The 60,948-nt window shown below is 47.2% G+C and overlaps 6 protein-coding genes across 12 annotated transcripts; 2 read left to right on the top strand and 4 right to left on the bottom strand.

Moving 5' to 3' along the window:
* Positions 1-749: 749 nt before the first annotated feature.
* Positions 750-7,462, bottom strand: AP1M1 (adaptor related protein complex 1 subunit mu 1). 2 transcript variants are annotated; one of them, XM_086477391.1, is made up of 12 exons: positions 7,407-7,462; positions 6,619-6,775; positions 6,168-6,235; positions 5,458-5,588; positions 5,162-5,309; positions 4,649-4,775; positions 4,149-4,291; positions 3,322-3,393; positions 2,874-3,032; positions 2,075-2,200; positions 1,803-1,878; positions 750-1,197 (listed from the first exon to the last, which is right to left on the bottom strand). In XM_086477391.1, exons 1-12 carry the CDS (start codon positions 7,446-7,448, stop codon positions 1,175-1,177), a joined length of 1,272 nt encoding a protein of 423 aa, XP_086333517.1. In that variant the 5' UTR covers positions 7,449-7,462; the 3' UTR covers positions 750-1,174. The 2 variants fall into 2 exon arrangements, with proteins under 2 accessions (XP_086333517.1, XP_086333518.1); XM_086477392.1 differs by lacking the exon at positions 7,407-7,462 and adding an exon at positions 6,912-6,938.
* Positions 7,463-8,338: 876 nt separating this feature from the next.
* Positions 8,339-9,165, bottom strand: FAM32A (family with sequence similarity 32 member A). Its single transcript, XM_086477393.1, has 4 exons — positions 9,089-9,165; positions 8,859-8,997; positions 8,710-8,763; positions 8,339-8,525 (listed from the first exon to the last, which is right to left on the bottom strand). The coding sequence occupies exons 1-4, from the start codon at positions 9,163-9,165 to the stop codon at positions 8,457-8,459; spliced, it is 339 nt and encodes a 112-aa protein (XP_086333519.1). The 3' UTR covers positions 8,339-8,456.
* A 1,054-nt stretch (positions 9,166-10,219) lies between these two features.
* On the top strand, positions 10,220-14,520 carry CIB3 (calcium and integrin binding family member 3). 2 transcript variants are annotated; one of them, XM_009955002.2, is made up of 6 exons: positions 10,220-10,270; positions 10,581-10,615; positions 12,298-12,409; positions 12,772-12,919; positions 13,820-14,015; positions 14,499-14,520. In XM_009955002.2, exons 1-6 carry the CDS (start codon positions 10,220-10,222, stop codon positions 14,518-14,520), a joined length of 564 nt encoding a protein of 187 aa, XP_009953304.1. The 2 variants fall into 2 exon arrangements, with proteins under 2 accessions (XP_009953304.1, XP_009953305.1); XM_009955003.2 differs by lacking the exons at positions 10,581-10,615; positions 12,298-12,409.
* A 3,552-nt stretch (positions 14,521-18,072) lies between these two features.
* Positions 18,073-23,277, bottom strand: RAB8A (RAB8A, member RAS oncogene family). The gene is made up of 8 exons (XM_086477401.1): positions 23,148-23,277; positions 22,684-22,744; positions 22,396-22,456; positions 21,926-22,003; positions 21,407-21,496; positions 20,675-20,740; positions 20,085-20,135; positions 18,073-19,186 (listed from the first exon to the last, which is right to left on the bottom strand). The coding sequence occupies exons 1-8, from the start codon at positions 23,269-23,271 to the stop codon at positions 19,094-19,096; spliced, it is 624 nt and encodes a 207-aa protein (XP_086333527.1). The 5' UTR covers positions 23,272-23,277; the 3' UTR covers positions 18,073-19,093.
* A 618-nt stretch (positions 23,278-23,895) lies between these two features.
* On the bottom strand, positions 23,896-33,319 carry TPM4 (tropomyosin 4). 5 transcript variants are annotated; one of them, XM_086477355.1, is made up of 9 exons: positions 33,206-33,319; positions 30,574-30,699; positions 27,361-27,494; positions 26,933-27,050; positions 26,550-26,620; positions 26,223-26,298; positions 25,539-25,601; positions 25,389-25,458; positions 23,896-24,148 (listed from the first exon to the last, which is right to left on the bottom strand). In XM_086477355.1, exons 1-9 carry the CDS (start codon positions 33,317-33,319, stop codon positions 24,066-24,068), a joined length of 855 nt encoding a protein of 284 aa, XP_086333481.1. In that variant the 3' UTR covers positions 23,896-24,065. The 5 variants fall into 5 exon arrangements, with proteins under 5 accessions (XP_086333481.1, XP_086333483.1, XP_086333485.1 ...); XM_086477356.1 differs by lacking the exon at positions 23,896-24,148 and adding an exon at positions 24,769-24,851; XM_086477357.1 differs by lacking the exons at positions 30,574-30,699; positions 33,206-33,319 and adding an exon at positions 29,545-29,676.
* A 10,112-nt stretch (positions 33,320-43,431) lies between these two features.
* TINCR (TINCR ubiquitin domain containing) lies at positions 43,432-43,873 on the top strand. Its single transcript, XM_086477694.1, has one exon. The coding sequence runs from the start codon at positions 43,610-43,612 to the stop codon at positions 43,871-43,873; it is 264 nt and encodes an 87-aa protein (XP_086333820.1). The 5' UTR covers positions 43,432-43,609.
* The last annotated feature ends 17,075 nt before the right edge of the window (positions 43,874-60,948 follow it).

Raw genomic sequence — 60,948 nt, 5'->3', positions numbered from 1 at the left:
TGTTCACATGTGGAAAAAGAAAGCATCCCTCCTAGGGCAAATAAAGTTGAACAATCCTAGCAAACTATAGCAAAAAAAAAAAGGGAAACATTTGCCCTAAATTAACACAAAGGCAAGCTGGAAGAAAGGTGGCAACTGCACTTTTATCGGCCTCTTCACAAACGGTTTTCAGGAAGAGGCTGGAGTATATTGCTATTATCTGGAAATATAATAATGACAAAAACCCCCAATCTTCCTACCAAATTTCATCACCTCCAAAATTGTTTTGGTCTTTTTTTTTTTTTTTTCAATAATTAATCTAAGGTCTTATGCCTACATATTAGTTTTGAGCTTGTTTTACAAATAGAAATTAAAAAAAAAAAGGCAAATACTAGTCAATTGGCAAAGGGTTTCCATGCCCTAGGGGTATCACAGGCTTGAAACGCTTCAGTCCGTATTTCGACTAACATGAACTAGCAATCATCCTGCTTCCACAGAGATGTTCCCAGAGACATTTACTTCGGTGATCTCCTGGTCTCGGTTAACTTAGTCTTTAACAAACCCATTATTTTTGTTTCCAAACCCTTCACTTGAAGTTGGTCCGTCAGATTAACTGGTTTGAAACCATGCAAAAAGAGCAAATAGTATTTTTGGACTTCAGATAGTTTTAACTCATATTCCGTAATTTTTTATAAGTTAACAGAGCTTTGAATGAGTTAAGGCACCCATATGCCCAGAAAAAAAAATAAATACCTTGGGCTAAATACAACTAAGTGTTCAGCAGTCATTTAATTGCACAATCGTCTCCCTAATTTCTAGCATAATGCTGCCAAATGTCTTTAGAGACCCTAAAATATGAACACTACGAACGGACAAGGCATTGACAAGACATTCTCAAGGTTCATTGTGTATTCCTGGCTCCTCAAGGTAACTGCTACTCCTAACGTAATCAGCATTTAGCAGCAAGATCAGCATGTTCTAAGAATGAAATAAATATTCACACAATCAATACTAATGGTTCAAATGCTCAAACACATTATTGAAAACAGTAAAATTTCCAATCTTTCTCCTGCCAATCCAAGATTGCAGAAACAAGACCCTTGGCAACAACATTCACAGCTCTCAGTACCACAGAAGCTTCTGCAAACAAATTCTAGGCCTGAAGTGTTGTCATCTGTGGTGCTTGCGAGGTGCTTTACTGTGTTCGAAGCTGGTAGTCTGTAAAGGGGGAAGAAAACAAGAAAACAACCCAAAAACCAGTTTTAGTAAATTGACTCACTGAAAGTAGTAGAACAGATCAGCAAATTGGGATGAAGTAAAACCAAATCTTTGCTTAGCAAGGCCACAATAACGAGCTCTAAAGCGGTTCAGGTAAATGCAGGCAGCCATGCTTCCGTGTCCGAAAAAGTTAAACAAGAAAAACCACAAACCCAACCCCTGCCCCCAACCCCCCCACCACTTTTACTCGCTAACAATCCAGTACCTTTTAGCAGTCAGTGTCTCTCACAGCTTAACAGCGGCAGGATGGTATGTGTGAGCAGTCCCTTTTTAAATTTACCGTCCAAAGAACTCACCACATCCCAGTTCAACTACAAAACACTTGAACAGCATTGCTGAGCGATCCCACTGGGTCTTTCATTTAAGACACCAAAAAAGGTGACTGGAAAGAGCAGCATACCTCAACCTAACACGTGCCTAAACTGTACAGTTTAACACTCAACAACACAAGCAAACTGGTTTTGTGTGTTCCAGTTTGCAGGTGTGTGCTGGAGCCAGAAAAGACACAAGTTGGAGACACCTGCAGTCTATTGCCTTCCATTTACCTCCATTCTGGGTAATGTAACGAACCCACGGGAGGGCCTGATAGCCGCTCTTCTCGATTATCTTTAAGTAGCGAACCTGGAAAGAGAGAGATGTTGAGAAATAAAGTCCCCCATGTCAGCCAAGCAGTGTTTAGCAAAAAACAAAGGCATTTTTTTGGTCAAAAATGTGCTTTATGGATAACATTGAACAGGAATCACCAAGAAGATGAACAACACTTCTGCGTTGAGCCCAGCACATTAGCTGACCAGCACCTCTGTTCCCAGTGACTAACCTGGATTCCTGAAGTGGTGAAATATGGAATCTCAAACTTGACACTAATGGGAGGTTTTCCTTCCTTATCTTCAGCTTCAACACTTGGAAGTCCAAAGTGAGCTCTCATCAGGTATTCTTTTCCACCCTACCCAAAAGGGACAGAGTTTTTTTTGTTGTAACAAAAAATAAGAAAACTTGCAACCATAAACCATACAAGTGTTTTTCTTCTTGTCAAACTGCTGACTCCACTAATCATTTCGGCTCTTCTCTAGGACTTCCAACACTTGTTTTTATTTTTAAAAACAAATTTATTATTATTATTATATTTTTTAAGATGCAGATCAAATTAAGACCAGCTTCATACTCAGACAAGAGGAAAACAAACCCGGAAAGAGGGAAGTTTTTTGGTGGCGCTGACCGTTCGGATGAAATGGTGACAGACAGCTGTACCACCAGCAGCATTCGAAGGAGCTCATGCTCGTGGAACCACCCAAGCAGCACAGTCTGACAAAGTAAACCAGCTGCTGCTAGATCTAGGCCCAAGGGATTACACCATCCACAGACATCGCTCAAAAATCTGCTCTCTAACCCAGTTCTGAAAAATTATCCCAGCTAAAAATGAAAGAAATAGAAGCTACAGCATCTCAACCATCTATTAGCAAGTTCCAAGCCTTCATCCAAGGGAAAAAGAGGAAGACGCCAGTCCCACTTGTCTGATACTATTACAATTTGCTTTAGGCAGAGTCTGAACATTCATAAAATATTAACGTTAAGTAATTTTTGCACTATTAGGTGGTAAGACTAAAAATAACACTTACTGGAAAAGATTTAATGGACCAGACAATTTCACTGTTCTCTGGAACCCATTTGACACTTCCCACAGTGGTTTTAAACTTTGGCGAGTCCGCATCGTTTGGGACCGGAATGTGAATCTCCACATTGTTGGCAGTTGATCTACGCTTAAATTGACTTTTTGCCTATAGAAGAAGAAAAAAAATAAATCAGAAAAAGCAGACTTCTACACGTTTGTGTCACACTAGTGAGCTCAGAGAGCTGTGAGACACAGCTCCCCTCCCCCCCAGCCTGCACACCGAGTACCAGAGCTGTAACAGACGGATCGTAACTTACAGGTAAAGTTTTCAAAAAGATGCAAATCCCCCAGAAATACTAAATACTTGTGCAAAAACGCACATCCTGCAGGTCAAGCTTTGAAAACAAACGAGAGAGAGGACTAAAATTAGCCGTAGTTATTTCAGAACTTCTGACCTTGATCATGTACTCGATGCGGCTGTGGGAATGTTTTTCAATCACAGACTCAATCCAGATCAGTGGTTTTACCTGATGGGGAAAAACACTTCACAGCTGTAGGTTGTACTTTGACAATGTCATTACAATGTTGCTTCCCCGTAAAGCTACGCTCAGCAGTGAACCCCGCAGAAAACAGAAAGTCAGTGGTGGTCCAAACGACAAACAGGTTGGGTTGTTATTTAAAAAAAATATATACACAAATGAGCAAGCATTGATACACCAGTGACCAAGTATTACAAGAACTACAGGCTCAGATTAATCCCTAGTAACAAACACTTGCATTCCAAAATATTTGATAATTTACTTTTCATTTGTTGTCTCCTACTGCATGTTACAGACCTTCATAGCTGCATATTATAGACCTTCTCTGTCCTGAACTGTTCCTTTTCTGCGAGGAAAGCTGTCCTTAGCCCTGTGGCTAGCACACTTTAGTAACATTAAATGACACAAAGGGGGCTGATGTCAAGCACAACAAATCGTGACACTGGCATTTCATCATGTTAGCTTAAAAAAAAAACCCCGCTCATCACAGGAACAGTTCTTTCAGGACCAGTTTCAACAGCAGTTGAGAAGACAGAGACTTATTGCCAAGTTATTTCTAAACCCGTTCTTACTCCCTCCAAAAAGAGGGAGCACAAAGCTTTGCTACTAACGGCTGACTTGAAAACTACTATGCTGCCCATACCATAACGAAAAAAAAAAGTAACTCAGGGAAAGCCATGAGCGATTCTGCCTGCAACCTGAAACGTGATCGTATAAAAAAAGATGCCAACGCCCAGACTTACGTGGGTGTTGAGACGATACGACATGAGTTCAAACTCTCCATCGGGCGGAATGAAAGAAATCGTCCTGTCGTTTTCAAAGCGAGAGAGACGGACGCACTGGTGGAACTTCACATCTTCCAGTTCTACCGATTTACTTTTGCCACCTGAGCAGAAAAGACACATTTCAAGGTGCTGCACAACATATGCCTCAAGTCCTTTCCCAGCCAGTTATGCAGCAAAGCAGCTGTCTGCTGACGCTCCTCCCTTTTGGCCAATACTTTCTTTAGATGCCTGTAGGATTTTTGGGATTACAGAAGTCCCAATGAAAAAAAGAGATGAAGAAGCCCAGATGGTGCCATGTTTGCTTGGTTGCACCAGACCTAATGTGGTTTTCTACGCTGAAAAAGGGAGTATTTCTATCACCTTAGAACAAATCCTTCCTGCTGAACCTCAAGCATCCCAAAACCTAAGCCTTCAGCTATCACCTTTCACGATTATCGAGGTATCACCGAAATACTCACGGCCTGTGTTATCAAAGAGAACTTTGTCGTTTAAACCAAGGCGCAGCTCTGGCATTCCCGACAGAAAGACTCGCATTTTAATGGATCCCACTATCTCACTCCGTAATACGTTTCCGTTGGCACTGACCTGAACAAAAACGAGAAGAAAGGTAAGGTTGCTCTGATGTCATCTGCTGGGACATCAAACAACGCTCCCACCCCAGCCCCATGCCCCGGCTTTTCTTAGATGTCTTTCTCCTGAGCAATTAACGCAGTGGAGCAGAATCAGATCAGGGAGGTGGTGGCACAGACGGAGGGAAGGACACGTCAGAGACCAGCAGCAGCTCTGAGTAAAGCATTACTGCTCCACTGCATGTCCTCAGGGGTACCCAGTCTGACTGAGGGACGCTGTTTGGAGCACCACGGTACACCAGCCACAGCCAGCCTGACCCTTCACTGCACCCGTGCAGGTTCTCAGACAAGAAGCCCTTTTCAACACTATCACAACCCTCGTTCAAAGCAAAAGGTACCCACCAAAAGGTTAACAGACTCTATAACATCCAGGAACACTTCATTTTTCCTGTATTTTATCCCTTCTGATCTCCACGAAACAGCATTTGTAACAGTGGCAGGCGGACGGGGAGCTCCCGTTTCAAGTTTGTGACCTTCCTGAGTGATGTACCTTTACAGCCACGTAATTGGCATGAAAAAAATGAAAATTAATTTTTTTTTGGTAACTAGAGCAAGCCAAAACATTTGTTTGCGTGCGGAAGGACGCTCAAAACTCCCCAAGGAGTTTGTCGCTGTAAGCGATGCAGAATGATACTTACTCTTGTAAAATCTTACTATCAGTGGTTTGTGGATAACCAAAATCCATAAGCTCATCTAACAACTCATAAATAATAACAAAATTATCCCTAATGCTCTCTTCTTCCAACTCCTTGAAATATTCAGAAAAAACCTGAAACAAAATGACAGGAGGGAAGGGAAGAAAGAGGACATTAACTGAGGAAGTACAGCACGTGCAGAATGTATTCTTACATCTAAAATAACAAATTTTTCAAAAGTCCCAAACCAAACCCAACCCCATAACTCACAAACAGCACTCTGTTCAGAAGATCAGCCTCAGGAAACCCACCTCGATGGAAAGAGAGCTAGAGAATCCTAGAAGCAACTCTAACTACTATGAAAAATATTTATTCTGGAGAAAATATTTGTCATGCCAGGTACAGATGACCCAAACATAGAATCTATGTGATATGCCACTACGCATGCATCGAGTTCACAATCCTCCTCTGTGCCCTCGGGTCTTGCGCAGCTACTTACAGCACCGTGTCACATCCTTTGCCTACTCAGCTACAAAATACCTATTCCATTATTAGTGCTTAGGAAGACAGTTCTACAAAATAATCAAATATAAAGTAAAAACGCTATTACCACGGAGTTCTTTAGAAATGCGAAAGCTCTATGCGCTTCTACTTAGAGCAGACGTAGGTGTGACTGAAAAGACCCAAAGCTCACTCTGAAACTTCGTACTCACCTGAACTACTTTATATAAAAACGAAAACACCAGCGATACACAAGCATTTTTCTTCGAAGTTGCCACAACTGATAAGGGATGTTCAGGAAGATGCATTCAGAGTCACCGTGCAAAAAAAAAGTTTCACTAAGGGCATTTTTAAAAGCCTTTAGGCAATCGGAGTTGGCCAAAAAATCCCTGAGAGTTAATTAATTAACAGTACCGCTGGTCTAATGAGATATGAAGATGAACATTCAGGAAATTGTTTATCAGCGTAAAATTAATATAAACACTTTTCTGCACCCTGTGCCGCTGGTGCACCTAAGGCATAAAATGAGTTGTTTTATCAGACCCTCCTGATGTCTGTCATTTCACCCATTCTCTAGCTTTGCATTTCGACACAAACAGCGAAAACAAGAGAGCGGCACTGGGCACATCAGCGCACGGAAGCTCCCTACAGCGTAAAGGATACGATACAGGTTGTTATGCTTAATCCACATAAAACGGACTCCTCCATGTGCTAGAATAGGAGAAAGCGTCCCCTCTTCTTCCTTTTCCATAAGGATTGGCATAAAATGCTCCACCTCTGACATGTCCACATCGCCGCGGTAGTTCCGGCAGATGAGAACCTGGAAAGAGAGGAACAAAACGCTTCTGGTTTTTCTCTTTCACGTTACCATGCAAGAGCAACACACAAGACATTTGGAAGGCCTCTTTAAGCAACTTTAAAGAGTCACCAACCTTCACTCTCACCTCTACACGTACCATAAACACAACTCACGATGCCGAAACACTTCGCTGACGAGAATGCAAACCCTAATCTTTCACTGCAATCTCACGTATTAGTATTTTCCTCGGTTATTCTTCACCTATTGCTGCACACGCCCTAATAACGCTTTCAGGATGGGAAAACATGCGACTCCTCCGGGACAAACCACCTCCGAACACGGCGGTGGTTAATTACCCCAGGAGGGATGCCCGAGGGCCCCGCTGCCACCAGCGGCCGCCTCCTTCAGCGTCTGCAACTGCGAGGAGGAGACACAGGCCGCGACTCCCCCATCACACCGGGACCCGCAGCGCCGCGACAAAGTGGGGCTGGCAGCAAGGAGGTGCCGGGAGGGGGAAAGCGGCTCCCGCAGACCCCCAGGAGCCCGCGGGGCCCCCACCGTCCCGGGGCCCCTCAGACCGCAACGCGCCCGACCGGGGGGAGGCCCCTCCGCTCCAGCCCCGCAGAGGCCCCCGCCGCGGCCCGGGCCTCACCTTCCCCTTCAGGTCCAGCACGTAGACGGCGCTGGCCGACATCGCCCCGCCGCCGCCTCCCGCCCGGGCCGCCGTGCTGCCCGGCCGCAGTCACACCGACTTCCGCTTCCCCAACGGCACTTCCGGTAGGAAGTGACGAAACGAGACGGGAGCCTCCTGCTGCGGGGAGGGCTACGCGCAGGGCTGGGCCGCGGTAGCGGAAGAATACCTCGACCCGCGAGTATATTAAATAGTCCCGGGGTCTTTCCCCCCCCCCCCCCCCCCCGCGACAAGGCCCCCTAGCGCCGAGAACAGCACCGGGGCGAGCGGCCGCAGCCCACGGGGGAAGCTCGGCCGGGCTGAGGTGGGAGCCCCGGGCAGTCGCTGAGACCCAGGGCCCAGCGGTGACAGCAGAGGGGCGATGTTCGGCTTTAAGAACAATATTCCCGTTTAAGAGGTTGAGGGTTGTAAGTATCGAGACACACGTCGTCTCTCAAAGGGACAGAGACCTGTAAAGGCAGGGAAGGCGCTTCACAAACGCCACACACAAACTGCCTTGTCGGTGTGCTGCCCCTCGTTTTAAGGGTGAGGTTGCACCAAAAAAAAGGATGAAAGCAGCATTTTAATAAGAAGTTACATCGAAGTTACAAGTTACAGCAGACCTGCCACCTCTGAAAGAACCCTAGAGAGAAAGAAGTTACACAATTCCTATAACTTACAAGAGAAGCTTACGCTGTGTGAGACTGCTGGGCTCTTCACTTCCAAAAAGAACTGTTCATGTCAAACAAAGGAATGTTTTCCAGCTGGCTCACAGAGATTTTGGCCTTAATCTCACTTTAAGCATGAAAAACCCCTCTGCGCCTACATAAATCAGAGCTCATCAGCCAAGAAGAGCCTTTGTTGAGTATCTGGTTTTAAAAAACAAAACAATGAAATAAGACAGTACAAAGTCATAAACGTTCAGAAGATATATTACACATTCAGCATGGAGAATACAGAGATTTACATGGCAACCCTGCTTAATCCAAACAAAACAGAAATCCTGATCCAAAGCCTTGTAAAACAGCCCCTTCACTTAGTCCAGCTGACTTTAGGAATGTCGTAATGCTCAGTCAGCGTATCCAAGTGCCTGTTGAAGTCCTAGGGGAGAGAAAGAGAAAGAAAACGTTTGCTGTTTGGTACCGACACCACCGCCCTTCAACCACAAGACCCTCTGCCTCCCTGCTTCTGCCTTTCACAGAGGTGAAACAGTTCCTCCAGCCCAACAAGCCTGTGTGCTCTGAAACACACACCAGCCTGAGTAAATCGGGACAGTTCAGCTCACCTCCACTCTCTGCTTATGGGTTTTAGATGCTTTCTTCAGGATCCTCTCCATTTGCTAGAGGGAGGCGCAAGGGAGGCCGGTTACTTTCAGCATCCATAGCCCCTCAGGGACCGCATCTGCGGGGTCGATTGGGGTTTTTAAAGCCCTACCCGCTTCTCCTGCATTTTCTCATAGGCCACCTGCGCCGGGGTCCGCTTGTCCAGCCCGCGCTTCTTCTCCTCCTCCTGCTTCTTGCTGCTCACGATCTGCTCCAGGATCTGGGCCTTCTCCTTCGCCTTCTTCTTCTTCCTGCGGGCGGAAGGCGGTCAGCGCCCGGTCCCGGCCGCCCACCCCGGTGTGTGCCCCCCACCGCCCCCGTTCCCCGCCGCCGCCGCCCCACCGCTTGCCGGCCCCCGGGGCCGCCCCGCCGCCCTTCAGCCGCAGCGGCCCGCGCTGCACCGCCTCGTAGTCCGCCATGGCTCTACCGCCGCCCGCCCGCGCCCCCTGGCGGCGCGCGGCGCCGTTGCCGCGGCAACGGGGCGTCCTCCGCCTCCCTGAGGGGAAAAGCGGCGCGGGCCGAAGCTGCCCCCAAAGTCCAGAGATTCGGGCTGCGACAGGGAAAAAACCAGTCCCGGACCCCTCCCCGCACCTTGTTTAACGCCGAACAGAGCAATTCGAGTGGTTTTTGATAAGGTGAAGGAGTGAGGCGGGCGTTCCGTCACGGAGGGAATGGGTTTTCCACCGGGCAGAGGGGCCCACCCAGGCGGACAGTAGGAATGACCAAAAAAAATGGAGGTTTTACAACCTGCCCGTGATCAATAAATAAGGCAGCCTGCCGCATGCTGCAGTCGTGCAGTCAGTTCCTCCTTTTACCCATGTTTTTCATGTTTCATACAGCCTCTAACACATATAAACTGTATGTTCACATGTATTTTTCAGTGTAAAGGCCATATATGTATCAGTATCATGGCACACAAATAATCGTTAACTAGTGGTAATGCAGATAATGCAGAATAAAGGCAGCGAGCGAACTTTATGGACCCTACCTCCAGTGCAAACCGCTGCCATTAGCATTAGTGAGAAGGAAAGGACCAGGGGTCGCTACCACCGTTACTCATTTCTAGCGTTTGGTGCCAATTCTTAGAAAAGAAAGACATTACTGACACTTTTCAGTTCATTTACCATATCTGAAGGAGTGAAAAAATACGATCCGTGATGTCTACCTGCTGCTTCAGAGGCACAAAAAGAAGCTATTAGTCGTTTGGCTAACTGCTGTAAGATGAGTCTGTTGTGCGCACAGGAGACAGGTGAGCGATGCTGGGTAAGAGCCTTGAGTAGCCAGACTAGAGATTTGATGAAATGCTCCTATCATGATACTTTGCAGCTGGTGGAATAGGGAAGCTGGTCACTCGATCCTCTGCTATACCTGAACCTCATTGTTGCAGCTTGTAATAACTGAACATCCAGACCTCCGGTAAAGGTGCCTTTGAGGAAGGAATGATGTGACAAGAACCAACATTCAGAGCCAGAAATGGGCAACAAGCAAACCATTTTCACTCCAGAGCAACTGGATGCATATCAGGTATAAAACAAAGTAAATGGCTGTTTGGACAGAACATTGAATAATGGCAAGGGCTTTTCTAAAACAATCTCTTTTAAAAAATTATTAAGTAGGAGTACTAAATTATAGCAAAGATTTTAGTAGCATAGTTCGATTCTCATATTGAGAAGAAGGGTTATAAAATACTCCTAATTATATGCCAAAGAGAAAGCTTTAATGCTTGGCCACATATATTATGATATAACTTCATTCAAGTTGCTGTATGGGAAAAATTTGGGCCAATGCATGCTAAAAACTGTCATTACATATTATACCTTTTCTTTTTTCATAGGACTGCACGTTCTTTACAAGGAAAGAAATTCTGAGGTGAGTCTTGTGCATTTTGTGGGTAAAGGACAGAGATTGCTACAAAGACAGGTTACATACAGGGTGAGGTATTTTAAAAATAATTTTAAGATGGATTTACACAAATTTAAAGTGATGCCTTTGGGCACTCCGGCCATTTTTGTTGCTTTTTTAATGTACAAAACCTACGTTGTCCATCCTAAACTGAGCCACAATTCTAAATTTCATATTAAGGTACCAGTCTATCAGAAATAAATGTAACAAGTTATATTTTAGGGCATACTTTGCCAGTGACATCCATGTTCCCCTCACCTTGTTTTATGACAAATGCTTCAAAGTGTGCTGTTATTCTTTGGGATATTTGCCTGGTTTATTAAAACCTTGGTGATTGTGTCAAATTTTATTCACTTTTTTTTAATGTCTTCATGTAATTACTTATGCTGATACTCTAAAGAGCATTCTTCTCAAAGCTTTCACACGCCTCATCCAACGCTCTGTTTAATCTCTGGCCAAAGGATTTGATAAAGACAAGTTCAGTATTCTGTTTGTGAGGCGCTGAAGGTCTTCACTGCAAACCTCAACTTGTTCTCCTCTTGTAAAAAACACTCACCCCGACAGTAACGGACATAATATTGAAGCTGCATTTGCCTTTCCTTGGGCACACTGTCAGAAAGGGAAGTGTTCAGTTTCTGCATCTCTCAAGATGTTACCACAGTTTTTGCTAATTTCTCTGAAGGTCAGAGCACAAGTGACAATTTTATACAGAGCACGTCCCTCTGTAGAACTTTGGTATCTGTGTATGAGTTCTGCACACGATAAAATGGGAATGGTTCTGTCACAATTGAAATTTAAATCTGTCTCCACATAGTAAATAGGCCCGGAACCATAACTGTGTCATGAATAAGACATTTATTATTGATAAGGATCCCTTTTAAAATTCTGTCCTATTGTTTTGTTGATAACAGCTGTGAATGGGATCCTTACTCTGGCACGAGAAGCAAATAGCATGCTGAAAAGGTGGTGAACGCATTCAAATTCTTATGCACATTTTCTGTCTCTTGAACCTCTTTTCTTCAGAAACCCAGGAAGATACTTGGAGAGGATGAAAACCTGGCAGAGTTGCTCCCAGACCGCTCTTCCTGCCCGTGGCTTTAGGCATTCATGGTTTTATTCTGACATTTAAACTGAATCTTTCATTAAGCCCATTATTTTTCGTCACATTCGTTGCGGACTTGGAAAATGGATCCCTTTTGCCTTGCCACAAGTTTTTGTTGTTTGGAAACCGATGAGGTGGACCTTCAAGTTGAAGGTCTAGTGCCTTGTTATCATAAATGCCTACCTCTTAACGACACTGCGAGCCCAAACCATTGCTGGCAACGCAGAAGTAACTCTGAAACTTCGTACCAACCAGTTTTGAGACACACGGTACCTGGGGGTTGGGCTGTCTGACCCCTGTAAGCATTTCCACCTCACTGTTCCGTTAGCAGAAGGCTTTGTATTTTTCACTCATTACCCTATGTTGTTCTTTTTAATACTGTCTCTTCCACCACCAACTGCAGAGTATCCTGAATGTTACTTAGGGAGTGATGCCATCCACCTGGTAAAGAATGAAGTAGGTGAAGAATGATAGGGAGAAGGCAAACACGTTGTTCTCAGAGGTCTGAAAAACTTGTTCCCTAAACAAACCTTTCTTTCTATTGCAGACTGTTTTACAGATACCGAGATCTGGCCCCACAGCTAGTTCCACTCGACTACACAGACAAACCAGACGTGACACTTCCCTATGAGCTCATTGGCAGCATGCCAGAGCTGAAGGTACAGAGCAAGGAACACAACGAGAATCGAGTGACACGTTTCAGCTTTATCTACCCTTTTTTTTTTTAATAATTCATCCAGTACTAATTGCTGAGAGGCTGAAATACAAATCAATTTTGGCTACTGAAGTCAAAAAATCTTTCTGGAAGCTTCTAGTGATTCCCTGAAAACCCCCTTGAAGTTGCACAGAGGTTGAAGGAGGCTGCAGCTGTGCCTACCTCTGATACAACAGAACATAGCAGAAAGGGGAGTATTTGCCAAAAAGGGGTTACAACAAAACGAATCTTGCTCTGTGTCTTCTCTGCACTGAAATAAGCTCTGGTAAAGATCCCCTTCCCTTGCTCCTCTGCTCTGTTTCCCAGGACAATCCATTCCGCCAGCGGATAGCAGAGGTTTTCTCAGAGGATGGAGATGGCAACATGACTTTGGATGATTTTTTGGACATGTTTTCAGTGCTGAGTGAAATGGCTCCCAGAGACCTGAAAGCTTATTATGCTTTTAAAATCTACGGTGAGTGAGACATGCATAAAAGGTAAACTTTGGGGAAATCCTGCAGCTTTGTGTCGGGATGCAAAATATCATTTTGTCACCATAATGATTTCTAGTTAGGTATGTTTTCAATACAGCCTTTCTTTTAATTTCATTTGAATGCCTGTTCTCTCTCCTAGAAACTTCTGGTCTTCTTTATCCTTTTGTCTCTTCTCTTATTTATTTGGGATTAGGATTTACTACAAAATTTACAACCTGAAATTATCTGCAGTTTTCAAGAGCTGATAAACTTTTAAGAAATACTTCTGTCTGAGGGGCTGCTTGGAAAAGTGCAGCACAAGGGATTTGGCTGCCCATAAATCTGTGGGGTGGTTTCAGCAGGGGGAGGCAGGGGAGCACACGTCTAGCGTTTTTCTCCAAGGACAAATTTAAAGATTTTTTTTTTTTTCAGTACCATTTTCAGTTACTTTATAATCAGCTAAAGCCAAACAATATCTCAAAAACCCAAACCCACTCTATTTTCCCCCCAATTTCAACTGTACATGATTCAGCAAAGATGTTAAAAAAGTGACACCCCCCCCCCCAACTGCCCGTTCTCTTCAACTTCAGACCGTTTCTTGCATTCAGGCCAGTGGGGCTGATTTGCTGGAACGACCCAATTGTGGCTAGGCTATGGTCAGCCATTCACCTATCTACAGTTATTACCCTTATACTTGACATGGAGAAATTATTCCAGGATTTTTATTTTGTTACTGAATTTTTACACTCGCAAATGCAGACAACTTCATTTCCCATTTAAAAGTTCCACTTACATAAATACATTACGGCCTGGGAACTGAACCCTTCCTATCAGGTCTTGGCAGCCGACCATGTGAAACGCTGACTTTTGTCACTTTGAATTCATTTTGTTTCCTTTGACAGATTTTAACAATGATGATTACATATGCAAATCAGATCTAGAGAAAACCGTTAACAAATTAACCCGAAATGAACTTACCCCAGAAGAAGTCAGCCTTGTATGCGAAAAGGTGATTTACGAGGCCGATGCAGACAACGACGGCAAGCTGTCTTTGGAGGACTTTCAGCATATGATAGTACGAGCTCCAGACTTCCTCAGGTAACATTTGCTTTTAATTTCTAACACAAAATTGCTCTTAGTTTTTTTGTCAGGAGTCTCTGAAGTGCATTTTACATCTCCTCAGCCATTACAGATCACCACTTCCCTGACAGTTTCTAGCAGAGCTGCCCACCACAAAGATGGGGAAAACAGACGCTTGAAAAGGCGTGGAGGTTTCTTGATGTTTTTGAACCTCCCATGTACTTTTTACATGACAAAAAGTCCTCGTAACTGCAAAAGTTACTATTAGCACTTTGGCTCCATGGAGCTAAGAGCTCACTCGATGCGTGACAGAGTCTTAATGTGGTTCTCGATGCACTAAGCAGCCCTCAAAGCTTGTGTTTATTTAATGCCCCTATTTTTTACAAGCACTTTGCAAAATAGTTTCCCTTTATTTACTGTACAGTCCTTGGATTAACTGTAGCGAAGCCTTTGAACAGAGAAGAGTGATATGCAAGTGATCGTTACTTCCTCTTTTTATAGCACATTTCACATTCGAATCTGAATCTAGTGAAACATGCAGCTGGAAGCACTTCTTGAACCTTCAACAACTCTTACTTCACCTGAGATTACTGTCCATGAGAGCGCAAAATGAGAGAAGCAAAGAGGACAATTTCTGGTACCTGAACCAGTCAGAGAACTCTGTCTCTTGTTTACCTCTTTAAAAGGAACACTTCATTAAGCTCTTCATGAGCATTCCCCTGTAATTTAACAAAATGTCTATTTCCCCCCCAGCTAGACAAAGTCTGGCCTGGACAGTGAGATGGGAACTACTTTCTTAAAGTTCAGATACCACCAGGCAGTAAAGGAACTTGTATCTAACTATAGCTTCTAAAAAAATTCCCCAGAAAATGCCTTAACCAGTAAAACCCCCTTGAAAATAGTTTCAAAAAGCTCGTTGCAGGTCCCGAGTTGAATACAGAAAAGAGCTCTCAATTTCCGAACTTATAATGAAAAGTCAACATACTTTAAAGGACAAAAGAGCCCACGCCAGGTTCCTGTCCCTCTTTTCTGTTTTCAGAAATACCCTATTTTCCACACAAGAATCTATACGGACAAATGACGAACAGGACTGACAAACTAAGTTTGTAAAATTCTCTTTTCGTAAGAAGTTTATTTATGCAGTGCTCAGGGTCCTGTACAACAGAGTAAAAACATACATACTGTAATAAACAACAGTTTTGGTTTTAGTACAAACATGAAAATCAATGAGAAGTGTTTAAGAAAGCAGTTGTAATGTGGGAAGGGTGGCAGCCAAAATGTGGTCATTCTAAAAAACACAATTTACAGTTATTTTTAAAAATCCTGGGATGCATTAAGTTCCCTTCAAAACAAAGTCGTAAGTCCCAACTCACACTCAACGTAGAGCACACAGTTCCTGTGGAAAGGCTTACAGAGACCAGCCCGCTCTACTTGGGTTACCTACAGAAACAAAACCTCCAAGGGTCAGTGAAAGAGATGGGTCAAGGAGTAAGGCAGCCTGAAATAACCAGACCGCACGTTCGCGTTAACGTTCGACTGAACAGGGCTTTATTTAATCGAGAAATGAAGACCGAAGTCGGTCATCCTTCCTTCCCAACCCCTACGAGCTTCTAGTACGAATGGAGACCATCCTTTACGCAGCTGTTTGTCCATTTCCTCTCCAGCATGAACACCAGCCACTTCAAGTCCGAGAGCACGAGAAATCGCGGTAGCTGTTGAGCATGATCATCAGCCAAAGACACCGCCCCCACCACAATAAACCCCTTAACTACTGTCAGCGAGATCATTGGCATCTCACGTGAAAGGAGAGCCCAAATAATTTTCAGCAGCAGTAAAGGGACTCACAATAATCCATAGGATTTATAAATCTGAGGCTGAAAGTCTGATGCTGGCGTAAGGCTCTGACGTCAAGGAATATTAGATGCGCCACAGGACCAGGACAACGCAAGTGTAAGCGTTAAACCAGCTGTTCCACCATTTACTGACAGACGAGCTACTGACAGGGCTACACCCAAAAGGCTGCAGACTATCTGAAATATTGCAACCAGCCTCAAAACCAGGGTCAACCACAGAATTCTATGATACTCATTAAAGTAAGGGAGCTTGAGAACATGCTCAAAAATGGGTTTGTTTCTCTACAAGCCAAGCGTTAATCGATTACCTGAAATTTTAGTGGCATTTAGACACTGAGAATGTGTAGTAAGCCCATAGTTAGTTTTTCAGATCTACTTCGATCCCCCAGTTTTACAAGTTTTGTATCCCATTTCAGATTTTTTCCTCCTTAGTTAAGGAAAACTTAGATATAAATACATTACTGTACGTATTTAGGCAGTACCTCTTTCGATCATTGCGTTTTCCGTAACATTCATACTTAAAAAACCACAGTCACTTAATTACACGATGGAAACACCAACTCCATATTGTACTTCTCCAAGATTTGATGTCCGTATTCAGCGATACGTCGCCAAGTGTACATGCAACTGCAGCGTCTTTAACCTTCCCCTGTCTTACATTCACATTTTAGGTTACATATTGCTTACACCGATCTAACCCCTGTGCAGTCCGTATGCCCCAGCAGTGCAGCGGTGGCTGCAGTCACAGTAACTGTACGAAACTTCCTGAGATCGGGCAATAACGTGGCTGTTCGTTGAGTAAAACCAATCATTTCACAAAAGGAAATCACGCTATAAATTAGGTACACGTGCAACCAGCAGCGTTGTTTCAACGTGTGGTATCTACCTAGAAAGAGTTAGCTTTGAATGAGAAAGAGTAACTTCAGATTAGAAAACGAGGAGTGAAAACCACAATTCCATCCTTCAAGTTTTATCCACTTGTCTGTTAGTACGGTTTGCTTTCTCATCTCGGGATGAGTTATCGATCCAGACACTGTCAACAGACACTGCCCAGTATCACGGTGGGCACAGGTTAGACTAACCCCTTATTTTTCCAGTCACCTTGAAAAGTAAGCCTGGCTGCAACATCTGGCCATATTACAGTACAAGGATGGATGTGAGACAACCCACACTTACTACTAAGCCAGAAACAAATCATTAAACAGATCAGTTTGGGGCAGGAAAATGACATTCAGACCATGCCTTGATCACCTCCCCCAAGTCTTGCTTTCAAAGCGTCCTTATCTCAGACAGAGGCATCGCTGGTCCCATCTGTAGCGCTGTACAACGACACTTTGCAGCACACACTGACTAGCAGGCTCTGCAGTAGCTGAACGTGATTTTATCCTACAAACACATCCGTGTGTAACCCACTGCGGTCACGTTCACCCAGTCCTCGCGCTAAAAAGCCACAACTGGACAAAACAAACCAAACTCATTGTAAGGTTCTGGCCAGAGGAAAGCTTTACGCGTCATTTTAACCATGACCAGAGCTCACTGCAATCTGCCAGCTATTAAAAAAAAAAAAAAAAAAAAAGGTTGTTGGCGTATAAAATGCATTTTTACAAACCAGTAACTTACACAGTAAAATTTCCTTTTTCCACTTTGGAAGAACAGGCAATATTCCTGTCGAGCCCAATTGCACGAGGCAGATTTCTAAAGTTTAATTATGAACCTGATAGATCTTAACTGCAGTAACTGTGAGCGCTACTCTGAGGCCAGAACGTAATACCACAAACTTGAAGAAGAAAACAAAACTGGTGAGTTCATTAACTTTAAAATCAGCTTTAATTTTACCCTCAAGTGCAGTTGTCAATGTAAACAAAGCATGTTAACGATTCCAGTGAGTTGCAGGACCCAGCTGACATGCTCATCTGAACTAAGGACACCGCACTGCCCATCGCCGGCCAGCAGACCAGTCCATGGCTCTCACTGGCTCCTTTTGTCAGCCCAGTTAAGAGTCAGGCTCACAGCCCCGACCTGAGGGCGATCAGCTGCCCAGGAGCTTTCCTTACACATGGGAATGTCACAGGCTGTTATAGGAATAAACCACAGTGTGTTTCCACTCGGGCTCAACACCATTTGCATTGATGCAGGCTAGTAACAGGTTTGCTGCTGCTCGCCATCGATCGATACGCAGCAGCAAGGCAAATCTCAGTTTAAACAAGTTTGTTTTCAGAAAGTGTTCAAATGTGCAACATTTATTTGCATATGTGAGCAAGTGTGCATGAGAACACACAACTGGAAGCAGTGCAATACATTTTCTTGTCACGATTTAAAACTAGCTACTACATCATGACAGATCTGGAGTCATTCTCAACTGGAGAAGAAAAAAGCCGCCCGTTGCAACGTCACAGATTTGGAGTAGATGTCCCTACCTGAGCCACGGTCTGTTTCTCCCAGAACAGACGAGGGATCCCCTGCAGGGCACTCGCTGTAGCCATCATCTCCTGTGAAACGCGTCCGAACGCCTGCAGTGCTTCATTAAGCACAGTCAAGTCTGACACGGATAAAGTAACTCCTGACGGTGAGGATCCGCTCTATTTACAGCACACTTTGGTTTTTTAGAAAAATAGACATTCCTTTGAGGAGGACTTTTTTTTTTTTTTTTTAAACTTCAATTGTACTTGTGGATTGTCTGGAATTATGCAACTGAGTAACAGGCAGGGAAAGGATTTTCTCTGTAGTAGCAGAGGTGGAGATGCTGAAAGCTTCCTTCTGAAAAGGTACAAGCCTGCCCTGCTCACCTACGTGCTTTCACCCGGTGTTCTGATGCGATAGCTCTACGTGCACCTGCAGACACGGATACCCACATGTATCGCGTACACGTGCCTGTACGCTGTCAGTATTGGCATTTCAGTTTCTTATCTTGATCGTAACTTAATCTTTCTAATCGGATACGTGCCAGCTATGAACAAAAAGACTGAAGCCCATCAGCAAAGGCGCTCTGTCACAGGTCGCATCTGATCTGTGCTCCCTCTGCTAGACGACACGCACGCCCAGTGGCGATCTGACAAAAATAAACTTGTTTCATCTCCAAAATTGAAGAGTCAGACAATTACTAAAATAAACAATTTCTTATTCAGATGGTCACAAAGTGACAAGGTATGCTGAAAACGCTAAGTCCACAGACAGAGGAAATCTCACTCAGAGCAGGCACAGTCCAGTTCAGTTGAGCAGACGCTCGGATTAAGGCCGTGTCCCTCACAGAAGAACACATCGGAAAAAGCTGCTTTTCTTTTGCTGGTCTGGTGTGATTTTGACTCCCTGGTTACTGCCTTGCGGGCTGTTGCCTTCCTGAAGACGCAAAGAATATGAAGTTACTCATTTACACGTAGCAGCTTCCAGCAGCCCCACTTCACCCATTTGTTTTGTTGAATCAAGCCTGTCCTACGCAAAACCGCGACTAAAATCAAGGGGAGTCTTCACTCATTTATCTGAGCTTCTACAAGGAGTCAGAGAACGGCATCTGCTACTTCCAGCTTCGACTAACACGCCCTGTGCCTCTTCGCCTTCTTCCGATACACTCAAAGACAGCTCAGATTAAAAAAAATTACTACAGGACACATCTGGCTCTTGCTGAAACACTCAGGAACCGTCAGCAAGACCCAAAATACCACAGCTCGGTCAGCAGCGCCGGGCCACACGCAGGTGGGACGCTCAGTAAAAAGCAGAAGCCTTGTCAGCTCCACTTCACAGGGAACAAACCGACAGCGACGCACGTGTAGGTGCTGCACAAAAGACAACCCCATTTCTCAGGACGCTTTTGCAAAAGTTACCAAACCCCATTAGTTCCTTACCTATTTTTAAACATAACTACCTTGAAGACTACCCTGAAGTATGACGTGGGCCTCCTACATGTCCGATTTATACGATTCTGCTTTTCAGACTAATAACCTGCTCTACCACTCACTTGACGTTCAATAAAACAAATACAAGATTTTTGGTTAGAAAACCTCGACCATCGCAGCTAATTCCTGAAACGCAGAGACAACTGTTCACAGCCCAAGGTCAGAGCGGAGCTTGGCAAAACTAACAATAAATTTCGATAACCTCAGTGCATCCCCCATGAAAACGAGACCACAATGGATTTTTTTTATACACTAGGAAACAGCACTTGCTATTTGGCTTTTGGCTGTTTTTTTTTTTTTTTTTCCTATTTAAATACAGCGCGGACCAAGCAAAGGTTACTCACCAACTTCTTGTCCATTTTTGCTTTGATATCTCTTGCAAGAGTGAAAAATGCCTGTGACAAGGACAACAGTTACAAGTTACGTGCCAAATCAAACCCATCCCAACATTCTTGTTTAGCAATAAGCTGCCTTCCTGAGTTTCTACACATGCTGAAGTCCCGAAGAACGTCACGTCTTCAGGTTCCCAGCCCCGCCAGGTTTTAACGCTCCGCTTCTAACTCCACCACCTCCTTTCTGAGCCCGACCACCAGGACGGCACGCAGCACCCTCGGCGGGGCACACCCAGGGGTCACGGAGTGGGAAAACGTCGCCCTTTATCAATCACGTGATTGAACGCAAAGACACGAGCCGAGATTTCCAGCCTGCTGCTCTACCGCAGCGCGCTTCACACCCCTGCGTATGCTCTAAGCCCCAAGTTCAATTTAAATACAGTATCATAACGCTGGTTAGACAACGCCTTCACGGGCTGCAGGGATACGCACTTGATAACCCACCCGCAGCGTCTAACAACCGAGTTTTGCATCCAACCACGTTCTTACCACTTGTTCGCACAAACGAGACACCACAGACAAGGGAAAGGTGCTGTACTTACGTTCTCGATGTTTATATTTGCTTTTGCACTGGTCTCCATAAATTTAATGCCAAAACTCGCAGCAAGCTGAACAAAAGCAGGTTTCACGTTAGTTGGAGGATTGCGGGAAGAGCTCCAAGTACAGCCAACCGCGCAGGATCTGCCCCTCCTGGCCTCACTTGCAGCAACTGGGGGATTTACTCAAGCAGAACGTTTGCAGAAACACGGAACTAAACCTCTCTGTTGTTCGCATCTGTTCTTAGGGGGCTCGGTTCTGCTCTTTCACAGACATTTTCACCTGCTCCCTTCTCTTTTAACCCTTTTTCCTGCACAGATAACTCTCCAGCCTCATAACGCCTGCAGCGCATGGATGCGCCTTCTTGACCTGGACTAAGGAACATCTGACGCCAGAAAAAGACAACCCTCTCTCCCTCATTTCAGTGGCTTTCAGCCAAAAAGAGACACCTCCTAAATGTCAGGCTCCATCATCCTCATTCTTCCTTTCGCTAGGAAAAACCACCCAGCTGTTGATTTGCACCTAACACACCTCGCTCAGATGATCGACAAGAACTCCTTACGCAGACTCATCTTCTTATCGGAGCGGGGAAATGTCTTGCAACTACAGCTGGGAAATGTTCAGCAGTTCTGCTTCCCCACCCCACCCAAGCGCCGCCGCGGTACACGGCGGTAACAAACCCAACTGTTATACTCCAAAAAGTCCGAGCTGAGATACGTTAAAGCGACAGCACTTACCTTCTCCCCTTGCTCTCTAGAAACTTGTCTCTTGTCATTTGCATCACATTTGTTCCCAAGGATCATTTTCTCAACGTCAGGAGAGGCGTGCTGGGACAGAAACAGACCAAGGGGCTGTGGCCTGGGTGTTCAGACTGATCTGGCCGAGAGACGAGGCTCACGGCAAGTGCTTAAAACGCAGCTGCTGGTGCTAAGCCCCTTCCGCAGGTTCACCCCCAAACCCCTCATCCCAGCGCGTCCCCTGTGCAGCTCTCGGATCACTCGCTGTGGCAGGAAGACATCACCCTTGGGTGCCCCATCACTAGGGCTGCGGCCCCCACCGCTGGCTCTCGTGTGCCAGTGCGATGAGTTACTGCCAACCCAGACGCTCCAGGAGGTATCACTGACTTTCAGTCAATTTATTTTCCAAACCCCCTTGAACTCAAAAGAAACTTAACACTTCTGAGGCCGTTACGTTTCAACTACTTTTGGAGGAAGAAACTGCGTCTTTAATATTCAGTAAGGAAATAACAAAATTACCTCTTCAATATTCCTGACCCAGTTCCGAATATTTTCAAAAGATTTTTCATTGGTGATGTCGTAGACTAACATAATGCCCTAAAGATTAAGAAGAAGACAGATCATTTCAGCCAACGTCAGTCTAAGGAGGAGTTAAAGACTTGTCTGTAGCACAAAGGAGCAACTTAACAATGACTATTTTTAAAACAGCCGGTTGGTTCCCAGTTCCGCACAGTGTTTAATCGCGGGTTGTGCCTCGCTAGACAAGGTGGGCGGGACACGTATCTATTGAGCGAGTCCCGGAGGAAAAGCCGCCTCTGGGAGCCCCCACGCTGCCCCAGCACAGCCCCAGCACCGCACAGCGGCGCCCCTGAATCGTGCGGCCAGGCAGAGCTCGCAGGCGGCAGCCAGCCCGCGGCGTGTTCCACCCGAAACCCAGCCGAGCGCTGGCCCGCCTGGCTTCGGTTCAGCAGGGCCCGTATCGCTCCTACCATCGCTCCCCTGTAGTAGGCCGTGGTGATGGTTCGAAATCGCTCCTGCCCGGCGGTGTCCCTGGAACAGAGAGAACACGGGGCTCACGCAAAATGCCTGTGCCATCGTGCTCAAGTCAAAAGTTTTAATTAATTTAATTTGAAATTAGACACTCTAAAACTATATTTTAGTTTCTAAGATGTTGTAAACTGAAGAGCATGACCGGAATAAAAACTTATGCCAAACGCCACCACCCCGCACCGCAGACGCCTGGTTATCAGACGTTAACCTTGGAAGCAAAGCCGTACCATATCTGTAGTTTAATTCTCTTGCCATCCAGCTCTATGGTCCTGATTTTAAAATCGATACCTGAAAAAAGAGAAGCAACCGCGTTACTCCCAGTTTCTGCCGAAGCCCGAATTAACACTTTTCCCTCCGGTTTCCCCGCTCAGCTTCCCACGTCCCCTGGAGGCGCCCCCGCCCGGCGCCCTCCCCGCCCCGCCAGCGGAGGGGCCGCCGCGTCGGAGCTCAGCACCGAGCCCCCACGCGGACCCGCCGCCGAGCCTCGACGGCCGCCGGAGACCCGCCCGCCCCGGCAGCGAGCGCGCCCGCTCCGCCCCGCTCCCGCGGCCCGGGACCAGCCGAGACTCCTGCGGGCGGGACCAGCCGCTGCCGGAGCCGCCGCCCGCCCCGGCCGCGCCAGGCGGGACCCCCGGGCGGTGGGGCCGGGCCCGGTCCGGTGGGGTCCGGTCCTCCCCGGGCGGGCGCTCACCGATGGTGGAGATGAAGGTGGCGTTGAAGGCGTCCTCGGAGAAGCGGAAGAGCGCGCACGTCTTCCCCACGCCCGAGTCGCCGATGAGCAGCAGCTTGAAGAGATAGTCGTACGTCTTCGCCATGTTCGCGGGCGCCGCCCCTCCGCCCGCGCCCGCCCCCCGCGCCGCCTCACGGGTCTCGCCCGCCGCCCATCACCGCCCGCCGCGCGCTTATTGGCGGAACCCAGCGTGCGTCACCGCGGAGTCCGACAGGAAGAGCGCGGAGCCGGCGCGCCATTGGCGGGCGGCCTTCGCCCGGTGTGTAAGCGGCGGCGCGATTGGCAGCTGGCCCCGCTGTGGGTGCCCGGCCGGGCGCCACTTCCTCCTGCGGGCGGAAGGCGCTTGCACAGGGGCAGCCGCCCGAATACCGACGTCACGCCTTTAACTGCCCGTGGCGTGGCGGTTCGTGACGTCACCCGAAGAGAAGCACTACAAACACACTCGGTACTGTGAGAAACGGTTTAATACGAAACGCTGATAACAGGCTGGTGGCGGAGGCGACTCTACTGCCGGGGTACAGCTTCTACCGGGGTTTATATAAAACGACTACTCAACCGTGAGGCAAAGCTACGGCCGCGCTATCGATAACCGTTGGGAGTGAAAAACGAGGGGGCTGACGTGGTGCCGGGCATGGCTCGCGCTCTCCCGCGCACTGCGGGGGCGTCGGCAGCCGCCGCCCAGAGCAGTGTGTGCCGGAGGGGCTCGGGGCTGGCGTTGAGGGGTGACACGGCCCTCGGGAACGCCCAGAGCCTTACGGGTGTCTGCGCTGTTCATAACTTAGTTGGTTTTTCCAGGATACCGAGGGAGAGGGAGAGGAGCGGTTGGAGATGCAGGCGGAGCTCTCCGTGGGCGATGGCCGCCGGGAGCTCTGCGCCATCTCATATACAGTTCAGTTCGTTTAGCGTCTGGTCCAGTGTCTGGTGCAACCCCAAGTTCTCCTCTTTGGCTTGAGCAAGTTTTTCTGGTGAGAAAGAAAAAAAAACAAGACTTCAACCACGCATTGTTTTACAGCCTTTTCTCGTTAAATAGACCCCACGATTTCTTACCTGCACACTCAGCACAACACTGTAACTGCATCCATAAAACGGGGCCAAATTTTTTGTAATTACTGTAATTTAGTGAGGCTTGTGGACACATTTTATGTGACAGACTTGAGTTTTGATTCAACGTGTGATTTACAGGACACGTCCTTCAGAGTTCTCGTTGTCCCGAGTTTTTAACCAGGCAGAGGGAGCACCGCGAGCACACACCAAACGCGCTCAGAGCTTTTTGCTGCCACACGTGTCCTTGGGAACACAGACATTGAGGCGTTTGCCCGTGCGCTGGGTCCTGCCCCTGCTGACTGCAGCTGCCGCGAGGAGCCGAACTTACCTTCGGTGTCATTGCGCGCGTATTTTAGGTGAACAGTAAGGAAGCAAACCCCAAAAGCTGACTGGCAGAGGTATCTGGGTTTTATTGAGCTCAGTTCCTACAGAGGTGGGAGGGTCGCTTGTGGAAGTTGCGTGGAAGGGACAGGAATTACAGGCAAGAAAAGCTCAAGAGCTGCAGCAGGTAGAGCGGCCCCCGCCCCCCGAGCGCGGCTCACAAGGAGGTCATGTCATTGAGAGCATGGTCAAGCTCCTCGCTGATCGCTTTGTACTTCAGCTTCTGAGCGTACAGCTCGTCTGTCGGTGGCGAGGGCGGAAGGCACGGAGCAGCAAGAAATGCAGAGAAACAGTCCAGAGAAGAGGCGCACAGGAGGAGGCACGGAGACAGTCAGAAGGCAGCAGCCAAAGCAGTTCGGGAGGAAAACCAGAAGAAAACAGATGCATAACCAAGTCTCACATGAAAGCAAAAATTCCACGCAGCTGCCGGGTCAGAAGCTTTGTCTACATTTCCTTTTTTTTTAATCTCTCAAAGTTATTTTTTGGTAATCAGATTAAGTAGGGCTGCGACCTTGTTCTTAATAGAAAGGGCCCCTGGGCCCGTGTAGCTGTGAGTTGGCCAAAATCGGGTTATTTTACCAACTTTTTGGAGGAGAAACTCTTCCAGGAAAAACTTCCTCCGGCCAGGAGGTACCGCGCGGGACAGAGGTGCCGGTCCAGCAATACGCCCGACGAGCACTTCTGTCCCTTCCCAATGAAATCTAATACCCACTCCCAGAATTTTGTTTTCTGATTTGAAATTGACCACTTTTCAATGAAACTCAAGTAATTTCTTACCTTCCAGGTCATCAATAGACTTTTCCAGTTTGGCAACTGTTCTCTCTGCAAATTCCGCACGAGTTTCAGCCTAAAAAATAAAGAAATAGTGTAACTGGATGCTGTTAAAAAAATGATGCCAAAATTCCGTTTGGGGTTGGATAAACTTACTTCTTTGAGCTTGTCAGAGAGAATCTTGATTTCTTCTTCGTATTTATCTTCTTTTTCCGAGTACTGTGAAAACAATAAACACGCTTTAAGGGAAGTTGTAGCAACAATAATGTTTATGAAACCATGACCTCATATTTATAACGACTTCTTTCACAACAGCTGCAGACACCCTTTCCATACTCTTCTCCTCTTCCCTAAGACATTTCAGACTCTGGCTCCTAAACCATCACTTTAAGACTGGGGATGTCCAAGTTCCTTTGTGCGTCATCTTACACCTTAACGGGCTGATCTCGTGCAGCACAAAACCAGCTGAAGGTGCAGGGGAACGTGAGGCCTTCGTACCAGTTTGGACCAGCCAGAAACAACTGTTTAATGAGAGTTTTAACAATTTTCATCATTAAGAGGGCAAACCCCACAAACGGAGCAAGACGGAGAACGGAGAGCAGTCAGCAGCGCACCGCTGTGGGAAAGGGAGATTCCAGTCCCGGCTTGACGCAGGGCTGCAGATAGTTATCAGGTTCCTGACTTGGTTTGGGCAGAACTGATGCAGCCTCACCGACAGGCCCCGTTGAACAGGCAGTCAGCCAAACCCTTTCACCTCTCTCTGTTTCTGGATTATTTCTATGAATTTTACTTACAAGTTTTGACTTTGCCCCTAACCCCCAGTTTACTGAAAGAACCAACCTTTTCAGATTGAGCTTCCAAAGACTTCAGGTTGTTGGTGACGTTCTTTAACTCCTCTTCAAGGTCACTACATTTACTGCAGGGGAAAAAAGAGGATAAATTACTACTGTCCCTGTTATGACTTAATTTAATTTTCAAGCAGTCTAAAACTACAAGGGATGAAGTAATTGCAATTCAGTCTGAAAGAGCAAATTGGGTATACAGGGTACACAAAAGCTCTTCTACAGGTACTCCACGCCTGCCCACCAGTAGTAGAGTTTTCTAATGAAATACAGCTTTGACCTTCGCTGTGTTCGGAACAGCTCCCGTGTACATGGAGTTACTCACACTTCAGACACCTCTGCGCGCTCTTCAGCTCTTTCCAGTTCACCCTCCAAAATAACCAGTTTACGGGCAACCTGTAAAGAGACAATGGCTGTATCAAGCCAGTCTGCAGCTTCCTACACGTGTCTCCCCAAGCACTGCCCTCGTGCTTTCCTTCTGAACGGTGAGATTAGATTAAAACAGACACAACAGACTTTTTCCCCAAGTAAGTTAAGCGTTTGCAGGGGGTTGGCATGAAATGCCCAAGATGCTGCAAAGTCACTATTAAAATGACTCCTTTTTGGGAACGTTCCAAAGTCGAACCGTACAAAGAATGACCAAACTGAAGAGCAACAAAGTTGTTCACGGTTCTCCCGTACGTTTAATCATTTCCTTATCCCTTTTACCTCTTCGTATTTGCGGTCAGCTTCCTCAGCAATATGCTTGGCCTCCTTCAGTTGCATTTCCTGAATCTCCATTTTCTCTTCATCTTTCATTGCTCTGTTCTCAATAACCTTCATTCCTCTGCAGAAGACAAAGCAAGTGTGTTTAATGTAGAAGCATTTCGCACTTTTGTCTCAAAGGTCCTAAGTGGAACTCGGCATTTGTAACCGCAGAGCGGCCTGTTGTGACCATACCCCTCCGTTCGTCAAGGCTAACAGAACGACCCCTTCAAGCTTCTAAAAAAGTTCAGCGTCTCTGACCTGCAATCCCCATTAGCACATTAAATGATACAGGAATATTTTATTCATATCTATTCCATTTTCTTACCCAAAAAAAAAGAAAAAAGGAAGGAAAAAAGGAAAGAAAAAAAAAAGAAGAAAAGGGAACGCACCTCTCGCTCTCATCCGCTGCTTTCTCAGCCTCTTCCAGTTTCTGCAGGGCTGTGGCCAGCCGTTCTTGGGCACGATCCAACTCCTCTTCCACCAGCTGGATTCGTCTGTTCAGAGCCGCCACCTCACCTTCAGCCTGCGTGAAAGAGCCCCCCAGCACCGAGGTTACCTACAAGCCACTTGCTGGCTGGCAAATGTTCTCAACTGATCGGTTTTCCTTAAACCAGCAAAGGTTTCTCCCTGGTACATGCAGGGCAGCTCTAGGCACCTTTCTGTCTGTGCTGTTTGTTTGTTTAAACTATGGCATGTTAGGAATTTGAAGGTATGGAGCGTGTGCTTCTCCCTCCTTTCTTCTCGGTACTTATCATTCCTGCCACACAACAAAGGATCCGACACTGGTTGCCAAGGGAGAGCTGTTTTCAGATCCCTTCACGGGGGCTGGATCTACCCATAGGATTCAAAAGTTAAAACCCAAACTGTTTCCATAATGGCTTTTCCCAAAAAGTTCACAGTCGATGTTTATGTTCTTGGTTTCATCACAGACTGCAGCGATCCCGTCATGGCACACGGCTGAAGTTAAAGCCATTTCGTTACCCATTACGGGTTCCTGAGCCTGCAAACGCTGTACAATCTTTACGCCCTCAGCTGGGCACAGAGTTGGCCTCAGCAGGGAGAGTCGCTCTTCTTTGTAACAGAAATAGGGCCAAATCAGTTATGTTCTTAACTAAGTTCACTTTCCTTTTTCATTGCTTCCTGTGGTACTTAAGGAATTAGGCAGAAAGCACTGCTTAATGAGAAGGTCTGTTTCTGTATTATTGAATAAACGGCACAATAATTGGAAACACTATTAATGTTTAAAAAACAACACTCAGTAATAAATGGGGAGATTGTCGGGAGAAAGGCTCGCATACAGACAACGTGAACAAAGTGGTGTCCACAAGCACATTGTGTTTATTAAGATACGACTGCTTTAATTGCTTGTTGTTTGAAGGGAAGTAAAGCCCTACTTTAATAATGGCCAGGTTTGCACACTGCATCGCCCCCAAATCTGAGTATGAGTGCTATAGATAAGATTACCTTTTTACAAACACTTTTATGGGCTATGGGCAATTGTTTTATGCTTTATGTTAAACACTTTGGAAAAAATCCTTGTTTTGCCGCAGCTTTGCAAATCTGGTCACCGACCGCCCCTCCGAAGCTGGAGGAAGTGGTTTCCCTCCATAGCTGTACCATCTTGGAAAGGATCTCTGTGACCGAGCCAGCTGGAAGCTGACCCAGGATTCCTCTACTCATCAATTAGCCGGCATTTCGTTTGTTTTCTGCCCAGTGCTGTGTGTTTAAACTTTCTCGATTTACACACCAGGCACCGATCGTGGAGAAAACTGGCATCTATTATGTGGCAGCCTGCAACTCCTTCCACTAGCCAGGGCACTTTTAAGTTATATTGTAATTAAGCAAGATTCCAAAGCTATGGAGACGGGGCCACTGGGAAGCTGGAGTTAGTCTGGCTCCACCTCTCCCAGCAGCAGCCCGCAGTCCTTATACGGTAAAACTAACTCGCTGACATGTGATAAAATAGCAGGAAGATGCCGGGAAGGCTGATCACACACCAATCTAAGTGAAACCAGCTGTCCGGCCCCGGGAGAGCCGCACACTAGCGGAGAGTTCTCGTTTCTCTGTGCAAACCAGGACGGAAAGTTATTTTCCAGCAGTTCGGACATTGCCCAGCTGTGCTGGAGCCAGCGGTGCGGCGCCGAGAGGCGGGAACTCCCCGCTCGTTGTCATGCAGCGCTTTTTCCTAATTAAACAGCCATTTCCTACTAAACTCGTAACCGCTTCCCGATGCCGATCGGTGCTCGCAACGCCGTTTCCGAAGGGAACGGCCCCAAAGCGCGCTAAGCAGCGGGCGCCGGGGACCAGCCGCCGCCGTGCCCGGCGCCCCCGGAGGCCGGTGCGGGCGGAGGCGCTGCGGCAGCGCCAGCGGTTTTCCGCAGGGAGTTTGCGGAGCGGAGCAGCGAGGGGGACAGCTTGAGGAGTGAAGGCAGCCGGCGGCCGAGCCGTCCTCCCGGAGCAGGGGAGAGCCCGGCAGGCCCCAGCGAGAGAGAGCCAGAGACAGGAAGGAAGGAGCAGGGCAGCCCGGGAGAGAGCGACCGAGAGAGGCGAGCAGGCAGCCCGGGCGGTCTCACTTTCTCCCGCAGGTCCCGTTCCAGGTCCAGCTCCCGCTGGAGGACCTGGGCGCGATCCTCCGCCTCATCCGCCTGTTGCTGCAGGCACTGGATCTTCCTCTTCACCGCTTCCAGGGAGCTCGGCGCGGCCATGGGCGCGGCGCTGGCGGCGGGCAGGGCGCGGAGGTGCTGCACGTGGCGGCGCGCGGCCCCGCGCCTTTCAATGGGCCGATGACGTCACGCGGCTGGAGGTGGAGGTGGGGGTGGTGACGTAGCGCCGAGGAGTCGGCGCAAGCAGCGCCGGGACAAGTCGCGCCGCGGGGCCGGGCCCGCCCGTCTTCCCCCGCTCCGTCCCCGCTGCAGCCCCGCGCCGGGAGACACCTCCCCCCCCCCCCCCCCGCCCCCGCATCGCTCGGGGGGGACAACACCCGCTGCAGAGCCCCGGGGAGCCCCGCGGTGGGCACCGGCAAACGGCTGCCGGGTCCCGCCCTCCGGTCTGTTACCGCCGTGTTCGGGCCCGGGCGGACAAGAGAGGAGCTAAACCAAACCGTTCCGGCGGCAAAACGAGGGGGGCGTGTGGCGGGGAGCCGGGACTGGCTTCGAGGCCTGAACCCAGCCTGCAGCCTTACACCACAGCAGATCCCTGGTTCTGTCCCAGCTTCCCTGAAAGATCGCCGTTTTGTTCACTTCGATTAAAGGAAATGTCACCTTTCCGAAAGCATTCCCGCCCACAAATGCTTCCCCCGTCTCAGAACCAACCCGCTGACGGGTGCGGTGCCACGAGTTCCCCCTTGGGTGCCCAGTCCCCCCCGGCGTGCCTGTTGAGCCCCGAGCGGCGCTGGCTCCCGGGGCAGAACAGGCAGCCCCGGCTCACTCTGGCCAAGCGGACAGGAGACTTGGGTACCCGGGAGGTACCACTGCCTGGCCTATCCCCCCCTCAAAGTACTGCAATACAAAAATTCTCAGTAATTCTTATCGTCCATGTACTCCACACGTACTGCAAAGCATACAGGGCGTAGTTACAGGCAAACATGACCCGTAGGTACGTACGTCAGTGGCCTTCTTTTCAGCCTGCTCTAGTTTTTCCTGGGCATCTTTGAGCGCCTCCGAGTACTTATCCAGCTCATCTTCCGTTCCTTTCAACTTCTTCTGCAGAGCTACCAGCTCATCCTCTACCTTTCAAGAGAAAAAAAACAACAAAGGGATCATTTTGAGATATTACAGATTAATATGGTTAAAACCTCCCTTTACTATTAGTTTTAACCTGACATACCGAGCCACAAAAGTCCAGAACAAAGTTCTGCTGGGGCAAGTAGTCCGAGAATGACTGGTGGCAGTTGCCAGGGAGAGATCGTTACAGCCGTATCATCCTTAGGACAACATTCCCTGCCAGCACACACACAGCATCTGGTTTGATACGTAACTTGGTATAAGCCCCTTTTCACCTCATTCCTATTTTGAACTCCCCAACACCTTGCAGCAGCCAATTCCACAACATAATTATACATGTTTTAAAATGATGTCCTTGTGTTTGTTCTAACACTATTGCCTGATGATTTATTAGGAAACTATTCAATCCCTGCACAGTTGGAAAAACCAAGTTCCCTACTCATCTTTTGTGTGTGGTTCAAGATGCTTCAAACCAAACGTGACGCCCCGGAAGCAGGAGGGAACAGCTCTGGCCCCCGACAGACCCTGCTGTAAGCGGGAGGTGGGACCTGACCTCCAGAGGTCCCTTCCACCTGGAGTCACTCTGACTAATCGTGGGCCCACAAGGTACGCTCCATCCTGCCCTGAGGTTCAGACTCTCTCCTCCATACCATATAAATCCATATCGTACGCTAGAACGGTACTATTTATAACCTGCTGGGAGACTGTTTAATGACAAACTGTCTCATGCTCCCTGAAGAATTTACATTATCAGGAGGCTGGCTGCTGATAAGGCTGCGCCTGCAAACCCATCTGCTCCATCATTTCGTTTGCAATACAAAACAGTTCAGTCTGTAGAGAAACTGATTTAACCATTTAGCTCCGCCTTCACATGAATTTAGTCTATCAAAATAGTTCACTCAAAATAGTTTGTGTTTCAGTGCGCTGATTTCCTTCATTCTAGCTTCAAAGACAGCTTTAACAACACTTTTGGTCGCTGCTATTCTCGAACGTTGTTACGTTGCTATCCTTTTACTCGGAGTAACCAGACAGCGTGAGAGAACTGAACGTGCCTGCTTGGGTGCTTTAACAGCGGGCCAGTACGCAGGACGGAGGAGGTGATGCTCACTTCGTGTGACGTTACAATCGCTGCTTGAGAACCATGCCCACATTTAAAAAAAAAATAAAAGCTGAAAAATTTGAGACAATTCAGAAAAGAGGAGTAAGAGCGGAGATTAATTTTTCTCTTTTCTCTTTTTATTGTGAATTACCCTCATATAGATAGTTGAAAATTCTCACAAGTGTGTCATTTATCACTCTGTAGGAAACCACCTTTGGTAACTAAACGTAAAGGCAGGTTGAGCATTCAGTCACCATTAACTGCTCTGAGTAACAACCTGCTGGGGCTGTTACTGAGTGCAGGAAGCTTAGTGGGGAAACTGGCCCAACAGAACAGCATCCGATCAACACCTCTGAAGCGAGGAAGAAAACAGGGACTACGCAGGCGGGGCGATGTGTGCAGCTTGTAGGAGCTTACTGCAACGCCGCAGAAGAGACAAGTAGTTTTCCTGGTGTTGGGGGTGGAGGGGGAAGACAGCAGCAGCTGACCCTTTTGGAAACTTTCTTCCCATTGCTTCAGCTAAACGGATGATCAGTTGAAAGTTTAGTAACACCATCCAGGATCTCAAACTGAACTTGGGCATAAGGAATATTTTGCCAAATAAATGCTAACGATGTATTACAGCAGCCTGGAAGGTTTGGTAGAAGCAGCCACGTGTAGAGGATGTAAAAGGAAAAGACTTGGTAATTTTATGAGAAGCGCTGTAAGAAACTTGGGTGTAGTCAACTCACGTTTCAAGATCGTTCTGAAAATACTGTAGCTCGAACATGAGGTAGATACCCAGAATAGAGAACATTGACAAGCAAAAGAATATGAAAATGTTATCACTAAAATTCAGTTAAAAGAGCTTTCAAATTAAGATACTTCTGATTATTCTTAACAAAACCATAATACAACATATCTACTGTTGAGTCACAGCTGGCACCTCTAAGGGGCACTCTGTATCACTCTGTATACCAAGGACTAGACAAGTGAACTTCATTAATTCACTTCAAGGAGAGGCTCAATTAATGTTTAGACACAGCTGACTTCAGGAGGTATTAACACTAGTTCTACAGGTGTTCACAGTATTCCGCTTTGATTTGGAGTACGTAAGGCCTTTTCCTTGGAATCACAAGCACAAGAAAATTAAGGCAATTACATAAGATTCAAGAAAACTTAGACAAAGTACTCTTCATAACCTGTGGATAGTGCTAATTTCGCAAAGACGCAAGACGGCTGAAAAGAAAAGTTAATACCTCGCCCTGGCTGCATGAGCGTAACATCACAAAAAGGCAAAAGACTTCAAAAGAAGAATAACCAAAAACCCGCGTTCAAATTATTTTGCTTTCTGAATCAGAAAATTGCAACACAGTATTTTGTTACACGTCTTTCCACAGCACATCCACAATCAGTGATTTTGTTTCTACTTACCTGTTTGCATTTGTCCTCAGCTGCCTTCTTATCCGTTTCAGCCTGCTCTGCTCGGTCAATGGCATTCTCCTTGTCTAACTTCAACATCTGCATCTTTTTCTTGATAGCTTCCATTTTTGCTAACGGATAGGTTGTATCTCTCGTGCTACTGAAAGAATTCCGAAGAGTAAAGTTTTAGATTTTTATCAGCTTGGGCAGAGAAAGAAGCTGTACCCAGCCGAGCCACAGGGAAAATGAGCTGAAGTGGTTGTAGAGCGCTTTAAACCCAGAGACCCCTGGACAAAACCCAGATCTATTGGCCTCTTCTCTGATCTTTCATACACAGCCTTTCTAAGGAATGAGCTGGAACAGACTCACTAGAGGAATCTTCACCACTCCATCATCTCCTTATTTGGGTCCTGTTTTCTTAAAGAGAAAACTGTTTCCATTTTTAAGCTTCTGACAGAAGCAAAAGTGTTGACATATGAACACATGCTTGAAAGAAAGCTTATTAGCACCCCTCTGTGTTTGCAGAGCAATTAAACAGCCCAATAGATCTATGGGGATGGCCTGGCTTCTAATAATAATGGCATAAGACTAACGAAGGAAAGGGAAGAGTCTTTTTGGATGACTCCAAAATAAATCTATGCATAAAATTAAAAAAAAAATCTACACTTATGAAGTAGTTAAATTTATGTTAAAATGATGCAGGATATGTTCAGACAGCAGGGGTTTTTTTTTGCTGTGAAAGTAGGCACTGGTGTTGAGGTACTAGCTACAATCTGTAACAGTACAATACATAACAGAGGTCAGATTTAGATTCTAAGTTCAGGCTCAAAGGCATTCCATGAGTTTGAGCGCCTGTCTTTGAAATTTCAGTCACTGAATACTTAGGGAACTGAACAATACACCTGAAGTTGCGGTCTGATGAGCTCTGTAAATTATTTCTTCTGCTGTATGAAGGAGTCACCTTGTCTCTGTCAGGCAAGGCAAGAGTAGGCTCTGGGAAGAACATCGGGAGTAGCTCCACTGAGGACACCAACAAGAGCATCCAACTGCCCCGGGATGGGCCCCATTTCCTTTCACAGCCCTATTACACACATGCCCATACCCCCAGCTGCCCTCCCCATCCCCTCATGTGCTCTGGCTTAGCTTCAAAGCCCCTGACACCCACCTTGTCCTGGCTGCAGCAAGGGCTTGCTTACCCCGTGTCCCAGAGCGGACTGAAAGCACTTGGCTTTGCTACACAGGGACCTGCATGCCCTCATATTCCCCCACTTCTTTCCCAAATTCAGGTCCTGGTAACCACCCCGTGATCCTTTCTTCCCAGATTCTGCCCCTGCTCTGCTCTCCACAGCCCCGTGCTCCCTCCCAGGCCACTCACAACCCAGCCTCCCTGCACACCCTCACAAACCCCGTCAGGCCTTCCCTCAGAAGCACTCACAGCATCCCCAGCCATGAGGGTACCAGAAAACCCAGCACAAGACCCAGGAACTCCCTCATCCTCTGGGGTGAGCTGGCACGGCACTGAAAGACCTTCAGGGGACACTTCCAAGGAAAAATTGCCCTTTCCTTAGCTAAAGACGATGGTAGAATGGACAGGAAGCCAATGCCAGCACGATGCCCATAAACAAGTCCAGAGTCCCACAAACCATCACCAAAGCACCCCAAGGCCAGTCGGAGCACTCGCTAGGCTGCTCGGGCTGCCTTTTGTGAGAGATTTACTGCTGTTTCGATTGAAAATAAAGACAATTCTCACGCTGCTACCAAAGGCAAGACCCCAACCCCCCGCGGCCGCAGCCGCTCCCTGATGAGGAGAGCTTCGCCCCACCCCGCCCCAAGATGGCTGCCAGGGAGCGCCCCGAGGGGCTGCGTTGTGGCGGCGCCAAGATGGCGGCGCGGGCCGAGGACTACACCTCCCAGAGGGCTGTGCGCGATCGTCCCGCCGGCGCGCTCCGTGCCGCCCCTTGCTGGATGGCGCCGGCCCCTCCTCAGCGCCCTCAGGCCGGACACACCCAGCACCTCCTGTACCTCCATCACTCATTAACAGCAGTTAATCAACTCCGGGTTCAGCCGCTTGTGTCTCCCCCCATACATTTTATTTTTATAAAATTCATTAAATGTGCTTCCCCCCCCCAGAAATCGCCATATTTGCCTCCCCTGCTCTGGCCCGCAGGTACCTCTGTGACAAGGTGGCCCCACGGGCGTTTTTTGTCCAATTCCGATGATTATGAGCAGTGAAAGATAAAAACACGTAGGTCCTGAGCGTGGGAACTGGTTTAAGGACTAAGGCTGAGCCATTGCATTAATCGTGCTGCTGAACCTGCAGAAATGGCACTAAAAACTAATAAACCATATTGATGACCATCACGGCTTGCATTTCCCCTCGCCCTCCTGCCCCGTGAGTTTGCTGGCTCAGCCCTGGCCGAGGGCAGCGGGTTGCTGCAGGGATTTGGGCTGATGGTGGAACCCCGGGTGTCGAGTTAGGGCCAGCGTTGGTGATCACAAACCGGCGCTGAAGAGCCCCAGGAGGCAGCCTCTTCAGCCAGCTGGTGCGGCCCAGCTGTGGGGATCTCCAGTAGCTTCTTTTGGAGCAATGTACACCTTTAATAACTTCCTTCTGCTGGCTGCGCCCCGGTGGTCCAGCTCACATGCTGCTCCTGTGAGTTCAAACCAGTCGGCCGTGTTTTATGGCTCCTTCGGGGCTTCCCTCGGTCGATCACGCCATCACTGCTTGCAGGGGTGTCCCTCTTTCACCCTCTGGTCCTGCACCCCGCGAGGGGTGGATGTGCCACAGGCCCTGTTTGTAGCTTTTTTTCAGAAGGAACAGGTTTTGAAGCGCAGCTTTGGAGACACATCAAGTGGGGAGGGAGGGACTGTGTTAGCCCTGTTTGACCTGGTGCATGTAGGAACTCGCGTGATGGAGGCAGACGCAAGACCATGCACGCCTCTTCCTGGGACTATAGCTGTGTGTAGCCTTAGGTGTGTGTTTCGAGCTGTTCCTATGGCTGCTCTCGTAGCCTCTTCATAGTTTCTGATTATTGAGAGGAGGTTTTCCAGCCAGCTCACCAGCCCCTCTCCTGCCGCAGGCTTGGGCAGGCTCAGAATTGGGGCTGGGGAAGTGAACACTGAACAAGACTCTTTTGCCTTACTGTTTCTACTGCAGGAAGATAATTTTTCCAATCATCTCCGTAGCATGACTCAGAGACACATTTAGAAAGGAACATCAAGGAACATGTCACCCTGTGTAGCCCTTCGACAAGGTACATTCCCTTCTTGCCCTCCCTGCTTCACGAACTGGAGAGAAATACCTGAAAAATTCACTGTGGTCTCTCAGTAATGGTAATCCTATCGTTCTCACTGCCTCTGGCTTTCATAGCTTGGGAAACAGCAAGCGACCAAGAGAGAAAGACCAAGAGCCCTTCAAACCATTTATTTTTTTTTCAGGGAGGTAGGAGGGTGCTATAAGGAGTTCCTTTGTTTTTCCTTTTGTCTTTCAGGGGGATTGTTTGGGCCTAGCAAGGCTTGGCAAGGGTGGGTGCGTAAATACGAGGGGATAGCAGAAGGAAATGAAGTTAGATTGTTCGAGTGTGTGCTCACTTCGTGGGCAGCACGCTGCATGGGAAGTGTGTCACAGCAAGCATTTTAACAGATTGGAGGGGTCAGACCTGTCACGTGAAGTCCGGCAGGTCTCAAGATTTTCTATATGCTCTCAATTCCTACTTTTTTATTGCCCAGAAGTTAGCTGGGACCCACGTGTCCCATTTCACTATCTGGGAAAAGCAGACACTTTATACCCCCATTTACTCTGCCAGCTCCTGCTCTGTTCTAAACTCCTGGTCCTAAAAGCAGTTCCACTCCTTCATGTTGACCGAGTTCCAACTCCTCCTCGTATGCAAAGCTGCATGTGTCAAGGCTAGAAATGCTTCAGAGCAGAAGAAAGAAGCTGTTGACAATCCGTTACCAACTTTCCTTCGGTTTCTTAATGTATCTCCTAATAGTCCACACTCTCTTGTCGTTTTTTCTGTTCTAGAAACTACATAATATGGTGTATCATTAGCAGCAGTAGCAAAGGTGGCACTAAAATGGACATCAACCTTGTATCTTCCTGGCATTTCCTTTTAAATGACAAAATCTGTAAACCCTCACATCTCACTGAATTTCTTTTCTTTGTGGGTTCTCCCTGCAGGGCTGTCTCCCAGCACGAAGGGTACAGCAGGGCAGCAACAAACTGTAATACCCTCTTTCTGACACTTTCTCATTAAGTATCCATCTCTTACCACAGATGAAGACAAGGTATTGGGCTAGGTGTGACCAAAATGGTAGATCTGCTCTTCCTATGCCTAGATCCAAGGGGAGTTTACCTCTGCCTTAAATAATCCTGGTTAGCTGCATTTCCCAGCAGGGCCTTGAATACCTGAGGTGCTGAATTTGACCCTGTTTTGAATAGGAAGGCAGAATTCACTCAGCACCTGGAACAGGCACCTGCTTGGGAAGCCCACCTCGCTGCCAGTATCTGCTACACCAGAAGAAAGCAAATCCCTTCCTATATGCATGTTAACATTCCCGGCTAATGCAGAATGGGAGTGGAGAGGATGCCAGAAGAAGGGGAATCAGCAGCCTCTATCCCAAGACTTAGGCTACTTTTCCTTTCTCTGGGCTGGCTGCTCTGTCTTCACCGGTGAGACCCGTTCAGTCGCAAAGGAGGCTTTGCCTTTAGGCCAAAGGACAATCATCTGTATGGACTACCCCTTCTTCGGTTACTTTGCTTGTTACAGCCCGTTTCTGGGCTACAGTCAAAGCTTTGAGCTCTTCCTTGCCATTAGATGGCAATGTAGATCCACAAATCTTCTTTCCTTGAGCCCCTGGAAAACCATCTTGCTGCCGGTGGAGAGGCTGGTAGAACCTCAGATCTTCTGGTTCTGCCTACCTCACCTTTTAAGACTGAGGCATCCCGAATTTGTTTCTCCTGCAAACGACTGGAGCTGGCTGCCTGGGATGCCCGCTCCTCTGGAAGTCCTCCGTGGCATGAGCACTCACTCACTCTCCATCTGGGGCCCTCCTTTGCGCAGAGGTTTATTTTTTCGCTCTTCCAGCAATTAATTTGTTTGTCTTTTGTTTGCTGTTTCCACAAGACATTTTGCTGTCTTGCTTGTTTCTCAGCTTATTGCCAAACCTGGCAGGCGAGTGAGTCATGGGCTGCCGCAGGCCAAACCCTGGAGGATACAGACTTTTTCCTAGGGTCATGAATCTCCCATCTGGGAAGTTATAAAGAACCGCAGTGAGAAATAACTACCACCGCAAAATGCTTTCCTCCATATCCATTTTTCAGCTTTTCCATTGTCTGCACTTGACTGGTTCATTTAACATGTGCGTTACGGCGTTTTTTTTCTTCACATTTCCTTTTCTACCAGAAAATGTCACCAACTCGCATCCAACTTTTGCTCAGAAAACTTGCAGATTCATTTGTGTTCCAAAACCAGGCAAGTTTGCTCCTTCAAAGCTGAATATTGATAGCGTTTTTCCGGAGCCTGTTTAAAGTTCAATCCCATGCCAAACAGAGTCCACCAGCTCCCAGTAGTGCAATATTGATGCTGGGCAGTTAGCCAGGGGAGTTGTAGGGCCTTTTGGAGTTTGATTTGGATGCTGCAGTAGGATCTGTCTGACTTGGTAACTTCAGGTGCGCTAGTGGCAGAAATCCCCATTTGCACCAAAAAGAACGAAACTACGATCATCCCTCCTTTTTGTGACATCTTTCTTAAAAAATCTGTTATACTGCCAGAGCAGATGGAGAGCTCCTGACTGTGGTCTAGAACAGGGCAGGATGACAGGGACATTTTCCCCTGTGCCAGGCAAGGATGGGAGATTGTGGCTGGGTATTCAGTGGCACAGAGAGGCCATTTGGCCTGGGAGCGTAGGACCCTATAGCCTGACAGGCAGATGACAGGACAGGGTCAGTGCAGAGACTGTCACCTTCCCTCGTCGCTCACACCTCCCGTGTACGTTAACCTAAGGACCTGCCAGCTTTTCTGGATTTTAAATGGTCTAAACAATGAGGATTTTGCCCTAATCCCCAGGAGAAGTGCTCCTCCGTCACAGAAAGTCTCTCTTTATTCCTTGTGCACAAGAAGTTAATAGTATTCCTAAGCACTCTTGCAGATGTGAGCAGTATGCTGTAGATAAGTTATATCAGGAGAAAGTGTTATCGCTTGGGCTTACATATTTTGTGCTTATCCGTTGGACTCTAAAAAGCTGTTGCATTTAATTACCCATTTCTCAAAGCATTTATTACCTCTTTGTTCATTTGCTGTGGATGCAACTTGACATATAGAGTGAGCGCAGTCATTTTATAGCCAAGCACATCTCAGGAGGAGGAGAGCACTAGGAGATAGGAAAGGCCTTACTCATCTTGGCACATGGTGGTACAGCTTTAGGGGGCCTGTGAGTACTTCAGGAATATAAATACTAGTGCCTTGAGCTGCCCCATCCCCTGAGGTGTCTGGGGCGCTGAATGAATTAGGTGCCAGGCTGCCCATTGGACTGGAGATTTCTAACCTTAAGTTATCACTGTCAAGCCTCGTGATTCGTCCTGCATGGCCATTTGCTTCCCCTGAACCTTTCCCAGCCCCGTGCGCCCCAGCACCCAGGGTGGGTCTCAGAGCTCACAACGCTGCACCATCAGTTAACGGAGCAGGAGGACAATGATGGGGTAGAAGGTGTGCCTGCAGCAGGACTGTGTGCTTAAGGGAGTCTAACAGAGTCCCTCGTCGGTACCCAGTGTTGTAGAGTAGCAGGTATAAGCAGGGTCAACCTGACGAAGGCAGTCGTCTTACATCTCATCCCTTCCCGTCTGTCTGCTCCCAAACACAAACTCACCCCAAACAAACATCAGAGGAAAATCCTTAGTGTTCAACATTACTGACTGCAAGCCCTGGGATCAGAAAGCTTCAGGAAACAGCAACGTATCTTCATGATCGGAAAGACCAGGGCTGTCAGAGTGGTTTCCTCAAAGACTTATAGGCTCTGCCAGGGGAATCAGGGTCAAATTTCCCCCAGATGTTCCAATTTCCCTATGATTGCTACCAGAAAATAAAGAAACCTTATTTCCTTATAGATCAAAATCCCACTTCTCCTCTGCTGTTCTCTGCAAGGAGAGCAGCACAGCAAGCAGCGAAACAGAGCCACTGCCAAACAAACAAACAAAACAACCTATCTAAGAAATGAGTGCTTCTATTCTGGCATTATAAGAAGACATTGTAAGGTCCAGGATCATCTTAACCAGCTTGAGACATCTTCATGAAGCACCTGATTTAGGCAGATGTTTCTCTTTTGCTCTAGTCGATGGAGTAAGGAAGCTTTGAGAACAGAAGAGGGGGCGACATTTTATAAATGCTGTTGCTTTACTTTCCCCCCCCTAAAAAAATCATAGCCCACCTCGGTTTAAATTGCTTTTCAGGCTTTCCTAATGAATATTTCTCTGAATGTTTGCATGTCTTCTGTTTGGCCTCAATATGGGGAAACGGTTATGTCAATAAGTTTTTATTTGATTTGTAAATAATGCTAGAGTGACACATTATTGCAGATACTCAGAGCTCTGACTCCATGTCTTGTCCTCCAGATATGACATGCCAGAGACATCACCCAAGTAGGCTCCAAGGTGCAGGGTAGGGGATGGAGATTAAAATAACTTTGAGGGAAGACCATCTAGAACTTTATCCTGTACCTTTGTTTAGCCCACAAACTGTCAGGAGCTGGTGAAATAATTGCTTTGGACAGATAATAAAACATCCTCCAGCAAAACTAAGGTACTTAATATACTGCCCAAGTCAATTTCCCTTATTTCTGCTGTCCTCTTGCTTTTAATAATGGTTTAATGAAAAATTCAAAATTAATTGGAACAGGCATTAGACATTCACGTGTTCCAGTGAGGGTTTCACTGCTTCAATATTTCATAAGCAGACTTCGCTGCTATGCTTCTCCTTATCCTGGCTTTCATAGCCTTAGAATATCATCTCTTTTAATAAAGTGAAGGGTCCCAATATGGGCGGATGGGGGTACATAAGACAAGTTTGCAACCACATCATTGGCAAAGACATAAAAATAATAGGCGCGTGTTTTCTTTCTGCCACCATCCTCCCTTTCTATGTAGTGATACACATCTGAGCCTTGACTGGAAAGAGCTGTCCTAAAAATAAACAGGAGCCGTCTGAAAGGTGTCTGAGGGAGGTATTTGGCAGCTGTCAAGCTGTCACGTATGCTAGAAGGATGGAGCTGATGGACTCGCTGACACCAGACAGGCTCTGCTGAAATGAGAGTGCCTTATGCTTCCCTTGGCACTCACTGGGCAAGTTCCGTTGGCCAGAGCCGTCAGACCTCGGTGTGTCTGGGGCCTGATCCAGTTCTGGCCGCTGTCAATGAGAGTCTGCCCTTGGATGGCAGTGGGAATTGGATCAGACCCTTCCTTTACCCCTGAGACTCTGGCTTTGCACCAGGGATGAATTTTGGCTCCCCAAGAGAGTGTCACCCCAATGAAGGATACCCCAAGCCCCCAGGCTTGAAAGTTTCTGTAGGTCTCTGAAAATGAGACTTCTCACTGAGACGCCTAGATATGGGGACCAGAGCCTAACCTTTGACATTTTTTGTTATAACAGCTTGGCACCGCTCTGTGCCTCGGTTTCTCCTTCTCTAATAGGGGTGGTGTTGGCCCTGTCTTCAAGAAGATCATTGACATATCTGTAGATCCAGGCATTTTTAAATGCTTCCAGATCATGACTGTGCTAAAAGCTGTTCCTGTTTCCCATAAGGTGCTTAAAGGACATGTGTTACACCACGCAGCGGTCATGACACGAGCAAACAGAAACACAAAGGCGTGACATGACTCATCTCAAGCCTCTGCAGCAATTCAGTGGCAGAGTGAGGACCCAGGAATCCCAGTCCCCACCAAAACAATCATACCTTTATAGTGATTGAATCTGGAAAGAAAATCTTGCTAGCAGAAGCTTCAGTTCTTCTCAAGTGAATAGGGAAATCGCCATTGCCTGTGGTGTAACTGAAGATATATTTGCTGCTGTTCTTGGCAGAGACATAATGTGCTGGAGAGGGAAAAAGAAGGGAGGTGTGAAGACAGTGGAAACCTCCTTGTTTCTCAATGGGAGAGTGGACACCTCTCTTGTTCTCAATGGGAGCTGACTGCTTCCATATCTGAAAATCTGACAGCTTGTTTTGTTATCTAATGGGCAAGAGCGGCCCCTTTTTAGTGAAGAGCAGACTCTGAAGTCAACTATCTTGCAGTACTTTGGTCTGAAAATACTGGTCTGTGTTGAGAATGGACAAGGGAATTAATTCTTGTAATACGGGCTGCAGGAAATTACCTACAAGATAAGAGGGTGACTTGATCTTTTTGAGAAAAAGAAAAAAAAAAATGACTTCCTTATCTTGATGTTTGCTCTGAAGTATCATCTTGTGACTGCCAGAGTCTGCCTTGCAGGATCATTCAATTACAGCCAGCTCCCGTGGCTGGCGTCGCTTCCTTCCTTTCAGAGGTATCATTGTATTTACCAAAGTATTGCTTGTTCCTCTTGGTACTCGGAGGCCTCTGTTGTCGCCTCTGCGTGGTGTGCCTGCAGCCCGTGATGCTGTCCTCGCTCACGTGCTAGAGCAGGATACGACCAGCCCTTCAATTAGGCAGGGATCTGAAATGAAGAGGAAATCAAGATGATGAACCCTAAGGAGCACGTGTGACTCAATATTTGATACCCGATGGTATGACGAGCAATGGATGAGTCCCACCCCTTTTGGAGGGTCCCAGCCTGTTTGCCTACAGTAACTATACAGACCTCCTAGGGGGAAACTGCACTGCGCTGATGAGGGGTGTTCACACCAGCCAGGCTCTGAGTCTCCCTCAGGGTGCTCTGGCTCTCCCCCATGAGGAATTTTTCACTATGCAGAGTACTTTTATTCATTAAAATGGCCATGTTAAATAGCTGCGAGGTTCCTCAACGCCTACTTTGTTGGAACCGATCTACTCCACAGCTGGCAGCTTTTTAAAGCAGGAGACATGAGGTTACTAAACCCATTCATTTCTCACATGCACCCACGTTTCTAATGGCTATGGAGATCCAGCTTTAAAGTCCTCTGAGAGCCACTGGAATGAAGAGCACTTTGTGAAGACGTTGTAATTATTATGGGATTTAGGGGTGTGTGGAAGTGATTCATGGAGACGTTTCCCAGCCAGCAGGCTCTTGGAGCCAGGTGAGCTCTTCCTTGGAATGTGAAGCATGCAGCACGGCAACTGGGAGGAACAGGTTTGGCAGGACATTTTAAGTTGTTCACAGCAGACAGCCTCTTCAGAGCCACATCCCTGCTTTACCGACCTCCCAGCTGGATGCTCCCCTCTGCCACACTGGCCTTGGTGAGCTGGAAAGGATGGACACGCTGCGAAGGAGCCTTTCTCGCTGGAAGAGGTACCACATTAAGGTGCACCTGGCTGATGAGGACCTGATGATGCCCTTGACAGTCAAGCCCAGAGACACAGTGATGGACCTACGGGCTCACTTAGTACGGGAGGGCGTCACTTCCTGGAAGAAGACGTTTTATTACAACTCCAGGCAGCTCGAGGAGCACGAGACTCTCAAAGAAGCCAATATCCAGAATGGCTCTGTCCTGCTTCTTGTCAGCAATCAAAGGTAGGCAAGGGGCTCATCTGCAGCAGGGGCGATGCAAAGGAAGGGGAATGCTCGGTGTATCTCGGCCCCTTGGAACACTTTCCTGTTGGGGTTTGCAGAAAGCAGATCAGGAACTCAAACCCTGCAATTTCCAGCAGGCAGATTGAGATTCAAGGCTCTTCATATCCAGACATGTTGTGGTGTGAAATAAGGGGGGTAAGAGGAGGAGGAAATCTGGTTGATGCTGCCTGTCCCGTCTCTGATCAGGTCTCACTTTCCCAACTACGTGGCCAAGCATAGAGGGAGAGACAAGACGTGCAAAAGAGCATGGGAGATTGTGCGAAACGGGGGAGTGCTCCAGGAGCCTCTCACTTGTCCTCATTCTTTCTTATTGTGCCTGGCTCTCTCCATTTCTTTTTAGTGGATATTTTCTGCAAATATTTGGGGGTGGCGCAGTCCTGCTTTGACAGGGAATTGCTGAGCCACCAGCTTACAGCAAAGCACAGTGAGTGCTGGACAGGGACGGCAAGAGGCTGCAGCTTCCCGAAATGTGGCCAGATCGCAGCAGAAAGCACAGTGAGACTAGAGACTCCCAGGATAGCCAGTGCAAAGGAGATCCATCACGGCAAGTATTATGTTCCAGTGGGAAAGCAAGCTGAGATAATGACCTGAGACCCACTGGCCCACAGGGTAGTTCAGACTCAGTGAGGTGAATTTATGCCCACCTGCGCTGTGTTTCCTAATACCTGGTTGTTGCTGCCAGCATGATGAATTCTGTGAAGCCTTTTGGGGATACTGGGTAGAAGAGGTGCACAGCAGAGCATGGGTGTACGGTGTCTAATCCAGCTTTCTAAATCCTCAGCCCTCTGAGTTATGTGTCTATGCTGATCAGAGTTTCCCTCTGCAGAAAAACCTGCACTAAAGACTTCACTTCCTGATTATATGCTACATACTGGAATGGTCCTATTTTCCAGTCCAGAGGCAGCTTGAAATCTCACACAAAGAAGATTTAATAAAGCATTTCCTTTCAGAGCTCAGCCAGACACAAGAGATTTCACATCGCTCAGCTAACTGCAAACCCCAAGTCACCCACGGCCCCTTTCTCTGACATTTCATTTCAGCTTTCTGATTAACTTGGCTCAGCTTCTCCTTTTTACCTTGTTTTTAATGGCAGGAGCCTTTCTATTTGTTGTTGTTTCCAGTGTTTATTTTCCTAAATTGTACAGCCTGAATTTTTGAGAGTAAAAAAGGGTTTGGAGGGACTCACTTGATGGAGTGCAGATATTGACACTCTTTTGGCAGATGCCTGATTTCCATAACATGCTATGCACCTTCCCACACGCTGCAAAAGCAAGGAGTAACTGCAGCGATGCAAAAATCACCAGGAGATCCTGTGCCCAGTGCCTGGAGTTTAGGGTGCCCACCTGAAGTCACTAGCCATTTTTGAAAATTTAGAGCCTGTTGCTCAAAGTCCCAGCTCAATTTTTGTGAGTACATGAAAAAGGGAGTGGGATTTCTAAGACTTTTCTCCTTGAATTTCATCAAAACTTTCCTGGCTCCTAAACAAGCACCTTTAGCCAATTTCTTATTCCTTTTCCCAGGACTGGGTGCATTGTGGGGGGTGAACAGTCTTTCCCTGAAGTCACGTCTCTCCTTGAGTTCTTGAACATGAAGGACTATTGGGTTGTGACAACCTCAGCCACTCCTGGTGGCAGGACTGGTAAATGCCCAGGTACTGGGGATACATTTCTCTAAAGGCTCGTGGGGGTCACAGAGCTACTGCTGTAGCATGGTCCCCCTAGATATTTCTGAGACATGCTTGTGTGCAGCTTGGCAGCCATCATGCTGCTTGGTACGTAGTCCTGGGCTGAGCTCAGCCTCTGTGACTCAGCACCTTGCCAGATCCTCAGCACACAGAGGGCTGGGTTTTAGAGGGCTCGCTCTATCACTTCAACTAGGAATTAGGAAATACAGAATGGGAGAAGGCAGGTGCTGCATTGCAACTGAAATTACAGCATCATTTTGAGCCTTAAGGTTATTCAGCCAGATCTTTAGGTATTATAAGTCTATGCTGCTCCAAGAGTGTCTGTGGAGATATGCTGGTCTGTATCAGCTGGGCAATAGTGTGGAACCTTGGGGAATACGAGGAGAGTAGCCTGTGCAGTGGTGGGACTGCCTAGAAGCCACAGGAGCAGAGAGGAATAAAGAATATGGTGCTGGGTTTGGCCAGCAGCTCTGATGAGCTGGTTTTAGTACTGCAGTGACTGAGGTATGGACCCTCTCCATCAGCAGCTGCTTCATAAGTTCTCCCTGAAAATCTTGGTGTCTCCTACTCACTCTTTTGTACTGAGGTGCCAGCCAAGCAGAGCTATATTAATTCCAAAAGTGGAGTTGTTCTGATTGCCAAGATCTGCAGCTCAGTGTTGTGCCTATAAATATTAATGGTCACTCTGCATGCTATGTGTTCTTACAAGGGGCTCACGGGACAGTTTACTCTGAACCAGAGAAAACATGAAAATGACCCTATTTTTCACTCCCCCCCCCCCCCCCCCCCGCCCCCTTAATGCCTTTGTAGATAATTGGCATTTAGCAAAGGCCAAGTCAGCATTTCCAGTTCTTGCTCGTGTTTTCTGAGGTTTATAACTTAGTCATAAAAATTCACTTAAGGCTGCCGCTTGGCAGGAAAGGGATCAGCATACCAGCTAATGCTGAAAATTTATTTGGACCTTAGTGTTTAAAAGTTCAAGCAAGCCACTCTGGAGTTCAGTCAACATGACCTCTCATCCTGGGAAAACACACGGGCAGGCCAGAACTGGGAATATCACACCCACTGAGGATGCAATTCCCCCTTGTGCAGAGCTTGTTAATCACATTACTGCTGCGCTGATTGAGATTGCAATCCTGTTGCAGTAGAAGCTGAGCAAAGAACACGCTGAAAAACAGTTTCTGCCCTAGAGAGCTACATATTACAATAACATGGTTTGCAAATGGGTAAAACAAGCAAAGCAAGACTTGAAATGTGAATGAACAAGCAGAGAGAGAAACCCCCCAGCTCAGTGGCCTTGGGCCAGCCTGTGGTGTTCAAGCCATCGGTGCACAACGCAAGGAGACCACCAGCGAGTCTCGACACGAAAAGAGCAGCCATCCAGCACGGATGCCAGAGCGTCCACAAGGGCATGCAGCAGGCTGTCCCAAATGCCCGAGGCGTGATCAGTCCTGGCACTGCGGACCACGCCACGGCAGAACCTGTTTGGCTCGCTCTGGAGGCGGTGCAGGGCCCCAGAGCCAGGTAGCTGCTCAGCTGGTCTGGTGGTGATGTGGGAGTTCCTGAAACTGGCACGACTCTTCCTGAATTTCGTCTGCCGCAGCGAGCCGCCTGGATGCTCTTTGCCGGCTGCAGGCTGCAGAGCACCAACCAAAGAGGCCTCCCACGGTGTAGTCGGCAGCAGTGCTGGGTAGCGGGTGTATGGCATTCGCAGCTCCTTGTTGGTATTTGTTGACTGCATTTTGACGTGCAATTTAGGTGGAGGGCTGTTGTCCTGAACTGGTGAATCCACCACTTGACCCGTGAGCTATTACAAATAGAAGATAGACGTGGATGATCCAGAGCTATTCCTAGATATGCTGTGTCTGTTACCGACTGTTGCTGAGGATGTACAGCTCCAGCTGCATGTGGATGTGGTATAAGCACAAGGACATTGACAGAGCCTTCTTACTTCGTTTCAGGCGCCTTTCTTGTGCTTCCTTTCTAGCCGTCTTCTCTAGCAGTCAGTTACACAAGGTCTGTGCTAATAAATAAACCGGTACCATGACTGCTCTCTGTTACAATGCTGGAGTATTGCACTGCAGTTTTGGCCCAGTCCAGATGCATTTCAGGAGCTAGCATGGGCCAGGGACTGTTCCTCATGGGCTGTCAGGATGTGACCATGAAGGTTTGGAAGGGAAGAATTTAATATGAAAACATCGGCCATTCCGTTCCAGCTGTCCTCTCAATGCAGAAGAAAATCCCAGGCAAATTTAATTTACTGGCATAGACTCAGCCACACCACATGGGATCTGCTCAGTCTTTTGGAAGCCAAGGTTCATTGAGGCCAAGCAGCTATTGTCATCATGTATGACTTGCTCGGAGAATGGAGTTCAGTAAGTCATTGGTGAATAGGTTAAATAAAGTAGATGCCTGCACTGAGTTTAGCAGAAATCTATTATCTGGAATCTATTGCTGTTGATTTTCTGGCCTGGAGGCACCTGAAAGCACCTATCTTGGGGCATTAGCTCAGTTACCATAACAACTCATCTAGGAACAACTCCTGACAGCTTGAAGAGCAGACCAAGGTCCTAAGTGGTATATAAGCCACTCTTAGGTCAAGATAAGCACGTCCAGGATTCTCCCACTTCTGCAATCCAGTCTCAGTGTCCTTTATGAGTGCCAGTGCTCATACAAGCTTTATGCTCATACAAGCTTTAATATGCTTGGGACCCTGTTTTATCCTTCAGAGGCTGTTCAGCCTAGTTTTCCAAAGGTCCATCCACTCAAGGAGCTACCTCCTGGCAGAACAACAAAACCATCCATCTTTGGGGAACCCAGCTAATTCCCTTATTGGCATTCAGTTTACAGTTTCTGATTTTCGGCCTCATAAATGAAAAACGTGTCTGAGCCTTGGCGTGAGAACTACGACTGAGCCACTTGCATAAGGTCCAGTTTAGCTGATGCCAAGAAACTGCTGCCTACATTTGACTCCCATGATGACACAAGGATCAATGCTTGACATAGACACTCAGCAGTGGCTCAGTCCAGGCTTATATTACTCCCCTATGCTGTCACCCCTTCTCACTGTCACTGGAACCGCCTGAGAAGCAGTCACCAACCGCGCAGATGATGTCGGATCTCTAGAAAGAGAAACTAGAAAAATAACAGATCTACGCAGTCTGACCCTGCGTAGAAAGCCGACGTTACAGCCCAGACATGAATTAAGTCCCTTACACTGGGTTTCAGTGTGATTTTGTGATGCCTGCTCCTTGCACTGACCTGCCAGCTCCTGGGGTTGCTCAACAATTATTCCTCAGCATGGAGGGGAGACTTTTCGCTCCCATCCACCTACTACAGACTTGCCCTGTTAAGCTTAGGCCTAGCAGTAGACTCCAAGGCATCTCACAGTAGGATAACAACCCTTAGAATGGCACTGGGAGTCTCTTTTCCTAGGGAGAACTAATTAAGATCTTCAGCACATGCTTAGACATATGTTGACCTGGTATGGCCTTAACAGGCCTGCTTCCATCTACTGGATAAATAACACTGGCTTAAAAAATATCCTCCTAGAGATGCGTTACTTAGGCAACAGCCAGGTGGGGGACTGACTTCATCTCTGTGGCTGAAGGTAGTATTTATGTCTATTACTCACGGGCCAAGATCTCTGCTGGTGTAAACTCCTTGAAATCAGTTAAGTGATTTTTAAGTTCCAAAAGTACTGGTGCAGTTACCTCTGCTGACCTCTTGCAGCGTACAGCCTGGAAAAAGACACCTGTATTTAGCTCAGTTACTTACTGCTCGGCCCCAGAAGCTCATTTAACAAAAGCAGAGAGTTGCATCAATGGAGAACATGGCCCGTAGGAGCTGAATTCATCCCCTGTGCAGTTGCATGGGATTGCAGTAGATGAAACTGAGCTAACGTGTCCCATGGGGGGTCTGTCTTGGCTCTAGGCAAAGAATTAATGAATGGAAAGTATATTCTAAACTAGGTTCTTTTCTGATGTGATATGGCACAACTTCCTGGAGTTCTCTGTAATTATGCTGACTTATACCAGGTAAGGATTTTGCCCCATTGGGATAAATACACTCTCCTGTGTCCTGGTGTTTTATGGGGCAGAAGTGCCTCAGGGTGGGCTCACAGCAAATCCTTGGCTATTACAATCCGCTGATATTTCAAGTCAGGAAGCAAGTGCTGCAATATGAATCCTGTTCGGGGTTTTGCAGAAAACCCAACCAGCAATTGATATCAGCCTAAGTAGACTTGCAGTGTCCTTTGCTAGGACCCAACGAAAAAAACCCACCGCGTAAACTTTGAACTTCTCTAAGTCCTGATGAAATGTTTGCAGCACAGGCTCAGTTTCTTGCCTGCATAATTGCAAAGAGCAATTCACAGGAGTCAAAAGACTCAGCCCTGCACTTACTGGCTCAGCTGGGTGGAGTGACTGCCTCGTAGAGCTGCTGCCTATGGGCCATGAGTATCTTGGTTGCAGTCCAAGGCATGACAATGAAGTCTCTAAGCAAATGCTAGCCCTGTTGAGGTACCCCTGGAAAATGCAAGGGGTTCAGCCTGTGTTTTAGAGACCCCAGAAGAGTAACTGAGAAAGTAATCCTACTTTTGCTAAGCTTAAGTCTTCTATGCAGGGTCTGTACCCCTGTCAGAAAACGTTTATGGAACTGTAAGCCCAGAAAACCACCGTTTAGTGCTAATGCATGGGGGTGAGAGTGTCTAGAGCAATTCCAGCCTCTGTCTTACTGTAAACATCCTCAAAGTGCTCCTAAAGCTACAGGCTGCCCTTGTTCTAAGATGAAAAATATATTTCCAGGAGCCTGCACTAAAGAGGAGAGGCTTGCTTACGGGAAAAAGGCTTCCAGACACTTGCAGATTATCTGAAGGAGGCTGAAGGCATCTTCTGTGGAAGGATAAACAGGTCTGAAACCCTGCAAGTGGCTTATCCTCAGCTATATAGTGTGACTGAAAAAAACAAAACAGTCAGAGGATCAGGTTTATATTCTCCCCACGCCAGAGTCAGTGCCTCCTTGGTCAAATGCCATTTTTGATTGCATGTCTACAGTGCTCCAAGTATTTGCCTCTCTCTTATTCAGATAATGCCAAAGAGCACAGCCAAAGCCATGAGAGATGGGGAGTGTGACAAGGGCTGAAGGGAAGCAGATGGAAGAGAGCTTGGCCGTGGAAAGGCAGCCCAGCCACCAGCGTTTGGTAAGTCCCTCCCCGCACGCCAGCTCGAGGACTGTTCAGAAAGCAGCTCCGAGTGTTTTCAGCACAGTGCCCATGAATAATTAACCCAAACAAAACAACAAATAACGTTTCCTCATCAGCGCGCCGTGTGGTCTCAGCTGCCAAAGGAAAAGCGTGGGTAAGACTGACTCAGCTCCTGAGGGCAGTGAATCAGAATGAAGTGCCCATGAAAGGGTGACTTCTGCCGGGGTGATGAAGCAAGAAGGAGCTGAGGTGGACTTTGCTTAGGGCCCTAGATTGGACATCTGAGCCTCCTTCTGACTCTCTCACGGGATTCCTCAGTAAGTTGCTGATCTTGGCCTTTGTTTTCCTACGTGTAAGTCTGAGATAATTTATTCTTCCTTTTCTTCTACTCTTTGTCCATCCAGCTGTAAGTGACCCAGCTTAGGGATTGTCTGGACCCTTGAGCAGTTTCTATACAGCAGGGCCCTGATTTCTAGGTTGGAGGCTCGGTACAGCAAATAAGCGGTAAACGCACTACAGACAGTCCTGGAGCTTGACAACCTTTATATATCCAAAGGACAGAGACTGGTTGGTCACTGTTACGGCAACTACCTCACCTGACATTAGGGACCCATTATTGCACAAAAACTACCTTATTTTTGAGCCAGGGTTTGTAAGGCAATGAGCCTCCTTGTGTTGTTCTTCCGTCTGTGTGCACGTCCCCCTGCTCCAATAACTTCTGAACCAGCTGACCTGATTCAACCTAGTTTGATGGAAAGAGAGAGGTCTCTCAGACCCAAGATTCCTGCAATTTTCATGAGCAAACAGCAGCTGGATAGAAGAGAGACATTTAGGTTAATATCCTACTGAAGGAAAGGTAATTACGTCTCTTGCTCCCTATCTATTTTGAGATGCAGCAGCCAGGTGACAAGCTGGCATTTAGATACTGGCTGGTCAATCAGTACCTGCCCAGCTCCTGCACTTGCTGCCCCTTGCCTGCCAAGCAAGAAGCCATTGAAAAGCAAAGGACCTTGCTGAGGAGGTCTGGAGAGGATAAGGATGCCCTGGGGATATTACAGCGAGCTAGGAGCACCAAGAAAAGAAGACATAAAAAGCAGTTGTAAAACACAAATCAGAGAGCGGGTTTCACCAGCTCCTCTGCTCACAGAACAACTTGATTTTTAGGTTCAAACTGATTTTCAGGACAAAATGGATGCTTCTCTAACCACTACAGTACTTTCCACAGAAGTTTTCAAAAACTGACAACTGTCTTATGAAACCCCCCAAACTTGCATTGTCTGTTTTTCAACCGAAAAACATGCCTTTCTGGAATTTCTTCGCAATGAGAAAACCATTGATTCTTTTTTCCAACAAAAGCATTTGAAGAAATGCTATGGAAAATGGAGTTTCCCATTTTCCATTTATTTATTTTTTTTTTCCTAGGAACAAAAATATTCCCCAAGTATTTCCTTGGACTTTGCACAGAAAGAGATTCTAAGACAGACAGAGACGTGAACACAGTCACAGCTGAAGATCTTTCAGTCCAAACAACCGAGATGGACAAAGAGTGGGATGGGCCTAAGCATGGGAAGAAGGAATGTGACTTTTCCAAGGTCAACCAACAAGCCAGGCGCACAGCGGAGAGTGTGCTGGCGCTGTTGGGTCAGCATTTCTGCCACTTGACCACGCGGCGCCTCTGCGCGTCTGTCTGTCCTGGAATAATGAGTTTCTTGGAGCAGAGCCAGTACTTTCCTGAGTGCTTGGAAAGTGCCTCGCACAGCCCTAGGTGCAGTCATAAATAATAATTTAAATAATAATACTACTGAAGTGGAGGCATGCCACTGAGGATGGGACACACTCAGCAACAGAGTCTTAAATCTATGCCCCTCTTCTAGTAAAAGGTAGAATTTGCCTCACAAAGCCTGGGAGACCAGTATTTACTTCTCTGGACCTGATAATCAGAGTCTTTTGCTCTGCAAAAGGCAAACTGACCTGGGTTGAATTAAGTCCAGTATCTACTCTAACACCTCGTGCCTGTAGCTGGCAGCTCTGGGCAGCTCTGGAAGGCTTTTTGCAGCTCAGGGGGATATCTGGAAAGAGTAAATTAACTGTGGTGGTATGGGGAGCTGCCTGGACTAATGTTTTTTTCAGAGATAGGCTTTGATTGACACTTCAAATCTGCCTGACAATCTCTTATTCTAAGTGCAGTTGCTGCCTTTCTTCAGAGCAGGAAGAGCTGGTTTGGTTGCTGTCCTTCAAATGATGGATCTTATCACATGGGAAAAAGAAGGAGAGGAAAAAAAAAAAGGGCAAACCACCTGGAGACAGCCACAGGTACAGTATAAAAAGAGGTAAACCTAACTGGATCGATTTGAGGTATTTCTGTTTTTTCCCCCTCTATGCCATAATCCTATGCAAGATACACGACAGAGACTATGCTCTGACTGACTCTTTTCTTTCTTTATTTGACTGTTCATTATGTTGCTGTTTTCCTTCAAGAGATTTTTTAATACTTTGCAGATAGGACTGTGCAACCCTCCAGTGATGACAGGACTGGGAAGTCAGGGGGACAGCCTCCTTTACTCACTTGTTTTACACTGCCTCTTCTACTGCATGTCCGCCCCATGCTGCCTCTTACTCCTTAGTTTCAGGTGTCCTTAGTGCTTGCTAAATGCTAGGATCCACACCATTCAGCTGCTGGCAGAAGTGACAGCCACTTTTTACAATGTAATTTAGACATTTGGAGCTTACCTGAGTCTGGCCAAGAAGAAGATCTGGTCTCCAAATGGGCAGAGGCATGCTTCGAATTCTCTTCTGGACACATACTTAGGTGGCCAAAATAGGTCTCTTGTTTGAAATGTGCTCTCTCTCCTCGCTTGTTTAGGTCTATCAAAAAACAGCCGGGCTCTTTAGACTGCAGAATATAGGGCTGTTGTATGTCTGAATACCAGGAGAGATGCTGACAGCAAGCACTGCTCTGAAATGGATGTTTCCCTTCTTCTCTGTGAACACAGGTGCGGGCAAGACCAAGGACCAAAGCTGAAAGGTGTGCAAGCTCCCATCTGCGTGCCAGCCTGGGCATATTGTAAGATGGAGACGTTTGCAGCTTCGCGTGCTGCACCATGGATGGGATTTCTTCTTGTCAGGAGTGTTTATCTTTGGGATCCTGCTATTGGTGGGGCATCACAGACAGGATTACCAAAAGCACGGCTGTTCACCGCTGTTCCCCTCCACCTTGGAGCCGCAGCCAGGCCTTCCCAGCCAGCTCCTTTTCCTGAGCTTCACGAGCAGAAGACAAGCCCAGGCAGGTCACCTCCACCAGCTGCTGTGCTTCAGCCAGGCAGCTCAGGCTGAGGCATGTGTCAGTGTTTCTTCTGTGCTTCTCCTGTACCCAAGTCGTGGAAGCATCAAGTGCTTCAGTTTACAAGGCCATCAGCCTGGCAGCTTTCCTCAGCACTAAATTTACTTTTTAAAGTTACATCAGTGTTGCACCCAGAGGGAATGGAGGAACAGATGCAGCCTGTGAAGTCTGGCTTTAATTCACCTGCCTCATTTAATTTCCTGCCCTGCCTTCTAATCAATGAGTCTGCACTAGCGGCCCTGGGAATACAGAGGGGTTTTTTTTCATATACAGAAGAACTCAGCACAGTGGCTGCGCTGGTTGAGCTCTCAGGGTCTCAAGCAGGCTGCGTCACGTCTCCTTTGAGGCTGCTTCATTATGGATTTCCCTCCCCCAGAAGCACTTGCACACAATCTCCAACCCGTGGCAGCTGCCCCACATTTCCTTGCCGGGGCCCATTGGCACAGGGCCGCTGTGCCACATTAGCCTCTCTTAGTCAGGCCGGCTGTGCGGCATTCCCTCCTGGAAGTGCTCTCCTTCCAGGTGTGCCTGGTTTTTGGCCACCGGGCTTTCTTTTCAGGGCCACACGCTGCTTTCTGGGGCTCTGTCCCCACGGCAGCTCCGCCGTGCTACCTCAGACAGGCTGCTGGGGCTGAATGTGTCGCATTACCTCCCAGCGGCTCCCAGTAACACCGCAGGACCAGTGGTGCTTCGCAGGGGCTCCTTTCTCGAGCCAGCTGTGCCAATGGTCCCTCGCAGGGTCTTCCAGCCAGGCCACCCTGCCGCACTGGCCCTGTGGTGTGTCGCTTCACCGAGGATGGTAGCACCATGTCACCTCGAAGGTGCGTTCAGGACTACATTGCCTCAGACACTCAGGGCTATCAGGAAGCCCCAGTGAAAGGGTTTCTGGCACTTTTGCTTTGGTTAAGCAGACACCCACTGTCCTGTTTTTTTTGAGCTCGTGCTAATTCCAGGCGGTGCTGCCCAGTTGCTTAATCAGCTGGTGTCAAAACCCTGGGAGACAGGAAGGCTGTCTTTGGCTGGTAGCACCTATTTTGTGACACTGCTGCTTTACCTCGCGTATTATAATCTGTATCAGATTGCTCTTTGCCTGCTAAAATGGACAATTAGGATCCAGTTGTAATGCAAATTGCACGGTGGAATAAAAACCGTGGGGAACAAAATCACAAATAAGTATTTATGTCAGCCTTTGTTAGCGCGTGATGGGTCCTGCTCAGTTACTGCTCGCTGTGATGCAGCAGACAGAAGAGAACCTGGTGTGCCTTTGTGTTTTATAGGCACGAGCTGCCGAGCTGCTCTGTGTAAGACTGCCTTCAGGCGCTCGCGGGCCCCGATAATGTGTATGTGTGCAAACCTAACAGACAGATTTCCGCCTACACTGGAAATTTGATGATTGCCTTGTTTTTTCAAGGCTCTGTTTTATATACTGCAGGCCAAACCCATGGGGTAATTTCCAGTCTCTCTGCACAGGGCTGAGATGACGTGGTGAGAGAAGTGTAGAGATGCAGAAATTTCAATCTGCCACATAATGTGCTCCTAATACTGATAGCCCTGTAAGCGTGTTGTTGTCATTGCTGTCCTCGTGGTTGTTCTTGTTATTGCCTTCCCATGTTTGGTGCGAAATGTTATAAATTAAGAAAAATATTTAAATTTGTAAAGGAATCTAAAGTTACTGTGGAATTAAACACACAGGAGTCCCACAAATGCAAATGGAAGGGGGTATGTTTTCATTTAAAAGGGCAAGCCTTGTTGATGTAAAGGGATATGCTGCTGATGTAGCTGCTTTTACTGCATATCAGCTTTGCATTTCCCCAGGCTCTGGATAACAAAGCATCAAGCTGCATGTTTTCGTAGCAAAAATAATCTTTAAGAACTGAGGTGGAAGAGCCTTGCTTATAAAGCATTATAGCTGGCAGTCAGGAGGCCAGTGTTTTAAGGGTTACCTGGGCTTGTATAGTAGCTGTGAGATCCACCTGTTGAGAGCCCTCTGCAATGGCGGCTTCTAGAGGACAGCAAGGAACAAGAGTGAGAGGTTGTGAAGCCAGATGGATGAGCCTGGTTCGAAGCCTTCCTAGAAGCTATGCCAACATAGCTTGTATATCTACTCAGAAAAGCCTTTGCAACTACCATAAAAGACTCTAAATGGCCTTATTTTCCCACTAGCAGTGAAATAAGCAGCTTCAATGGGGAGAGGTAAATCCATTTGATTGGACATGTTGCTGGGAATAACTCTCTTATTAGTTATTAGTAATAACCCAATCTATTGCTAGCAGCGTGGCCACCAAAACAGCCAGCCTTATCTGCCAGAGAATCATTGCGTTGCTCCTGACGTTTCCAGTTACAACTGAACAAGGGCGGTCGGAAGGGCCTCCAGGGAGGAAGCTCTGTAAGAAGCAAAAGCCAACGTGGAGAACCTGGGTCATAAACAATGTGTGTGACAAATGAAATATGTTAGAGCCAATATATCTTTTGATGAAGACTTCTGTGAGGCAAGGCTGAGCTTTCTTTTAAGCCAATGCAGGGTACTTGTATGTTAGGTCATGAGATGGTGGAGGCGTTAGCTCATCTTCTGAAGGGAAGAGGGGCTTCTATACCTTGGGTGTGCAAAGCAGCAGCTGTCAAGCTCAGGGCTCCAGTCCAGGATTTAGATGAAAATTCTCCATCGAAATCGATGGCAAAGCACCTGATCACTGCGGCAGAGATGTTCTCACACGGCAACGCCCTGGGAAATTCTCACTTGGAATAGATCAGATTCTGCTCTCATTTATGCAATTATAAATCCAGTGTAGCTCCACTTGAAACAACTGTTTTCATCCAATGCAAATGAGATCAAGATCTGGCCCAGGCTGCTTTTGTACACAATGGAAACTGACTGAATTACGGAAAACAGGAAACAAATCTAATGTAAATCTGAATGGAAATACCATGCTCTCTGTTACATCAGAATAAATCGGAAGCAAGTCTGTTGATTCTAATGGAATTAATCTGGTTTTACACCAGACTGTGGCTCAGCATTTGTCAGTTGGCTGCACATCAACATCAAAACGCAAACCATGCTACCTCATCTGAATAGCTTTGAACAATTTCTTCCTTTTCCTTTACATTTGAGCAATTGCCTCTGCATTCTGATATCTGATTAGCCTTTTCAAACAAAGAAACCCCTGCAAACAGACATCAACAAATGAGCCCGGCTCTCACCACCATTTCCAGAATCTAAATGATGAATCTGAAGTACAGAGCTTGGTTTTGGAGTCACTTAAACTTGCTCCTGTTCCTCGGCATTCACAACGTAGAGCAGTAGGATTGAGCTTCCGGGAGGACAGACCGTAGCAACCACTATTCTGATTTCCCCGAAGTACGTCAAATTCATTGCCTTCCCACCAGCGGTGGTCAGGGCCAGCTATTTCCCAGGATGCACAGGAGACCTTTCAGCAGGTGAGCAAAATACCTCCACTCCACTCTTGCTGTGTTCAGTCAGATGAGCAGAACAGAGCTGTAACCCTGCCTAATGGGTCTAATAGGAAATTGTGCCATGCTCTGTTCCCACAGGCAAGTTACTGCACTTCTCCGTGCCACTGTGCAGCTGGCCATGGGAGCCCACTGGGGAGCCTCATGGGACACCATTCATGGGGAAAGTGAAAGGGTTAATTAACATCTCAGCAGCAAATTTGAGTCCCTGGGTGAAAGTCACCAGAAAAATGCAATGTCTGAGTAAGAGCACGGCCACGTCAGCCCCTTCCCTTGAATCTCAGTTACTCCAGCTTCTTCCATAATTCAGTTTTTAATCTGTGTTCAAGTTTCTCTTTGGATAATTAGTAAAATGTATCTTAATTAAAACAAGAGGAGGAGAAGACAACACACAAACAAACTAAAGCCCTGAGTCAACGGGATTCAGGGAGGGGCAAAGCCATTATTCAAATACAAACCTTGTTGGCAACCAGGCAAACATGTTACTAACAGCTATGGAGAATGTTTCTTCTGAAAGTTGGATAACTGTTTGCCTCTACACCCTTTTTTTCAAGGGACTGGCTAGAGCCTGACGTCTGGATACCACAGAGCCTGGCCTGCAGTCTCCTGGGGAGAAGAGCTAGGGGAGCGGTGTGGTCAGCAACCAGTGTTTCTGTTTCTCAGCCACTGATTTTCTGTGGGATGCTCAGGAAGTTAACCGGGCAAGATTTTCACAAGTTGGCCCTGTCTATGGTTGCTTTAACGCGTAGATGTTCAGCCTGAGACATGCACAATCACCCTTTGCTGGATTGTTAGCAACAAAGTGCACATGGATCTCGACCAGCATCTGAACGTGCCAGCCACTACCTCTCAGAGTCTTTATGTTCCCATCTGTAAATTGTTATAATAAATACTTGCCTGATTTTATAAAGCTATTAAAGTCTCTCTGATGAAACAGAGGCTTTCAAAGAGCTGTGATTGTTATGGCTTACTCTTGGTGATCCTTATTCCTGCAGGTCAGCTGTGCTTGATTTGTGAGAGCTTTCTCATTGCTGGCACTGCAGACCCTATGTGGCATGCAATGTCTTGCTATCTTGCTTCTGTTCTTTACAGCATCACCTGGAATAAATGCCTGCAGCCAGGATGCACCTGACAGTTGTGGTGTTGATACACAAACAGAAGCTCCAGCTTACTCATTGCTCACAGCCTCTATAAATCCATTTGCCATGTACCGCAGGCTTATTTCATCCATGTCGGTGAAGTTGGCATGGGTGAACTTGGAAGCAAAGAGAAAGCAGAAATGAGAAGTAACTGGGTCCCAGCCCAATCCCAGCTCTCTGCAAGAATGCACCATATGCAGTCACGGGCAGTGACTTTACACTGGCTGCAAAGTACATGCAATCCTAGGGAACCAGCTAAAGTCAATCTGCCAAGCTTCTTGGAGAGCCTCAGCTGCATCACTGCTCTTTACTCACTCCCTGTAAATGATTCTGGTGCACACGAGAATAAAGCCTATATTGAGGGGGGTGTAATAGGACCACCAAATACAGGGTCGAGAGAGAATTGCAATTGCAGAGACATTTTCTCCAGCAATATAAAAAAGATGGGGGACAGTTATTTGCTTTTATAGGAATAAATCTCTTTAGGCAAGGACTTTAAAGGTGGGAATAATGGTAATTTGGTGTTCACATTGTGCAGTGGGGAATGAGGCCCAAGCTTGTAGCTACAACCTTTAGCTATAAATGCTGTGGACTGGGCTGTGCTGTGCAGAGCTTTACTGAGTGACTAGTCACATTGATTTCGGAACAGCTTTCCCCAGGGTATGGCACTGGTTTATGCAAGTACGGATGTGAGGCCCTGTGCTTGATTCTGATCTTATATTCTAAAAAATCAAGTGATTTTTTAGTGGGTATATGCCTGACTTGAATATGTGTGTAACGTGGCTTCAGGAGCTTGATACAACCATGATAAGATTCTGATTAAGTTATTCTTCTAATTAAACCCTGTCTATGTTGGGCAGAGTCCTGTCCATTTCAGCTTCAGCATGGAGGCTCTTGTGAACACAGAGCTGGGTCTTACGTCAGAAATCAGATTTGGCCATGGTGGCAATAGAAGAGGTTAGCCTGTAAGCCCAAAGGAAATTTGCAACCTCCATCTGTCTAAAAAGAAATGCATTAATAGATTCTATGACTGATCTCCTGAAATGTCATTTGAATAGTTTTGACTGTGCGTTTGTTTTATTCCTGGGAAATTTCAGAGTACAAAAAGACTTTTATTCTCCTTCTTCATTTGCCAAGAATTTCTTTGAAACTTGTTTGTAACATAGACCGAGACTTGCACCAGATCTTTAGCTCTCTTTTAGTGCTTCTAAAAACAAGTCCTTGAAAGCCGAACGCTGAGAATGCAACAGATAATGTACGTGGATCAATGTGTACAGGGATGCTTGGGTGAAGAAGGAGAGACAGGGACATAAGGTAGATGTGGGACAGAGCTCTGAGTAAGGAGAACCACCCATAGACTAATGAGACACTTGTATTAGGAATAAAAGGTGAGAAAAAGGAAGAACGAGTAACTGGAGTCTTGGTCTAGCCCTGAGCACTAAAGTCCATTCTTACTGTGGGGCATCCTTCCAGATTGCTGCAGCGTGGTAAAGAGGCCTGGATGCCTCAGTACCAACCGCAAGGAGAGATGTTCAGAAGGGAGTCTGGACAAAACGTTATTAGGCAAGCCTGTATGACAATGAAGAGGGTAAAAAGACAATTCAGGGTTTAAGCCAGGGCTGGTTTAAGCTCTGGGTACATAGGCTAGACCTACCCGGTTCTGGTTTCTTACAACTTCCTCTGAGGCTTTTAGTACAGCAAAAGGATGCTGGAAGAGAAGAGTCTCCTGCTGCTAAGCCTCCACCATCACTGGGGGGGGGGTGTGACTTTTTTGTAGTTTAATAGTAAGTTGGCAGTTTTCAAGCCTGTCAGTGCAGTGCCTTCCTCCCCCAGCAAGTAGCTCATTTCAGCAAGGAACTATTCCTGGTGTACATGAAAGAGAAAAGAGCTTCTTTTTTCTTTAAAGGAGAGAAGAAATAGTCTTCCTGACAGAATCCCAGTGAAGGCCCTGGGCTATCAAATGCTGGGAGAACTCCCTAAAAACATTAATTATGGTAATGCCAAAAGCAGGAAAAGCTACGCTGAGAGATGACATAGACGTAGGGTCAGTCCGTCAGGAGTGTGTGCCAGCAGCCGAGTGCAGGTGCTTGAGGAAGGAACACAAGACCAAGGGATGCTTGGAAGCATCTGTTCTCTCCTATTCCAGCTTCTAGAGGCTCATGCCTCTGCTCAGCACCTCTTCTCC

This window comes from Leptosomus discolor, chromosome 24, assembly GCF_034619465.1.
Source record: "Leptosomus discolor isolate bLepDis1 chromosome 24, bLepDis1.hap2, whole genome shotgun sequence".
Classification (NCBI taxonomy): Eukaryota; Metazoa; Chordata; class Aves; order Leptosomiformes; family Leptosomidae; genus Leptosomus; species Leptosomus discolor.
The sequence above is the reverse complement of the archived record's forward strand: the minus strand, read 5'-3'. Positions and strand labels throughout refer to the sequence as shown.

Excerpts from the sequence above, each read along its gene's own strand:
- RAB8A (XM_086477401.1), bottom strand. The coding sequence starts at position 23,271 with ATGGCGAAGACGTACGACTATCTCTTCAAGCTGCTGCTCATCGGCGAC. Across the intron at positions 21,497-21,925 it reads GGGTCAGGAATATTGAAGAG|CACGCCTCTCCTGACGTTGA; the intron begins GTAATTTTGTTA and ends TTTCTGTCCCAG. Across the intron at positions 20,136-20,674 it reads CAAATATAAACATCGAGAAC|GCATTTTTCACTCTTGCAAG; the intron begins GTAAGTACAGCA and ends TCCTTGTCACAG.
- TPM4 (XM_086477355.1), bottom strand. The coding sequence starts at position 33,319 with ATGGAAGCTATCAAGAAAAAGATGCAGATGTTGAAGTTAGACAAGGAG. Across the intron at positions 30,700-33,205 it reads CTGAGGACAAATGCAAACAG|GTAGAGGATGAGCTGGTAGC; the intron begins GTAAGTAGAAAC and ends TTCTCTTGAAAG. Across the intron at positions 24,149-25,388 it reads GTCTATTGATGACCTGGAAG|AAAAACTTGCTCAAGCCAAA; the intron begins GTAAGAAATTAC and ends CTTTCTCACCAG.
- CIB3 (XM_009955002.2), top strand. The coding sequence starts at position 10,220 with ATGGGCAACAAGCAAACCATTTTCACTCCAGAGCAACTGGATGCATAT. Across the intron at positions 12,410-12,771 it reads GCAGCATGCCAGAGCTGAAG|GACAATCCATTCCGCCAGCG; the intron begins GTACAGAGCAAG and ends TCTGTTTCCCAG. Across the intron at positions 14,016-14,498 it reads CGAGCTCCAGACTTCCTCAG|CACATTTCACATTCGAATCT; the intron begins GTAACATTTGCT and ends CTCTTTTTATAG.
- TINCR (XM_086477694.1), top strand. The coding sequence starts at position 43,610 with ATGGACACGCTGCGAAGGAGCCTTTCTCGCTGGAAGAGGTACCACATT.
- AP1M1 (XM_086477391.1), bottom strand. The coding sequence starts at position 7,448 with ATGTCGGCCAGCGCCGTCTACGTGCTGGACCTGAAGGGGAAG. Across the intron at positions 2,201-2,873 it reads GGTCCATTAAATCTTTTCCA|GGTGGAAAAGAATACCTGAT; the intron begins GTAAGTGTTATT and ends CCTTTTGGGTAG. Across the intron at positions 1,879-2,074 it reads TCACCACTTCAGGAATCCAG|GTTCGCTACTTAAAGATAAT; the intron begins GTTAGTCACTGG and ends CTCTCTTTCCAG.
- FAM32A (XM_086477393.1), bottom strand. The coding sequence starts at position 9,165 with ATGGCGGACTACGAGGCGGTGCAGCGCGGGCCGCTGCGGCTGAAGGGC. Across the intron at positions 8,998-9,088 it reads GCCCCGGGGGCCGGCAAGCG|GAAGAAGAAGAAGGCGAAGG; the intron begins GTGGGGCGGCGG and ends TTCCGCCCGCAG. Across the intron at positions 8,764-8,858 it reads AGAAAATGCAGGAGAAGCGG|CAAATGGAGAGGATCCTGAA; the intron begins GTAGGGCTTTAA and ends GCCTCCCTCTAG.